Here is a 65,084-nt window from a genome sequence, read left to right as displayed (position 1 = left end):
CCTCTTCTTCTTCTTCATCCTCATCCTCATCCTCTTCTTCTTCTTCTTCATCATCCTCATCTTTCTTCTTCTTCTTCTTCTTCATCATCCTCATCTTCTTCTTCATCATCCTCATCTTCTTCTTCATCATCCTCATCTTCTTCTTCATCATCCTCATCCTCATCCTCTTCTTCTTCTTCATCCTCATCTTCTTCTTCTTCATCCTCATCCTCATCCTCTTCTTCTTCTTCATCCTCTTCTTCTTCATCCTCTTCTTCTTCTTCATCCTCATCCTCATCCTCTTCTTCTTCTTCTTCATCATCCTCATCCTCTTCTTCTTCTTCTTCATCATCCTCATCTTCTTCTTCTTCTTCTTCATCATCCTCATCCTCTTCTTCTTCTTCTTCATCATCCTCATCCTCTTCTTCTTCTTCATCCTCATCCTCTTCTTCTTCTTCTTCATCATCCTCATCCTCTTCTTCTTCTTCTTCATCATCCTCATCTTCTTCTTCTTCATCATCCTCATCTTCTTCTTCTTCTTCTTCTTCTTCTTCTTCTTCTTCTTCTTCTTCTTCATCATCATCCTCATCTTCTTCTTCATCCTCATCCTCATCCTCTTCTTCTTCTTCATCCTCTTCTTCTTCATCCTCTTCTTCTTCATCCTCTTCTTCTTCCTCATCCTCATCCTCTTCTTCTTCTTCATCCTCTTCTTCTTCTTCATCCTCTTCCTCTTCTTCTTTTTCTTCTTTTTGTCTTCCTCTTGCAGGTCACTGCTCATGCGCAGATTTTTTTATCGGTAAAAAATCGGCCGATTTGCCCACTAATTGCCGCGAAAATCGGCCGATCGGCAAAATCGGCCGATTTTGTTCCAACTTTACCGAAAAAAAAAACCGGCCAAAATACCGAAAAACGGCCGACCAAATCGCCCACTAACGATCCGAAAATCGGCCGATTTTATTTTCGGCCGAAAAATCGGCTGATTTTCGACCCATCTATGGCCTGCATTAGTAAATAACACCCAGTATGTCTAAAGCAGGGTTTCTCAAGCAGGGTTCCATGGAAACCCAAGGTTCCTAGAGATTACTAGGGTTTTTTTGAGCAAAGAGTAATTTCTGCCTCTAAGATAAGTTCCCACTGACACCACTGATCTTTTTAGCTATGTGTAAGGGGGTAATTCTTCCCAGATTTTCTTTATTAAAATTCTTGGAATCAATAAACATAAAATAATATACAGAATATACAAAAATAAGTAATTATATATATATTTACACAAAAATGAAAATAAATATAGCAAAATCTGCTGTCAGACAAAAGCAAAACTCTCAGAAATGAACATGTCATTACTGGGGGGAAATAAATTACTACAACTTACTACAACTCACATCATTACACCAGATATCAAACCTGCGAGGTCAAGAAACAAACCAGCACCCATTATGCATGCAGCCCTTTTTCATAAAGATTTTAGCCAACAAAAACTAAAGGAGTGAAAAGAACAGCATAAGAAAAGAGCCTCTCACCCAGAGATGGACAGTTCACCAAAGGCAGGTCTGATATTCCTCCTTGCCTTTATCCAGACCGCCCGAGACTCCCTGCCCTTCTCAAGACTCTGAATCTTCCCAACCTCACCCAGAATATTGTGCACCACCACCTCAACGGGGAGGACTTCTTCCGTAGGGTAATCTGACACTGTGCATTCCAAGTGAAGTTATGGACAAATATACTAACTAATAAAAGTGTGTCCAAATCAAAGTCCCAGCAAGCTCGGAATGCCCCGTACACCCACTCTGCATAATTCATGCAATAGAGAAAGGGGATTCCCAGAACCTCTATACACCTCTATGTTAAAGGGACACTGGAGCAGAAAGTGGTCCATAGACTCCACTTTACCAACACACTCTACTCTAGGACAATCCAAATCATCCACAGGGTGGTGCTTCAAGTTCCCTCTCACATAGAGCATTCCATGGAAAGCGAGCCAGGCTTGATCCCTAAACTTCAAATGGATTCTCTCCAAGTTAATTAAATGCAACCCCTTGCTCGTTACAGAGCCTGGGCAATCCTTTAAGGTCGGTGACACACTAAAATCAGAAGCCAAAATCCTCTCCTCCAGAAGCTTCCTGGGAAGGGACGTGATATCCTCCACTGTCACCTGCCACTGCCGAAGTGTTTTCAGACATGGGGCAACATAAGCTATGAGCTTGCCATGTCGGACTCTCAGACTTTTCACTGGCCCACCATCTTCCCAGCAACTCAGAAAAGGCTTAAACCAAGACTGAAAAATCCCCACCCATCCCGACGGGGTCTCTGCTAACATATTACCAAGATTGTACTTTAAAAAGAGCAAAGAAAAGAAAACTATTGGGTTGACCATTCCTAGGCCACACTCCTGCCTGGACAGGTAAGTTACATTGCATTTGATCAGGTTGAGCCTGTTTCCCCATAACAGTTGGAAAAAACAGGTGTAGACCCTTTCATAGAGAGATACCGGCAAGATACAGATGAAGCTGACATATAAAAAGATCGGGATCAGGTAAAATTTTAATCAAGTGAACCATCTCCCTCAAGGAGAGCTTCCATCTCTTCCAGCTCACTACTTTGGCATTGACATCTACCAATCTGCTTTCCCAATTTCGATGGCCATAGTCACCAGGGCCAAATTTGGTGCCCAACACTTTAATTTCCTACTGGGGCTCTGGAAAGGTATCCGGAAGTTTAAAGCTTTCACCCTCCTCACCCATTCAGAAAACTTCACTCTTTTCATGGTTCACTTTAGAGCCAGAAGCCTCCGTGTACTGCTCTATCACAGAGACCACCTCTTGTGCCTCCTCAGTCCCAGAGATAATAACAGATACATCATCAGCATAGGCCACGACCTTCAAAGGCAGCGCACCAGCAATGCCCAGAGACACCCCGCACAATGATGCACCCTCTAGCCTTCTTACAAAGGGGTCGATTGTAAAAGCATATAGCAGGGGGCTCAAAGGACATCCCTGGTGCACACCAGAGCCAACTTCAAAAGGCCATCCAACCAAACAATTAACAAGTGGGAAGCTCTCAGCCCATCTATATAATGTCTTCAGCCAATCTATAAACCTCCCATGCAGGCCGTATCTACCAAGTAGCAACCACAGATATTCATGATTCACTCGATCAAAAGCCTTTGCCTGATCCAATGCCAGCAAGTACTTTCTCCATCCAGCAGCCCTGCATCGTTCCAAAGCCTCCCGGATAGCCAAAACTGCTGAAAAGGTACATCTACCTTGGATCGAACAGTGCTGATGGCTGGACAACAAATCGCCTGCTACTGACGACAAGAGCCAAAAAAGAATCTTTGCCAAGATCTTTCTATCAACATTGAGAAGACTGATGGGGCGCCAGTTCTCAATCATTGAGGGGTCTTTACCTTTTGACAGAAGAAACACAGCGGATTGCATCATGGAGGGAGGTAGCAAACCCTCTTCTAGACAGCTGTTAAAAACCTCCGCTAAAAAGGGAGCCAGAATGGACTTAAAACACTTGTAAAATTTAGCTGTCAATCCATCTGGCCCAGGTGATTTTTTGGGAGTCAGCTTGTCTATGGCATGAACTACCTCATCCGCTGAAACTGGTTCTGTCAAATTCATCAAAAGCAATGCGCCATTTCCCAATCCTGAATCCAGAAAGCTTTCCATCTTGTCCCGGCTAAGGTCCTTTCTTCCCAGGAGGACTGCATAATATGATCCAAAGATCTCCAAGATCCCTGATCTGGACTTCACCAGGTAACCTGTACTGTCTTTCAGGCCAATGACCGTCTTAACTGCTATGCCTTGCTTGCAGTTCTGGTAAGGATCAGGCGAGTGATATTTCCCATAATCCCTCTCCAGAACCAAGGAGGCATGCCGGTCATATTGACACTTCTTAAGAAGGAGCTTCATTTCAGAGATCTCCCCTGGATCTCCTCCATGCGAGACAAGACGATCAAGCTTCCTCTGCAAATGTTGGTAGGCAATATACATACCAAGCTGATTCTTCTTACTTATGGCCTTGAAAAGTCCAATCACCCTTTGTTTCACAAACTCCCACCACTCTGACTTACTGCTGAAAAAGTCCAAAATATAAACCTGTGCCTGAAAAAAACCCTCAAAGGATTGTCTTACCTCTACATCATCCAGGAGAGATGAATTCAGTTTCCAGACACCCCTGCCCATGGGTGGAGTGTCCGAGACGTTCAGAGTCACAGACAGCATACAGTGGTCAGAGAACTCCACCGCCCTCAACTCAGGAGCCAAGAAAGCAGAGTTTTCCTTTATAAAACCTGTCTATCCTGCTCTGACTATTCCCTTTCTGAAATGTGAAACTCATGCTGCCAGGGCAGTGCTTAGCCCCTTTCCACTGGCGCCTCCCGGCCCTTTAAGAGTTTCAGAAGCCGGGAGGCGGGGTTTAGGGACCATGTGACCATCGTGACACGTCATCACGGCAGTCACATGATCGAGAAAGGTCCCGATCGAAAGAGCAGACCGGGTTCTTTCCGTGAGTACCGGACATGTGTGCTGGGAGCGCACTTCACTTCACTTCATGTGATCTCTACAGTCTTTCTGTATGGGTTCCAGGCCAGCAGGGGGGCCCTGGCAGCTGGGTGAATTGAATGTGGTCAGGGAGGGTGATTGGCACGTTGGGGGGGGGGAATTACTGGAACTGATTCCCTGTATGTCTCTCTCTGCCGTAGCTGAAAGCTGGCTTCTTCTCCTCTCCCTCCTGATGGCTTTCAGCTATACAGGGGGTAGTTTCCAGTAATTGCCCCCTCGCACCCATCACCCTCCCTGTACACAAAACATTTCCCCCTGCTGCCCAGGCTCCCCTGTGTGCCCCCACCACCACAGTGCTGCCTCCTCTCCTTCCAATTGGCAGCTGGAAGCACACAATAGGATCCTTTAGGATAGAGATTGGGGGAAAGGTCCTGTGAATATGTCACATTTACCAGCCCCTTCTCTTCCTGAACGAACACAATGAGTGCATGAGTGCACAATCAGTACATATCACTCACTGTGTTCATTCACAACTGAAGAATAAAACAAACAAACAAACAAATAAATTGGGGGGGGGGGGCTGCTTTCAGGTTGGCTGTATGGGGCCCCGTGGTTTCTAACAGCAGCCCTGGCTGGAGGCTGTGTTTTCTAAGCTTAATCTGGTAGAAGAAGAACCAGCCTTGGAGCTATACAATGTTACACAGTTATTAGTAGATCCTGAGAGTTTGATATATACACCCTACTATTCCACAAACCAAAGACACTGCATTAGAAGCCAATAGGTTTTTTTATTGCTGGACTCAGACCTCTCATTTCAAATTCACATCCAATCACTGTCCAAATCTTGTCTCCTTAAAGTGTTACTAAACCCACAACAGTAAAATCAATCTGTATATGCAGTAAAGCATGCTTGTTATACTTCCTGTGGAACCTAAGGGGTTAATCCTCAGCATTGTGTAAAAAGGATGTTTGATCCTGTCTTCTCTGATCCTCCTCTTCTTCTATTGTCCCCAATGTATCTGCTGATAGAACAGAGCCTTGGGGGCAAGCTGCACATGCTCAGTTTGGTATGTATTACTAGATAGCTTTTTTGTATCATGAGAGGGTGCATGTGATCAGCAAAGGGCCAATAAGGGCTGTCCAGACAGAGAATCAGGGGTTATGCAGCATCATAAGACAATCAAGGGAGAATGAAAACTCTTCCTAAAAGCTTTAACCAGTGCTCTGCTGAAAACTGATAGAAGTCACAAGACTGTTCTGAATGCTGATGAGAAAAGGTATTTAGCAGTTTATATTTACTAAAATAATTCCACTTCCATGTTCTGTGTACTATGGGAGACCGGATATAGTGAATGTAGGGTCCGGAGAGACCAGATATAGTGAATGCAGGGTCCGGGGAGACCAGATATAGTGAATGCAGGGTCCGGGAGACCGGATATAGTGAATGCGGGGTCCGGGGAGAGCGGATATAGTGAATGCGGGGTCCGGGGAGACCAGATATAGTGAATGCAGGGTCCGGGGAGAGCAGATATAATGAATGCAGGGTCCGGGGAGACCAGATATAGTGAATGCAGGGTCCGGGGAGACCAGATATAATGAATGCAGGGTCCGGGGAGACCAGATATAGTGAATGCAGATATAGTGAATGCAGGGTCCGGGGAGACCGGATATAGTGAATGCAGGGTCCAGGGAGACCGGATATAGTGAATGCGGGGTCCGGGGAGAGCGGATATAGTGAATGCAGGGTCCGAGGAGACCAGATATGGTGAATGCAGGGACTTGGAAGAGCGGATATAGTGAATGCAGGGTCCGGGGAGACCAGATATAGTGAATGCAGGGACCTGGAAGAGTGGATATAGTGAATGCAGGGTCCTGGGAGACCAGATATAGTGAATGCAGGGACCTGGAAGAGCGGATATAGTGAATGCAGGGTCCGGGGAGACCGGATATAATGAATGCAGGGTCCAGGGAGACCGGATATAATGAATGCAGGGTCTGGGGAGACCGGATATAATGAATGCAGGGTCCGGGGAGACCAGATATAATGAATGCAGGGTCCGGGGAGACTGGATATAGTGAATGCAGGGTCCGGGGAGACCAGATATAGTGAATGCAGGGTCCGGGGAGAGCAGATATAATGAATGCAGGGTCCGGGGAGACCAGATATAGTGAATGCAGGGGCCTGTGTTTAGTAACACTTTAACATCTTTAAAGTTGCTTCAAACCCTTCCATATACCCAGGGAAGTGCCTGGCCTCAGGTGATACACAGAGATGAAACAAATTCTCCTATATAAGTTTTACCTGTTTATGTGCATTCTTCTCTTCTCTACCACGGTTCAAACTCCAGAATTTACACAGGATCTCTCAGCTCTAAAAAGCAGGGGAGCTGAAGTTTCATCAATCAGGAGAGCTTTGAGAGCTGATTGGAGGGAGGGGACACCCCCTCCCTGTTTCACACAACACACAGGAACAGAGTTAAGGCTGTCAATCACAGGTTGTGCCCTCCCCTGTTACTATTTTTCTCTTGGTGTCAGGAAAACACATCAGAAGTGACTCATATTGATAACAGAGGGATGAGGCATCAGATATAAATGACACTTAGTGGTCTGGATTGAGACAAGTACACACTATAGAGGGATATGCTTTGTTCATATTTCATGTCTGAGGTTTACAACCACTTGAAATCTCCAAAATACACCCCTTCTTAGCCAAGAACACCAAAAAGCTATTTTTTAACTCCCCAGCTATCTCTCACCTTGACTATAATAACTTCCTTCTTGTTGGTCTACCTTGTTTTCTGCCCCTCCATCATGAATGCTGCTGCCAGACTCATCCACTTTACCAACTATTTGGACTGTACCCCTCTCTGCCAATACTTCCATTGGATTCTGCTCACAAACAAATACAATTAAAAATACTAACAGCAACCTACAAAGCCTCCCACAACTCTACCTCCAGCTACATCAACTGCTTCTCCAAATACCACCCAAACCTTTCTCTTCCATCCTCTCAAGACCTCCTGCTCTTTAATTCCCATGCCACTTCCTCCACTTAAAAAACTAAAAGACCATCTAAGGCTACCCCTTGCAGAGGGTGGCATTACTGCTATGCCATTTCACTGCCAAACAAAGTTGTCATTCTTTTTGACAGGTAGTGGTAAAACAACAGGAAGAACAGGTAATACAGCATTTGTTAAGAAAGGGACTCAGAAAACCAAAAATGACTACAGTAATGCTATAGTCAGTGGTGTATTTAGGTTTTGTGCTGCCCTAGGCAACACAAAAATTGGCACCCCCCCACCCAAAGAAATAGCATGACATTGACCAAGAACACCCCTACCCTCCACATGAGCCTTCCACTACCACTGCCCCCCATACACCACGAGAGAGAGAGAAAGACATTCACCTTCACAGCTCTGCACATCCTGAGGAACGAGAGTCAGGCTGTGCACACACCATCATGAAACCCTCAGCATCTCTCGGAACCCACCAGGTCCCCATGCTGCATGTGTCCCTTCTTCCAAGGGGCAGTGCTGCCCCCCCTCCCCTGAAAAATGCCACCCTAGGCTATAGTGGCAGATTGAATTATTGCTGTATCTTTTTTTTATTTTAAAGTAAACTAGTAAAAAGGCTTTTTGACCTCTTTCCCATTCAGTACTATAAACTCCAGTCTCTGCCCTACTGAACAACCCAAAGGAGATGAATTATAACAAGAGGCTAGTGTAAGTTCAAATATAGGAAAGACTATGCGCTACGTCAGTTATGTCATCATACATTGGGCAGTACTTATAGATATGCAAACAATCTACCCTTGTAGAACAATCTGCAGCCATTATCCATAATTGGGGGGGGGGGGGTATGTACCCTCACTGTTATTACAACCTAGACAGAGCTAATTTATATCTATTGTACATCTTACAGGTTCAATTGTTGATGATTCAAACGTGAGTACAATGTTTAACTAATTAATGTATTTCCTATAGCACCAGTTAATATATTAAAGAGTCTACAATGTCTAGGTCAGAGTTTCTCAATCAGGGTTCCTCCAGAGGTTGCTCGGGGTTCTGTGACAGAACACCTGGCACCCCACTTGAGTGCCTCAGTCAGAGAACTGCTTTCTCATCGCTGGGACACAGGACCAAGGTCTTATATCTGGGCATTGCACCCAAGGACTACACAACACTAGCTTAGGTGCAAACTGAAACTCTTCTTTATTGAAAATGTACACGGAATGTATAACACACAGAATCAGATAAGAGCTTGATCACATGATCCTAAACAATGCAAACTTTAACCAGTAATATCATCAGTGTATCTAACAGTACATCTAATAAGCAGCTAAAAGTAACCTAATTAAACAATGATCTAATTAACAGTAAGCTTATCAACAGCCAGGCACACATATCAGCCAGGAGCCCATCCCAGGCAGTCTGGCACCCCCAACACTGAATACACAAAGTACATTACGCATGCTGTCTTTTAGGTGCCTGGCCCCCATCTTTGCAATCTTTCCACTAGAAAAGTCATCAAAACTAATTAAATGTTCCAACAGTCTTAAAGTGGAATGAATTTATCTTCATAGATTTCTTGAGGGGGGTTGTTGATAAATATTTCTGTTCCAAGTGAAGGAGCTTCTCCAACCCAGTTTGCCACTCCAGAAGGGAAGCCTTATTGCCTTTATGCAGATAATTAATCTAAGCCTCGCTCTCAGCATTCATCACATTGTTTTCCATCATTAGAAAATGATCAGCTCTCTACATGGGATCAGAGGCTGGAATGAGCTCTTTAACATGCTCTGACAAGGAGAAGCAGACAAAATCCACGGTCTCCTGCATAGGCCATAATCAGTGGGTAGAAGGCTAGCCCCTAGTTCCCTCCAAAAGCCCCTGCCCTGGTTGGGTCTGTCACAGGTTCCTTAAGCAATGAGCAATTTCTGCCTCTCAAATAAGTTCCAACCGACACCATTGATCTTTTTTAGCTATCTGTAGGGGGGTAATTCTTCCCAATGACCAAAAGTGTAAGGAGCATACTTCCCACTGACCATCACACTAATGTATCATGAGTTGTAGATATAGAAATTTTTAGCAGGGGTTTCCCGAGACCCGAAAGTTATTTCAAGGGTTCCTCTGTGTTGAAAAGGTTGAGAAAGGCTGGTTTAGATGAATACATTGTTTACATACAGAACATTCAAGCATCTTCAGAAACTCTTCAGAGGTTCCTGTACCTTAGCCTTGCCTGTGCATGCAAAGACTGGCTAAGAGACATCAGGATCTGGCCTGCCTTCTTCCACCAATATACTTTGTTATTGGCCCATGACTGTGATGGGCAGCTTTAGAGACCAATAGCAATGTGTGGGAAGTTGGAGAAGACCAAGTCTTGAGGTCTTTAGGAAATGTCAGAATTAGTATGGTAAAGTGCCCTGGAGTTTTGCGGGGGTTGCGGCGGGACGTGGAGGCGGGAGGGTGTTGTGCGGGTAAGGGAGGTGGTGGAGGGCCAGGATTTGGGGAGATGTCCCCCGCGGTTATGAGGAGGAGAAGGGTGAGAAAGGTGGCATGGGAGCGGGATGTGCAGGAGCGTGAGAAACTACTAGTGGAGGTGTTTCGGTCAGTGGGAGAGTGGAGTAATAGGAGGAGATGGTGGGTGCCGTAGAGGGGTGAAGGAAGCAGTGAGGACACAATATACAATTGTTTGGGAGGGGCAGAGGGATATAGTGAATGGATTTGGGGAACGGAGGAGAGGACAATGAGAAGGAGGAGTGGAAGGCATGGCATTTTGGGGAGGTGATAAGAGCAATAGTAGGGAGATGATAGCAATGAGGGGGAGATGTACAAGTTTTGGGGTGGAGCAGAGGGGTAAAGAAATGAGATTTGGGAACAGAGGATAGTAATATGGAAAGGAGAAGAGGGGACGTATTGTATAAAAGGTACATGGAATGTGACTCAGGCATGTAAGAGATGTTTCCCAAGGTGTATGCTTGCAGTCTGTCCAGCATGCAGTAGAGTTTCTTGCTGTTGTGTCTTCCTGCTGCTTGCGTTCTCCTGCTTTAGTTCAACTGCTGTGTTTAACTGCTTCACACTCGTTCAAAGCCGCACTCAATCATAAGCAGCACCCCCATCAGAGACTAGCCCCCCATCAGTGATCTCCCCCCATGAGCTGATCTAGCTTAAATAATATAAATAATATAGTTAGAAAGGATATGTCAAAGGTATCAAGTAGAAAATTTTGCCAAAAGTAGGGCGCTGGCCACTTTACACCTGGAAGCATGACCAACAAAGAGGGCGATGCTTCACGGTATATGGTTTGTAATGTGGGAGTAAAATAAGCCTCAGCATTGGTATCATTGGCTTTAATAGTAAGCCCCAGCAGTGGTGTAGATGGCCTAATAATCCCCTCATCATCAGTTGTAAGTGGTAGCAATGTCAACCTCCTCAATTGGTGTTCAATAAGTAGCTTTGAAAATAGCCCCCCAAAACACTTCTTATTCTTGAATGATAATATGATAATGCTCATACATCGCAGGGTATCTGTGGAGGAGAAGCATTGTCACTCTAGGTTGCTTTCCTACAAATATACATCATATGAATTTGTTAGAAAACAAAATGTTTCTTATTTTTCTTCAAGTAACTTTCACCTAAGCTGTGTAGAACCCACCTAGTGTAGGTTGCTAGATACATTTTTAACAGATAGGGTTTATTAAGCACAAAAATGCAGTACAGATATGTGGTTGACAATGAGCAACAACAAGTAAATAAACGTTCAATACAGTGCACTTGATGGATACAGCAAAGGTAAACGCACAAGAGCATGAGCCATTCAAAACAGGAAGTACAAGGGTCACATATGCATATACCAAGGTCTCTTAGTAACCCGGAGACTATAGGAAAAATGACAACCATTCGCTCAAGTCACCATCCTAGAAGCCACAGCAAAAACAGGGAAAGTAATGAGGGGAAGGGGAAAATTAGGTGGAGGGGAGGAAGGGGCCAGTTAGAAGAAGGGAAATGTGGGGGGAAGGTAGGAAGGGGGTAAGGGAAGCGGAGGGGGGGAATCAAAGTACTAAGGGAGGAGAATGGCAGTAAAGTCAGATTCTAAATAATCACCTCCCCAGAAATCACATTTCCTAGGACAGCTGCGACTAGCATAGGTGAGTTTGTCAGGGGTAACACCATATCAACAGTTGCACGCCAAGATGCAGCAGTGGGAGGGGGGCACAGGGGAATTCCATTTGAGAAGGATTTCCCTCCTTGCTTAAAGAGTCTAAAAATACAAATAGCTTGACATAACGACCGAGTTCTGCTCCATCCAGCAATCCCAAAAGTAATACCTTAGAGTGTAGAGGTAAGGAAACATCATAAATGTAATTAATGATATTCAAGACTGACGTCCAAAACTGCCTGAGTTTAGGGCAGGTCCAGACCATGTGATAGAAGGTGCCGTCAGCTTGCTGGCATTGGGTGCATAGAGGACTAACTGAGGTGTATATACCAGCCAATCAAACAGGGGTATAGTAGGCTCTGTGGAGAAATGTAACCTGAATAAACTTATCTTTGAATGAGACCATATTGGTGACATAATGAGTAGTGCAGACGTCCCAGTTTTCCTTAGTTAAATCAGGTACAGTTGTGGCCAAAATTATTCAACCCCCAATGCTGTAAAGGGGTTTAGGGACTATAGTGTACATTTGGAATTGTATTCAGAATCAAATCCTACAAGGACGTTGTAACTACCCAAATGCAACTAAAATGACATCAATTGTTTATGTAATACAGTAGTAAATGGTTCTTATGTGGTTTCTTCATTGCCACAATTATTCAACCCCTTAAAGACTACCACTCTGAAGAACAGAGGTTCATACAGGTGCTTTCCATCAGGTATTGAAAACACCTGTGGATGTCACCGAGCAGCAATCAAGCATAATAAGCACCAATTAGGCAGCTTTAAAATGACTGTGATACTCAGCTCCTTCTAGACATTTACTGGTGTGGTTACAAACATGGTGAAGGCAAGAGAATGGTCCAGGAAGACAAGAGAAGAGGTGATTTCTCTTCACAGGAAGGGCAATGGCTATAAGAAGATTGCAAAGATGTTAAACATACCAAGAGACACCTTAGGAAGCATCATTCGCAAATTCAAGGCAAAGGGCACTGTTGAAACGCTACCTGGTCGTGGCAGAAAGAAGATGCTGACTTCGACTGCTGTGCGCTACCTGAAGCGTAGAGTGGAGAGAAGTCCCCGTGTGACTGCTGAGGAACTGAGAAAAGATTTGTCAGATGTGGGTACAGAAGTTTCAGCCCAGACAATAAGACGCACACTGCGTAATGAAGGCCTCCGTGCCAGAACTCCCAGGCGTACCCCCTTGCTGTCTCCAAAGAATAAGAAGAGTCGACTGCAGTATGCCAAAAGCCATGTGGACAAACCACAAAAGTTGTGGGATAGTGTTCTGTGGACTGATGAAACAAAATTAGAACTGTTTGGGCCCATGGATCAACGCTATGTTTGGAGGAGGAAGAACAAGGCCTATGATGAAAAGAACACCTTGCCTACTGTGAAGCATGGTGGAGGGTCAATCATGCTTTGGGGCTGTTTTGCTTCTGCAGGTACAGGGAAGCTTCAGCGTGTGCAAGGTACCATGAATTCTCTTCAGTACCAGGAGATATTGGATGGAAACGTGATGCAGTCCGTCACACACCTGAGGCTTGGGAGACGTTGGACCTTTCAACAGGACAATGATCCCAAGCATACCTCCAAGTCCACTAGAGCATGGTTGCAGAGGAAAGGCTGGAACATTTTGGAGTGGCCATCGCAGTCACCAGACTTAAATCCGATTGAGAACCTCTGGTGGGACTTAAAGAAAGCAGTTGCAGTGCGCAAGCCTAAGAATGTGACTGAACTGGAGGCCTTTGCCCATGAAGAATGGGCGAAGATACCCGTAGATCGCTGCAAGACACTTGTGTCAAGCTATGCTTCACGTTTAAAAGCTGTTATAACTGTAAAAGGATGCTGTACTAAGTACTAAGATTGAATGTCACTTGGGGGTTGAATAAAACTGATAATGCTGTGAGCACAGAAAAGACATTTGTGGTTATTTCATTATAACTGTTATGTTATATTTGTCTGACCTACAAGTGCCTCTTTAATGTAAATGTAAGCAAGATGACTGAATGATCAAAAGCAATGTCAAACTGGCCAAAACACTCAATTTCAGTGGGGGTTGAATAATTTTGGCCACAACTGTATATCTGCCTGCCATTTGGTAAACAGTGGGCCACGGAGAGGCAAATATAGATAGAAGACAGGGGCTTGCCCTTGACCTGGAGGTCAAGAGATGCTCCAAGGGATCAGGTTCAAGGGTAACATCAGCTGGAAATTGCTTGTGCACCACATGTCTGAGTTGCAGATAGGGGAAAAACATCCGGTTGGGCAAGTGAAATTCAGCTCTAAGGTGAGCAAAACTGCGCAGCTTGCCATTAGAGCTGATATGTATGAGTCTCATGATCCCTCAAGCAGCCCATAGGTGAGGATCAGGCCACATAGCCAGGTGAGATGGGGTAGGATTGGCCCAAAGGGGAGTAAGAGGGGAAAACCTAGAAGGTTGGCGATACTGTGCCCTCGATTGTTGCCACACCACGATAGTGGTTCTCATCAGACAAGTAAGTGAAGAAGGTGCCCGCAGGCCTCAAAATCTAAGTTACTAAAAGTAGGCCTCCAGCATAACCGCCGGGTTGTCCCTTGGCTGCTAGAACCACCATTGCACTGTAACTAGTACTGCTGACCAGGCTGCTAGATAATTTAGTTGGTTCTTCAAAGGAGCAGGGGTTGATTATTTAGGACTGTTCAGTGTCTAAGAGGCTGCTGCTCTGATTACTTCCCTCTGTATTCTAGAAAAGTCTAGATTTATAGTAGGAGGGAGAACAGAGCTGGCAGCCTGAATATATATGGAACTCCAGCCAATCCCTGGGGAGGTGTGGATGGAGAGTCTGAATAGTCTGAGACCTGAGACAGCGAGTGTCGAGAGTGCCTGGGTCCAGTCCTGCTAAAGGACACCCTTGGGCAGGGGGCTCTACCCCTGAGGCAGAACACTAGAAGGAGTCATCATGAGTCATCATGAAGATAGACTTAACTGGGGTTCCTATTCACAATCTTAGTTCTACAATCAAGTTGGGTCTGGAGGAGCTCACTGGAGAGAGCCAGGAAGAGGTTATAGGGAATGAGTCCAGCTGATCTATGGTGATGTGAGTCCTCATCTCCCTCATGAAAAGAACCTGGTGGATATTGGGTAGAGGCAATCGATGATCCTGTGACTGTCTGAGTAAATTACCCCAGTGCTGGAAGGTTAGTGACTATGTGTAGCTTTTTTCTCTGGAAGGAGTACTAGTCACCATCATCAGCATAGAGATTCGGTGGGACATTTCACAGTTCAGCAAGATAGTTAGAGTCCTCAAGTTATCCAGTTCCTTAGTTTTGGGGTTTCCAATGCTCCCCTCATCCCCATCCAGGTTCTATGTTCCAGAAACCCCTAGACTGTTCCCTTGAGCCAATGCATTAGTGAAGAAAATGTTGTGTGCCTGGCTGTGAGTGCTCTAACTGGGGGAATAGGACTACGTACACCAGCGACTCCTTAGGGGGTGTATGCACAATTTTCCAAAAGTTCAAATGAGAAATCTATTACGAAATCAAGTTTGGCAAAAGTGAAATCAAGTTTTGACAAAATCATTTCTTTCATCCATACAAAGAACATTATAATGAAATGGATGAAGAAATAATTCAACATAAATGGGCAAATTGAAAAAAAAAACTTCAAAACTACCAAGCTAAATTTTATTATTTTGGAAAAAAAAAATAGGTGGAAATGTACATTCATTTTTCACATTCTCTTTTTTCAGACATCTGAAGATGGAGACACAAAGAAAAGCTCAGAAGACGGTACTTGCTTTTTTTAAGGGGCAATGTTGGTGGATAGTCAGGGTGATGTGAGGGGTCCTTTTGTTCTTTTTACAAACAAAGTTTTTAAGTCGGATTTTTACATTAAATCTACTGTCTATAATCTATGGCTATTGGGAAGAGTTATGTAAATATCAAAATGGAGTAGGAATTCCCATATAGGCTACCTTTGCATGCAGACCTCCCTCGTTAAGGTTCACATGTAATGCTGAGCCTTCAACATTGACAAAACAAAATTCAGTGATTGAAAGAGGTGGGCCAGAGACAGTCAGGCTGTAGGAGGAAAAGGCTAGATGATGCTGGATGTACTCCAGATGGGAAATTAGCTCTATCTGACTTGATGCAGCTCCTAATGCACATTGTGAGAAGCTCACAGTGTGCAGTGAAATCAGAGTCAGGAACATCAGTACAGGAGAGGAGTCAGTCTTCCTATCCACATGGAAGTTGTGCTAAAGTGACAGTTACAGTGGTTGAAGAACCATATAAATCTGACATTGATTGTAGTGATCAGCTTTCAATCATTCGGTTGAAACCTTCCTTCCAAAATGGAAAAAAAAACAAGTGTTGCCGTAACTTCTTTAAAAAAATTGCTATAGTTGGGCTTTAATCAGTTCATCTCTGACCTAAAGTGCACATATAGGCAGAGACAAAAAGACAAAACAATGTTTATATATTTATATATATATATATATATATATATACACACCCTATTATATATATGTACATAAAATTGCATAGCAAGTCTTTACACAAATGTGTAAGAAAATATAAAATGATTCAAGACCAGGACATAATGAACACAAGGCCAATTGGTTACATCTTTAATGTCCTAAGCAATCTATACATCCAATTTATATCATGTTTAGTCTCTCGGTAATGGTAATTTCATGCTATTCAGCAATACGTTGGTTGGCAGACTGTAAACTGTATCAGCTAGACATAATTTGACATAGTTCAAAAAACTATATTAAAGAAAGACCTGCTAAAGTATCATCAAAGACTTCAACCCTTCTACCTCCCACCTCTCAGACCCTTTGTTTGTTGTTTGTCATTTTTGTAAACCTCCTCTACAAGGTCGACAACAACCTGCTGCATCTGTAGCTCAAAGCTCTAAATTCTCCATCAAAAGCGTGTCAGATTACTAAGGTTCATAATGAGCGCTGATGACCTTTGTATTGGACAGCAGATTGGACTTTGCTGGAACGAAAGACAAAGCAAACTTTGTTAAAGCGGAACTCCCTCAATCAACGTTAGCTATATTTATTCCCTATGCTGCTAGCATTAGTAAATAATGTAGAAAAGAAAGGAAAGCATATTATATTTTCATTTGCCTTTTTTTTTTTTCATCTGGAGGAGGGGTTTTCTCAGCTAAACACACCCTCCTGCATGCAGGCCTGAAATAAGGGCAGATGGATTCCAGGAAGTAAATGCTACATGAATCATGTGCCCTTACTCAAGATGGCCATGGCTAGTAACTCTAGGAGGGGATTTTTCAATGCGTTTTCGTAACTAAATAAAGCATGGAGATTTGGATGGATGGATTTTGTGTTCAAAATAATAGCAGCCAGACATCACTAACCTGACCAATCACTGTTTTTGGTAGAAATGATATTTCTACATGGCAAATAATTTACTATCAGGTGTAGTAGAGTAATAGAAATCCAACAGACCCAACAGTCATGACATGCATGCTGCTGATTCTGTGTCATTGAATCACTCATTGAAAGGGGCGTGTTCAAAATAATAGCAGTGTGGGGTTCTATTAGTGAGGTCATTCATTCTTTGAAAAACAGGTGGCAATTATTGCCCTTATTTAACCTCCCTAGCGGTATGATTATTTCAGATTTTTGGTGCTGAAAGCGGTACCATTATTTTGCATGGAAATATGTAGTTTTTTTATTGTAGGCTGTAATATTTAGGAATAACTCCCTGAAATCTGTCCGAAAAAGAGTCTAGTAAACATCCCGGGTATGATAAAATTTGAAACACAAAATCATAAATTATAATTTAATAAATCATCATAAAAAATAATAATATAATAATAATACATTTAATTCAATAATATAATCAAACCAAAAACACTGAAATTTGAAATATAGCGCCAAGTTCGCACATCGCTGAGCAAAGTCGCAAAATCGTTTTCAGTGTCTGATGACAAATTTCCCCCACGAATCATTATCACTCAATTCTGCAAGTGGTTCTGATTTACTATCACTGTTCTCTAGCCGGTCTAAAACCGCTTTTGACCTAAAGGGACGCTTTTTGGACGCCATGGACTTTTCTAAGTTTCCAGGCAGAAAGAACAGTCAAAATACAGAGAGGGGACAGGACAAAGCACTCGGGACAAAATGTATGTGAAATGGTTTGAAACAGCAATGTTTTACTATGTAAAATTCGTTTAGAAAAAAATGCTATTTTTTTAAATTTTCTAATTTCCGGCGCCCGTACGTCCCGACGTCACAGGGACTGGAACACAGAAGCCGGATGCCGTCATCGGCCGGAGGAGATTGCCGGGGACGCTGCAGGGGACGCATCGCGGGAGCGAAGGACAAGGTAAGCTCTGCAGGGAATCCCTATGCAGCGCCGCATGGTAAGCCCGAGTGTAGCTCGGGGTTACCGCTTTTGGCACTGACATTTTACCCCGAGCTACACTCGGGAATACCGCCAGGGAGGTTAAGGAAGGAAGGCAGCAAATGTTGGTCATGCTGGTTACAGTGCAATTCTCTCTGAAATTCTGAGGAAAATGGGTCGTTCCAGACATTGTTCAGAAGAACAGCGTACCTTGATTAAAAAGTTGATTGGAGAGGGGAAAACATATAAATAAGTGCAGAAAATGATAGGCTGCTCAGCTAAAATGATGGCAAATGCTTTAAAATGGCAACCAAAACCTGAAAGACGTGGAAGAAAGCGAAAAACTACCATTCGAATGGATAGAAGAATAGCCAAAATGGTGCGGACTCAGCCAACAGTCAGCTCCAGGAAGATGAAAGAAGGCGTAAAGTTCCCTGTGAGGACTGTTACAATTAGAAGACGCCTATGTGAAGCCAAGCTATCTGCAAGAAGCTCCCGCAAAGTCACACTGTTGGAAAAAAGACATGCGCTGAAGAGGTTACAATTTGCCAAAGAGCACATTGACTGGCCTAAAGAGAAATGGCGCAACATTTTGTGGGCTGATGAAAGTAAGATTGTTCTTTTTGGGTCTAGTGGCCGGAGACAGTTTGTCAGATGACCCCCAAACACTGAATTCAAGCCACAGTACACTGTGAAGACAGTGAAGCATGGTGGTGCAAGCATCATGATATGGGGATGTTTCTCATACTACGGTGTTGGGCCTATTTATCGCATACCAGGGATCATGGATCAGTTTGAATACATCAGAATACTTGAAGAGGTCATGCTGCCTTATGTTGAAGAGGAAATGCCCTTGAAATGGGTGTTCCAACAAGACAACGACCCCAAACACACCAGTAAACGTCCAACATCTTGGTTCCAGACCAACAAGATTGACGTTATGGAGTGGCCAGCCCAATCCCCGGATCTTAATCCAATAGAAAACTTGTGGGGTGACATCAAAAATGCAGTTTCTGAGGCAAAACCAAGAAATAGAGAAGAACTGTGGAATGTAGTCCAATCATCCTGGGCTGGAATACCTGATCACAGGGGCCAGAAGTTGGGTGACTCCATGCAACACAGATGTACAGCAGTTCTCAGAAACAGTGCGACTACAACCAAATATTCATGAAGTCATTCAAAGGAAAGCAAAATCTTCAAACATTTTTCAGTTTATATAGTGAATGTTTGAGTTTGTAAAGAAGAATACAAACACTGCGATTTTTTTTTGAACCGTCTAATATTCACTTTTCTTCATTTTGTTTAGACAAACAACACAAATTTGATCTATTTTTCTTCATGTTTTGATTTGGAATAGAATGTGTCGTGTTCCCAATGCATTTGTGTGGATGGAAATAAAAGCTATTAGAAGGATTTTGAGCTTTATTCACTTTTTTCAACACACTGCTATTATTTTGAACACAACTGTATATGCAGCGCTACAACTTCACAATTAATAAATGATATCCAACGAGTCAGAAAATGGCAACAAGTAAATGGTGAATGGATGGACTTAATTAAAAGTTAATAATGACACATATAAAATATAGCTATATGAGAATGAAACAATCATGAAAAAGAATCAGTAGAACAAGAACATGAGTAGGCCAGTGAACTTGTGAATGGATGAAATCCGTGATGGGATAAATCAGAAATACATGTTTCCTCAATGTGCTGAAAAAATTCCATGCAGGTGACTTCTTGTGCAATACGAAAGTATGCTTGCACCTACCAGAAGTGCAAGCAATATGCGCATGTATGTCACATCAGAAGATAGGAGGCCTAGTGGTCGTCTGGGATCTGGTCACAACTGGGAAGAAGGGGAGCTCCAATGGCAATCGCACATCAGGCAGCACTCCAGACTTCAACAGAAAACCAGTCCGGCATACGAGTGATCGTGAGCACAACTCCTTGGGCAACTCCAAGCTTAATTAGCGTTTGTCATGTTCCGCCCAACGGGATCTCTAGTGGTCCACAGCACGGGGTTTCCCAGGACACGGAGTCTAAGTCCCAGTCTGCCTTTTCACCAGGGCCCCTGATGGTGGGGATGGACTTGGTGCAAGACTGGAACCAGGTCGCGCCCCTGGGCACCCCCGGCGGTGGCAGAGGGGGCCCGCTGAGGGTATGTGCCCGGGATGAGCCTGCTGTGAAGGGGATGACAGATCCCGATCCGAGCGGGATGGACGGATGACAGATCCCGATCCGAGCAGGATGGATGGGTGTCTGCTAGGAGTGAGCGAGGTCAGACTAGCCGGGTCGGTATCGTGCGGGCAGTGTGGTACAGGGGGAGCAAGTGGAGAATGGTCGGGGTCACAAGCCAGGTTCAGCAGGTAGCGGGCAGCGCGGTACCGAGGATCAGGCAGAAGGATGGTCAGGAACGAGCCGGGGTCAGAGCAGGAGAGGGTCAGCATAAATCAGAACAGGCAGAGTTTGGCAACAAGGAAACATACTTACAGGAACAGGAACAAGACCTTGTGGCAACTTGGATATGCACAGGGCAGTTTTAAATAGAGCGCCCTGTTCTTCCATTGGTGCGGCTGCGATCGCTAGTGCGCATGCGTGGCCGCCGCCGCGATCGCCGAGGACTCTGTGCTCGCTGACTTGGACGGATCGGCACTCTGCGCATGCGCGCACCGCCGAGAGCCCAGGATCCCTCACAGCGTTGATGCATAGCATATTGGGAACCTTAAATGGCTCAAAAATGAAGCCACCAAACAAAAATTGAGGTAATAGTGTAATAACATTTTATTAGTGTAAAAACAAATCCAAAAATAGAAGTCAGGATAATGGGTCAAATTATAAATGACCATTCACTATAATATAAACAGTAACAGCAGGGGGAGCAGTGTCTCCAAATAAATAAAGTGCACAGGTGCAAATGACAAATGTGAAAAAAAGCCACCAGGCCCACGTGTAGCCTTGGCGGGATGACGTCAGATAAGGACAAGGCTAATCCCTACAGAGCAGCTATGGCCACCCCTCCCCTCTGCTGCCCATTCACAGAAGCCTTTGTATTTTGTGAATGAGTTCGCAAAATACAAAGGCTTCTGTGAGTGGGCAGAAGAGGGGGAGGGCATAGCAGTTCCTGCAACTCTGCTCTTGAAGGAACTTAGACCTGGGAGCAGCATCGGAGCAGCACAACGTCAGATGTGAATAATAGATAAGTCTATGAGGTGGCAGGCGCCTTCTTCCACGTAACTCATTGTATGCCTGCAGTTTTTACAAAGTAGCTGAATTCCTGGAAATCAGATTTAAATTGATTTCCAGTTCAGTTGGAGTTTTCTTATTTGATGGAAATTTCCAGTTTTCAGGTTTCCCTTGCAGATTTGTATTTAATTGGTCATACAAAAGTACATTTCACCAGCACAGAATATAAGTCCATCCAAGGCTAACAACCAAGACTACCCTATCCACAAAATTACAACGATGCAGTGCATTTTCACTGCAGGAGGAACAAAGTTGTCATCCTGTGATGAGAAGGGACAAAAATTAAGTTAATAAAGCATACAGGGATTCAGAAAAAGAAACATTGCTGCATTTATGCTAGTGACAGACTACAGGGTATATGTTGCAAATTATGACTGTAATGTTTGTAATATGTTTGAAATGTCATTTCCAATTTAATTCTTTTGCTTATCAGCTCTATCTAGTGGCTGTGATGTGATATTTTCTTGAAATTCTACAATCAGAAAAATACCGCATTATGCCCAGTAGATGGAGCTGAGGGTCATAGGAAATAAATAAAAAATGATATTTCACACATATTACACACAATAGGGCAGTGGTTCTCAACCTGTGGGTCGCGAGACCTTTGGGGGTCGAAGACCATCGGAAAACACATATTTCTGATGTTGAAAGAGCAGCTACTGTGTAGAAAGCAGCTGCTGTGTTGAAAGCAGCTACTCTGTTAAAAGCAGCTACTGTGTTGAAAGCAGCAGTATTGGAGGTAAAACGACACTCATGAATTATAATTACTGGGTAAATAATTTTATGGTTGGGGGTCACCACAACATGAGGAACTGTATTAAAGGGTCGCGGCATTAGGAAGGTTGAGAACCACTGCAATAGGGGGATTTATCAAAATATATAGCTCTACTAAACTACCCAATGAGGATGAATTATAACAAGGAATTAATGTAGGTTCAAAGAAAGGGAATATTGCAATGACTGTAGATCCATAAGGCCATGTGCTTTGTTAGTCATTATATAATGAGAATTTTCATTGTGCACTTATGGACTTGCTAACAATCTGCCCTTCACAGTCACTATCCATTAGAAAGGTGGGGGGTATGTCCACTTATTGTTATCACAACCTAGACATCACTAACTTATATCTATTGTTTATGTCACAGGAACATTGCGTGGATACAGACATGTGAGTACAGGGCTAAATATTATATTTCTTATATCACCTATCAATGTCCTAAAGCTGAACTCCAGGACACTATAGAATTCTCCCTTGCAGTGGGGCTACGGCCGCACTGCAAGGCCTAACTGCTCATTTAGGGCTAGGGGGCATGGAAATGTAGATTCGCTTACCTGCTCCTCCACCCTGCCAGACTAGTCCTTGCAACAACTTCTCCCCCATGCTCCGGCCACCTAGGATCCAGATGGCATCCAGACTGGTGAAGGGCCCATAGCACTGCATTAGACATGAGAGCTCTGAGGGACAATCCACAACAGGAGCATAGGGGAGCACCATCTGCCAGGGGAGCGGAGGACCAGGTAATCAAAAGTGCTTTGACTCTACTCTTGAATAAAAGAGCTGGAAATGACCAACCTAAAACATCAAGCTAAGTAGTAACAGAATCCTGGGGGGACAGCACACAGAAGGTGATTGACAGCCTAAGCTGTGCAGGTTATGAGACTGTGTCGAGGGCAGGGGCGAACTGACAACTCATGGGGCCCCCGGGCAATAGGGGATCATGGGGCCCCTGTGTCCTTGCCCAAACTCAAAAAAGCCTATGAAAAAGGTACCATGGGCATCTCATGGGGCCCCCTACTGACCCGGGGGCCCTCGGGCAGGGCCCGAGTTTCCAAATGGTCAGTCCGCCCCTGGTCGAGGGGGGGGTGTTCTTTCCCTCCACTCAGGTCTCAGATTACACATGGCTCCCTGTTCTATACTGTGCAGTGTTTGATGTCAAATCCCCACCCCCTGCCCTTGTGCTGAGAAATGCTGTGTAAACTGCTTTAGGAGGCTGTAGAGAGGAGAGGGATGCAGATAAACAGGTGCAGCTCCTTTAAGGAGGAATTGTTTCATGTCTATAGTATGTAAGGTATATCTAAGGGTTTACAACCATTTTAATGCTGGTGACAGACTACAAGATATACTATACATCACAAATTATCCCTGTAATGTGTGAAATGTTATGTTCTATGTATTTCCTATGATCGGCAGTTTCGTCACTGCAACCAGAAAAATACATTATGGCCTCTAGTAAATAAATAGAAAATTATATTTCACACATTATGGGGATTATTCTTGTGGGATGAATTCTGAAGGACTAGTGCCTCATCAATGGTGTCAGTGGGAGGAATTGTGCCCCATCATTGGTGTCATTGGGAGGAATAGTGCCCCATCATTGGTATTAGTGGGAGGAATAGTGCCCCATCATTGGTATTAGTGAGAGGAATAGTTCCCCATCATTGGTGTCAGAGCAGGTTCCCCCTGAGCACATGTGACAGACGTGAGAGGGTCTGGAGAAGCCGTGGAGAAGGTTATGCTGCCTGTAACATCGTTCAGCATGACTGTATTGGTGGTGGGTTAGTGATGGTCTGGGGAGGCATATCCATGGAGGTTCACACAGACCTCTACAGGCTGAACAATGGCACCCTGACTGCCATTAGGTATCAGGATGAAATCCTTATACCCATTGTCAGACCCTATGTTGGTAGAGTGGGTCCTGGGTTCCTTCGGGTGCACGACAATGCCTGGCCTCATGTGGTGAGAGTATGCAGGCAGTTCCTGGAGGATGAAGGAATTGATACCATTAAATGGCCCCCACGCTCACCTGACCTAAATCCAATAGAACACCTCTGGGATGTCATGTTTCAGTCCATCCGACGACTCCAGGCTGCACCTCAGGCTGTCCAGGAGCTCAGTGATGCCCTGGTCCAGATCTGGGAGGAAATCCCCCAGGACACCGTCATCTCATTAGGAGCATGCCCGATGTTGGCAGGCATCTATCTATCTATCTATCTATCTATCTATCTATCTATCTATTATCTATCTATCTATCTATCTATCTATCTATCTATCTATCTATCTATCTATCCAATCTTTCAAATTGTTTAACCCTATTTTTTTAAATTTTTTTAGCATGTGAGATCTGGAGAGAAGAAAGGTAATTACTAACAGTGTACTTATGGCTGGTTTCCATCTGATGTGGTGGAACCCTTTTGGGTGACTATTCCAACTTAGTCCATGTTGTGGTGATGTGCAGGTGGTGTGCACTGAAAAAAGTACAGCAGGCCATACTATTGTCCAGCAGAACTTGATGAAATGTGACATTGCGATAAAGCTTGTTAAAGTGTTACTAAAGGTAATTTTTTCTTAATTAAAATAATAAACATGTTCTATTTGCCTGCTCTCTGCAATACCATTGCACCAATACCAGCAGCACTGAACCTTCTCTTCTGAAGTCCCCCGCCTCCACTTCTCCATGTGCCACCATAGCTTTCCGCTTGCTATGGAGGAACATGTGCTTGCTTGCTCCTTAGCTATGTGTGTCTATGGAGGCACACCCCTTAGACACACACAGTGTGGCTTGATCTCTCCCCCTCCACCCGCTTCCTCCTCACTGCATTTGATGGACAGAACCAGGAGCCAATGGCCCCTGCTGCTGCCCAAGTCCCAGTGTGAAGTAGAAGAGAGGAGAGATAAGATCCAGCCGTTCACAGAGCTGATCAATGAAGGACCCAGGTAAGTATATAGGTAAGTGTGGGAGGACAGCAAGCTGTAAAATGTTTTTTTTTTTACCATTAAAGTGGTTGTAAACCCTGAAATATACCCAGTGAAGTGACTGTCCTCAGGTGATACACGCACCAGCCTTTTCTTCTCTACATCAATTCAAAGTGTTGAATTTATAAAGCTTGTCTGAGAGTTGAGAAAAAAGGTGGCGGAGAGCTAAAATTACACTCTGCAGAGCTCAGCAAGGAGAGCTCTGAGAGCTGATTGGAGGGAAGAGATACACCTCCCTCCACACAGCTCACAGGAACAGAGCTGAGGATGTCAATCTGCTGGAGGTTCCTCCCCGTCACCATTTATCTCTTGGTGTCAGGAAAACTTGTCAGAAGTGACTCATGCTGATAGCAGAGGAAAGAAGCAGCAGACAGAAATTACACTTAGTGCTCTGGATTGAGACAAGTACACATCATAGAGGGATATGCTTTGTTCATAATTCATGTCAGAGGTTTACAACCACTTTAATGCAGGGGATGCATTAAAGTAAAAAACATTTTGGCTTTAAAACCTGTGTAAGAAAAAAAAGGAACGGTGCAATGCATCATGATTGGTGCATTAGCACTGCAATTGTCCATCCGCATTGCTCTGCACACCAGCCACTGTGTAGAAGATGTAACCTCATGCCTCTAACAGTAGCCCATGTTAACCGTTTCAATACCGTGCAATTTTACACCTTCCTGCCCAGGCCATTTTTCAGGTTTCAGCGCTCTCACACTTTGAATGACAATTGCGCGGTCATACAACACTGTACCCAAACTAAAATTTTATCATTTTCTTCACACAACTAGAGCTTTCTTTTGGTGGTATTTAATCACCGCTGGGGTTTTTATTTTTTGCTAAATTAACAAAAAAAGACCAAAAATTTTGAAAAAAAAAATTTTTTCTTTGTTTCTGTTATAAAAGTTTACAAATAAATAATTGTTCTTCATAAATTTAGGCCGAGATGTATTCTGCTACATGTCTTTGGTGAAAATAACCCAAATTAGGATGTATTATTTAGTTTGTAGGAAAGTTATAGAGTTCACAAACTATGGTATAGATCTGAATATTGATCAATCCTGAAGTACTGACAGCCAATCTAATATCTTGAGGTCCAAGAATGTCAGAACAGTACAGATATCCCCCAAATGACCCCTTTTTGCAGAGTAGACAGTCCGACGTACTTCATAAGAGGCATGGCGAGTTTTTTGAAGTTGTGTTTTTTTGTCATAATTTTTCGGAAAATGAAAAAAATGAAAAAAATTATTTTCACTATTTTTTTTTTTTTACATACTGTCACCAGTGCAGTACAGCGTCATCATATAACTGGCATGGCGGTGATCAGGGACACTGACTGGTGACAGTATGAAAAAAAGAAATATATATATTTTTTTTTAAAAATTTTAAATTTTTTTATTATTTTTAATTTTTTATTACTTTTTTTTTTTTTTTTTTAAGATTTTTTTTTCATATTTTACTATGACCAAAGTAGTACAATGTTACCATAGTAACATTGTACTACTTTGGGGAAGTGATCAGTATTTTATTTATTTTATTTTTTTTTACACAATTTGCTTATAGCAAAGAATTACTTTGCTATAAGCAAGCATTTACCTGAATGAAATCGATTCATTCAGCTTTTTTCTTTTTTTTTTTTGTGCTTAGCTGTGATTTGGTCACAGCTAATCACATGACATGTGCATGTGATTAGCTGTGACCATTCACAGCTAGGCACTAGTATACAATGGATGGCATGAATGAAGCCATCCATTGTATACAACTGTCATGTGACCTGCTGTGATTGGTCACAGCAGGTCACATGGTACCAGCAACAGGAGCCGGTACTCGGATCTGTCATCGGCCGTGTCTGAGGTGCACGGCCGGTGACAGATCGCGCTGCTGCGCTGCTCTGCATTAGCGCAAACTGCTCATGTGCGGGAGGACACCAAATGGCGTGCACCCGGAATGCAGCAACACTTTTGAAGCCGCCAAACGGCCATTGGCCGGGCGGCTAATGGTTAAAGGATGTGTAAACCCAACATTTCATATTCCTAATCTGTGCCTGCTGTACCATGGACTTGTATGGAAAAGTCTCCTGTTCTCTTTTTACTGCTTCTTTTGTGTGAAATCCCTGGTGATCCTGCCAGTCCCTCTGCTTTCCTATTAAAAACTGACCACACTAGGTATGAAAGCACAGCACGGTCAATTTTCTGGCTGTGCTGGGAACTCAGTCTGCTCTCTTGTAGTGACACGCCACCCCTGCACAGCCATTCAGTGTACTGCTGTTTCTCCTCCCCCAGCTCCTTATGCAGCTGAGAACAGAGGGAACCAGACGTAGTGTTCACTTATAAAAAAGGTGACATTTTGGTGTTTAATGGTTTTTTTTTATATCTTTACCCAAATGTGTTGCCTTTAATTTCTACTTTAAACTGAATGGGTTGTTTTGCAAGGTGAGGGTTTTCTTTTTTTTAGGATAGCCAAGGTGTCCTTTTGCAAAGCATGGCACAGGGATTTAAAGTGGTTCTAAACCCACAACAGTACTGATTGTACTGTCTGTATATGCAGTAAAGCATGCTTGTTATACTCACTGTGGAAACTAAGGGGTTAATCCTCTGCACTGTGTAAAAAGGCTGTTTGATCCCTTTTTCTTCATTCCTCCCCATTTTTAAGTGACCACCTCTTATCTCCTAATAAGACAGACTGAACCGTAGGCATTTTGCACATGCTCATTTTGTGTGTATTGCTAGAGAGGTTTTTTTTTTCCTGGGAGAGTGCATGTGATCAGCACAGGGCCAATCAGCACTGTCCAGACAGAGGTCAGGGGTTTTGCTCCCTCCTAGAGCAGAAAGAAAACTCCACCTACAAGCTTTAACCAGTGCTGTGCTGGACACTGATAGAAGTCACAAGACTGCAATACACTGCTGATGAAAAAAGGTATTTAGTAGTTTATATTTACTAAAATAATTTCATTTCCATGTTGTGTGTACTGTGGGAGACCAGATATACTGAATGCAGGGTCTAGGGAGACCAGATATAGTGAATGCAGGGTCATGGAATACCATCTATAGTGAATGCAGGGTCCGGGGAGACCAGATATAGTGAATGCAGGGTCCGGGGAGACCTGATATAGTGAATACAGGGTCCTGGGAGACCGAATATAGTGAATGCAGGGTCCTGGGATACCAGATATAGTGAATACAGGGTCCAGGGAGACCAGATATAGTGAATGCAGGGTCCTGGGAGACCGGATATAGCGAATGCAGGGTCCGGGGAGAGCGGATATAGTGAATGCAGGGTCCTGGGAGACCAGATATAGTGAATGCAGGGTCCGGGGAGACCAGATATAGTGAATACAGGGTCCTGGGATACCAGATATAGTGAATGCAGGGTCCGGGGAGACCAGATATAGTGAATGTAGGATCCGGGGAGACCAGATATAGTGAATGCAGGGTCCAGGGAGACCAGATATAGTGAATGCAGGGTCCGGGGAGACCAGATATAGTGAATGCAGGGTCCGGGGAGACCAGATATAGTGAATGTAGGATCTGGGGAGAGCAGATATAATGAATGCAGGGTCCGGGGAGAGCGGATATAGTGAATGCAGAGTCCAGGGAGACCGGATATAGTGAATGCAAGGTCTGGGGAGACCGGATATAGTGAATGCAGGGTCCGGGGAGACCAGATATAGTGAATGTAGGATCTGGGGAGAGCAGATATAATGAATGCAGGGTCCAGGGAGACCGGATATAGTGAATGCAAGGTCTGGGGAGACCGGATATAGTGAATGCAGGGTCTGGGGAGACCGGATATAGTGAATGCAAGGTCTGGGGAGACCGGATATAGTGAATGCAGGGTCCGGGGAGACCGGATATAGTGAATGCAGGGTCCGGGGAGACCGGATATAGTGAATGCAGGGTCTGGGGAGACCGGATATAGTGAATGCAGGGTCCGGGGAGACCGGATATAGTGAATGTAGGATCCGGGGAGAGCAGATATAATGAATGCAGGGTCCGGGGAGAGCGGATATAGTGAATGCAGGGTCCGGGGAGAGCGGATATAGTGAATGCGGGGTCCGGGGAGAGTGGATATAGTGAATGCGGGGTTCGGGGAGACCGGATATAGTGAATGCAGGGTCTGGGGAGACCGGATATAGTGAATGCAGGGTCTGGGGAGACCGGATATAGTGAATGCAGGGTCCGGGGAGACCGGATATAGTGAATGCAGGGTCCGGGGAGACCGGATATAGTGAATGCAGGGTCTGGGGAGACCGGATATAGTGAATGCAGGGTCCGGGGAGACCGGATATAGTGAATGTAGGATCCGGGGAGAGCAGATATAATGAATGCAGGGTCCGGGGAGAGCGGATATAGTGAATGCAGGGTCCGGGGAGACCAGATATAGTGAATGCGGGGTTCGGGGAGACCGGATATAGTGAATGCAGGGTCTGGGGAGACCGGATATAGTGAATGCAGGGTCTGGGGAGACCGGATATAGTGAATGCAAGGTCTGGGGAGACCGGATATAGTGAATGCAGGGTCCGGGGAGACCGGATATAGTGAATGCAGGGTCCGGGGAGACCGGATATAGTGAATGCAGGGTCTGGGGAGACTGGATATAGTGAATGCAGGGTCCGGGGAGACCGGATATAGTGAATGTAGGATCCGGGGAGAGCAGATATAATGAATGCAGGTTCCGGGGAGAGCGGATATAGTGAATGCAGGGTCCAGGGAGAAAGAAAACTCCACCTACAAGCTTTAACCAGTGCTGTGCTGGACACTGATAGAAGTCACAAGACTGCAATACACTGCTGATGAGAAAAGGTATTTAGTAGTTTATATTTACTAAAATAATTTCATTTCCATGTTGTGTGTACTGTGGGAGACCAGATATACTGAATGCAGGGTCTGGGGAGACCAGATATAGTGAATGCAGGGTCATGGAATACCATCTATAGTGAATGCAGGGTCCGGGGAGACCAGATATAGTGAATGCAGGATCCGGGGAGACCTGATATAGTGAATACAGGGTCCGGGGAGAGCGGATATAGTGAATGCAGGGTCCTGGGATACCAGATATAGTGAATACAGGGTCCAGGGAGACCAGATATAGTGAATACAGGGTCCTGGGAGACCGGATATAGCGAATGCAGGGTCCGGGGAGAGCGGATATAGTGAATGCAGGGTCCTGGGAGACCAAATATAGTGAATGCAGGGTCCGGGGAGACCAGATATAGTGAATACAGGGTCCTGGGATACCAGATATAGTGAATGCAGGGTCCGGGGAGACCAGATATAGTGAATGTAGGATCCGGGGAGACCAGATATAGTGAATGCAGGGTCCAGGGAGACCAGATATAGTGAATGCAGGGTCCGGGGAGACCAGATATAGTGAATGCAGGGTCCGCGGAGACCAGATATAGTGAATGTAGGATCTGGGGAGAGCAGATATAATGAATGCAGGGTCCGGGGAGAGCGGATATAGTGAATGCAGGGTCCAGGGAGACCGGATATAGTGAATGCAAGGTCTGGGGAGACCGGATATAGTGAATGCAGGGTCCGGGGAGACCAGATATAGTGAATGCGGGGTCCGGGGAGAGTGGATATAGTGAATGCAGGGTTCGGGGAGACCAGATATAGTGAATGCAGGGTCTGGGGAGACCGGATATAGTGAATGCAGGGTCTGGGGAGACCGGATATAGTGAATGCAGGGTCTGGGGAGACCGGATATAGTGAATTCAAGGTCTGGGGAGAACGGATATGGTGAATGCAGGGTCCGGGGAGACCGGATATAGTGAATGCAGAGTCCTGGGAGACCAGATATAGTGAATGCAGGGTCCAAGGAGAGTGGATATAGTGAATGCAGGGTCCGAGGAGAGCGGATATAGTGAATGCAGGGTCCGGGGTTTAGTAACATTTTAATGGCTAATTCCAGGATTCCTATGACTAATGCAGGCCATACATGGGTTGAATTTCGAACATTTTTTTTGTCCGAAAATCAAAAACGTTCGCTCGGTAATCTGATGGTGCCATCAGTGATTTCGAAAATCGACCGACCAAGTCATAAAGTCCACCCCATATAACAGGCAAAACTTCTGTTCCTTCCAGGTCATGGCTCATGCACATATTCTTTTTGGAAAAATGATTGTATGATTTGACCACCATTGAGTCGAAAATCAGTCATTTTTCACGAATTTTCCAACATGCCTGATCACCAAAAAGGGGAAGAACCACAAAAATCGTCCGGTGCCATTGACCCCACTAACAGAGCGAAAATCAGCCGATTGTTCGTAGGTCTAATTTTCAGACGAAAAATCAGTCGAATTTCAGCCCATGTATGGCCGGCCTTGGGCCAAACTGATCCAGACAATGGAGTTCCTTCACTAACAGATGCACCACCTGGGATCTCTGTATAAATTGTTTGTAGGATCAGCTACATACAATATACAGCTCTGCGTTCCGGCAGCACAAGTGAACATAGCCAAGATATTCTTTTGCAAAGCATGGCACAGGGATTGAAAGCCTAACTCCAGGTTTCCTATGACTTTAAATACTGTAGATCACGGGTGTCAAACTGGCGTCCCTCCAGCTGTTGCCCATGAGGCATTGCAAGATTGACAGTTGCAAGCATGACTCCCAAAGGCTGAGGCACGATGGGACTTGTAGTTCCGCAACAACTGGAGGGCCGCCAGTTTGACACCCCTGCTGTAGATCAAGCTGGTCCAAACAATTGATTGCCTTCACTAACAGATGCACCCTCTGGGAGTGCTGTATAAACTGTATGCTACATACATTATGCAGCTCTGCGCTCCGGCAGCACAAGTGAGCCAAGATGTCCTTCTGCAAAGCATGGCACAGGGATTGAAAGCCTAACTCCAGGTTTCTTATGACTGTAGCCTCCCTGGCGGTATTCCCGAGTGTAGCTCGGGGTAAAGCCTAACTCCAGGTTTCCTATGACTGTAGCCTCCCTGGCGGTATTCCCGAGTGTAGCTCGGGGTAAAGCCTAACTCCAGGTTTCCTATGACTGTAGCCTCCCTGGCGGTATTCCCGAGTGTAACTCGGGGTAAAGCCTAACTCCAGGTTTCTTATGACTGTAGCCTCCCTGGCAGTATTCCAGAGTGTAGCTCGGGGTACAGCCTAACTCCAGGTTTCCTATGACTGTAGCCTCCCTGGCAGTATTCCAGAGTGTAGCTCGGGGTACAGCCTAACTCCAGGTTTCCTATGACTTTCAGTAGATCATTCAGGCCAAGCTGGTCCAAACAACTAAATGAGTGTACTTGTGAGCTACTATGGTGTTTGTCTAAACTATTACCATTAATTAATTTGACAAACAAAACACAATATATGATACACCTGTGGTTCGCTGGCACTTACACCTACTCATTAGACAGTGTTCTGTGAGAAAATTAAATATATAAATTGTGCCGCGCTCCTGTGTATAAATAATTACAATATTCACTATTTCAAATGACAATCCAAAGAAAAAAAAAATTATGAAAAAATAATAAAATGATATATATACTTATATCTAGTGTATAAAATACAATTATCTTCTGCTTATAACATCATAAATAAATACCGCATACTGTGCTGGTGACAATAGTAAATAGTGATAGTGATAAAAACAATATACAGTTGCAAGAAAAAGTATGTGAACCCCTTGGGATTACGTGGAGTTTTGCATGAATTGGGCATAAAATGTGCTCTGAACGTCATCTAAGTCACAACAATAGAAGAACACAGTCTGCTGAACATAATACTACACAAACATTAGATGTTGCCATGGTTTAATTGCACATAACATGTAAACATTCACAGTGCAGGGAGGAAAAAGTATGTGAGGCCCTAGCTTAATGACTTCTCCCAGAGCCAATTGGAGCCAGGAGTGAGCCAACCTTGACTCCAATCAGTGTGATGATATTGGATGTGTTGCTGACAGCTGTCCTGCCCTTAAAAAACACACACCTGTTTTGGGTTTACTGGTTTCAAGAAGCACTGTCTGATGTGAACCATGCCTCGCAGAAAAGAGCTCTCAGAAGACCTACGATCAAGAATTGTTGACTTGCATGCTTTATGGAAAGTCATGGAAAGGGTTACAAAAGTATCTCCAAAAGCCTTGATGTTCATGTGTCCATGGTAAGACAGACTGTCTACAAATGGAGAAAGTTTAGCACTGTTGCTACTCTCCCTAGGCGTGGTTGTCCTGTAAAAATGACTGCAAGAGCACAGCGCAGAATGCTGCATGAGGTAAAGAAGAATCCCAGAGTGTCAGCTAAAGACCTACAGAAATCTCTGGCACATGCTAACATTTTTGTTGACACATCTACAATAAGGAAAACATTAAACAAGAATGGAGTACATGGGAGGACACCACGGAGGAAGCCATTGCTGTCCAAAAAGAATATTGCAGCACGTTTGAAGTTTGCAAAAGAGCACCTGGATGTTCCACAGCACTACTGGCAAAATATACTGTGGACAGATGAAACCAAGATTGAGTTGTTTGGGAAGAACACACAACACTATGTGTGGAGAAAAAAAGGCACAGCACGCCAACATCAAAACCTCATCCCCACTGTGAAACATGGCGGAGGGAGCATCATGGTTTGGGGCTGCTTTGCTGCCTCAGGGCCTGGACGGATTGTTGTCATTGATGGGAAAATGAATTCCAGAATTTATCAAGACATTTTGCAGGAAAACGTACGACCATCTGTCCGCCAACTGAAGCTCCGCAGAGGATGGGTGATGCAACAGGACAATGACCCAAAGCATACAAGTAATTCAACAAAACAACGGCTGCAATAGCACAGAATACGCCTTCTGGAGTGGCCCAGTCAGAGTCCTGACCTCAACCCGATTGAAATGCTGTGGCATGACCTTAAGAGAGCGATTCACACCAGACATCCCAAGAATATTGCTACACTGAAACAGTTTTGTGAAGAGGAGTGGTCCAAAATTACTCCAGGTCATTGTGCAGGTCTGATCTGCAACTACAGGAAACGTTTGGTTGAGGTTATTGCTGCCAAAGGAGGGTCAACCAGTTATTAAGTCCAAAGGTTCACATACTTTTTCCTCCCTGCACTGTGAATGTTTACATGTTATGTGCAATTAAACCATGGCAACATCTAATGTTTGTGTAGTCTTATGTTCAGCAGACTGTGTTCTTCTATTGTTGTGACTTAGATGACGTTCAGAGCACATTTTATGCCCAATTCATGCTAAACTCCACGTAATCCCAAGGGGTTCACATACTTTTTCTTGCAACTGTATATGAAAAAGTGCTCATAGACAGTCCTCTTTCAATTTAAATTATGATGGTGCAATCCCATAATCCACGTGCAGTGTGATTTTATTATGCGCTCACCTCAGGTTTTGCCTTATAAAAAGGCAAAACTAGCTTTTTGTCCTTATAGGACTGCTGGGATGATCCTGAACCTGCCTTACTCTGAAGCCTATGCTAAAAACTCTGTATGGAACTTGCAGCAGCAAATAAAGCCTTAATTTTAAAAGGATAAAGCACTATGATGGTTTTGTTTCTTCATACAATCATCCTGTGATATATTGGAGAGAAATCAGTATAGGAGGAAGGAGACCTTTGGAAGAAAAAGCGAAATATCCATCCAGCCATCAAATCCTGATCAGCAGCAGGCATAATCACTCCAGAGATCCCAGGTGGATTAAGATCGAGCATAATCATCCCATTTGCCATCAGGAATATCCTAAGCAGGAGGATCATCCCAGCAGTCCTATAAGGACAAAAAGCTAGTTTTGCCTTTTTATAAGGCAAAACCTGAGGTGAGCGCATAATAAAATCACACTGCACGTGGATTATGGGATTGCACCATTTAAATTGAAAGAGGACTGTCTATGAGCACTTTTTCATATATATTGTTTTTATCACTATCACTATTTACTATTGTCACCAGCACAGTATGCGGTATTTATTTATGATGTTATAAGCAGAAGATAATTGTATTTTATACACTAGATATAAGTATATATATCATTTTATTATTTTTTCATAATTTTTTTTTTTTCTTTGGATTGTCATTTGAAATAGTGAATATTGTAATTATTTATACACAGGAGCGCGGCACAATTTATATATTTAATGGTCCAAACAACTGATTTCCTTCACTAACAGATGCACCCTCTGGGAGTGTTGTATAAACTGTATGCTACATCCAATATACAGCACTGTGTTCTGGCCACAATGCAGGTACTTTCCCACCCCATTTCACAGACAAAATTGAGTCGAGTTCAGCATTACTCAGCCATTCACAGGAAGCTTTGTATTTTATCAATGAGTATAAGACTTTCCCCGATTAACTAGATAGACAGGCAGATGATGTCACGATCTCCAACTTAGCCAGTCAGAGGTTTCCTTGTATACATTCATAAAATACAGAGCTTTCAGCACTCAATTTTGTTGTGGGAATGGGATAGGAAGTCTCTGTCCTGCTGCTGGAACACAGCACTGTATACTGTATGTAGCTGATGCTACATACCATTTATTCCCGCATGCACATGTATTAATAAAGCAAATCATTTGTTTGGATTAGCTTAGTCCAAATAAACTATTTAAGTACAGTAATAGGAAAGCTGCAGTTTGGCTATGTTGCAGTGGGTGCAATGTTAGAACTTTTAATGAATTAAAATTTGACATGCAGTTAGCATGAAAACCACAAGATGGCAATATGTCCAGTATAATCTGCTAGTATTGAAAGAGCGATGGAATTGATGTATAATGTAGTTTAGGTATTTGACATTTACTGCATTTCTACAAAAATGTATTTGTGTGCAAATTGTTTAATTATGTTCAGGGCTGAAAATAGTTTTACATTCTTTATTAACCCCTCGCCCTTCAGAGGATTTACCCCCCTTCCTGACCAGGCAATTTTTTGCGATACGGCGTTGTGATACTATAACTGACAATCGCGCGGTCATGCAACGCTGCACCCAAATGAAATTTACGCCCTTTTTTTTCCCATAAATGGAGGTTTCTTTAGGTGGTATTGGATCGCCTGTGCGTTTTTTATTTTTTGCTCTATAAACAAAATATGTTTTACATTTTTCTATAAAAGATATCCAGTATTTTTTGCTCTATAAACAATTGAGTACTGTCCGTGATACTTTTTTATTTGCACTAACATACACTTTTGAGGACAAGCTTTCGGGGTATGTCCCCTTCTTCAAAGTCTAAACAGTACTATTACAAATCACAAAGTTTAAGCAGAATGTTAGAAGGGATTGAAAAAAAACAAACAAAAAAAAAGGCTACAGATAAGATACATCAAAATCGAGGGGGGGGGGGAGGGATGCTACACTCATACAGAGGGGGTCAAGCTTCAGCTAATAGATAGTCATAAAATTGTTGGACTGTTGCTCTATAAACAAAATATGTTTTACATTTTGCTATAAAAGATATCCACTTAAAAAAATCAAATTTTGGCATAAATTTAGGCCAAAATGTATTCTGCTACATGTCTTTGCTAAAAAAAAAATTAATTGGTTTACGTGAAAGTTATAGCGTCAACAAATGGCGATATATACTGAAATATATATATATAAATATATATATATATATATATATATATATATAAATATTAGTAATGGCAGCGATCAGTGACTTATAGAGGGACTGTGGGACTGCGGGACAGCGATGGGCATTCTGACACTACGGGGGAAACTGACTAACTGTATTCTGCTACATCTCTGTACTAAAAAGACTGTATTTGTGTCACTGACATCCCCAGTGACACTAATACAGTACTTTTTGCTATAAAAGATATCCAGTAAAAAATGTAAAAAATCTAATTTTGTCATGAATTTAGGCCAAAATGTATTCTGCTCCATGTCTTTTGCTAAAAGAAAATCCCAAAACTTGTAAATTAATTGGTTTACCTAAAAGTTATAGCATCTACAAATGGCGGTATATATACTGGAATTTATATATATATATATATATATATATATTTATATATATATATATATATATATATACTAGTAATGGCGGCGGTCAGTGACTTATTACAGGACTATGGGACTGCGATGGGCATTCTGACACTAGTGGGTAACTGACTAACTATTCTGCTACATTTCTTTGCTAAAAAGACTGTATTAGTGTCACTGACATCCCCGGGGATACTGATACAGTCATCAGTGCTAATAAAAGCACTGACACTGTACTAATGACACTGGGCAGGAAGGGGTTAACATCTGGGGCGATAAAAGAGTTAACTCTGTGTGTGTGTTTTACAGTATATGCGGCATGCTGGAGCTGACAGGGGAGAGATCTGTACTGTTTACATACAGACCTCTCCCCCATCAGAGATACTTGGTGATCACCGGGTGCCGGTGGGGAATCTTTGACCGGGACCCAGTGATCGACAACTGAAGCCACCAATGGCGGCAGGGGTAGTGCGAGCGTGGAGATGCAAAATCATGTATATATAATTAATTTTATGCAGCCGTGCCACCCTGTAGCAGTATTTCCGCCATAGAGTGGCTGGCAAGCGGTTAATCAGTGAAATATGAAATATGATTATATTTTATATGATTATTTATTAAATTATAATTTATGATTTCGTGTTTCAAGTTTTATCCTACCCGGGATGTTTACTAGACTCTTGCTCAGACAGATTTCAGTGAGTTATTCCTAAGAATTACAGGCCTACAATAAAAAAAATACATATTTCCATGCAAAAAAATGTACCGCTTTCAGCACCAAAAATCTGAAATAATCATACCGCCAGGGAGGTAAAGTAGTAGTGGCCCTTGCGTAATTTCTTCTTAATTAAATGTAATGGAAAACATTCAATTTGTATACACTGATGTATACCGTCAAATATTTGTATAAATAAATACCTTTACAAATAAACTTTTATTATTGGCTACCTCCATGTCATTTAGTTTGCAAAGCATGCTGGGATTTATTTTCTCTTTAAATCCATGAGAATGAAGAATGTTCAGTCAAAACCCTGCAATTGAAAAATGGTAATTTTGATGCTTTGAGTCAGGTGTTAAGTTATAATAATTATTGCATCAGTTTTTGTCTATTTTTTTGACTAGTGCATCTTCTTTTCCCTCTCTCTTATATGCAGATTATATTGGCAACTTGAAAGGGCTAAATTTCTACAGGAAACATGGTGGTAAGAGTTTAATATGGAATCCTCACTGGTCTTTTCCTTTCCAATAATATTTATTGGTTATATTTAGGAAAAAAAAAGTTATACATTTTCATATATTATGCAAAGTTCAAGTTGAAAGATTGCACATCCAAAGTACCACAATAATGTTATGAACATTAATATGATAACATGCAAAAATGCTCTGTACAAAGCTCTGCTTGTACATCTAACAGTCATAGAAATAATGTTAAGAAAATACATTTGTAACATTCTCAGATACTATGATACTATGGAATTTTGCAGCTTACTAACATGCTATCAACTTTAGTGTTGCCTGAGTAGAAAGGGGCCTATGGCCTGCCACATGGTTGTCAATGGGATCTCCTCCTTTAGGGCAGTATATACGAGTACACAACTCGGGGCACTCCATTTGCAAAAAGACATGGTCTGCCAGGGGACCCCCCGGAAAAGTAAGTGAGTCCTAGGCTAACATTCCTGAGCATGTATTTAGGCAACATTTCAACTGAGATGGAAAGTCCCCAAAAAACTATAAAGTATAGAAAGAAAAAGGAAATTCCAAGAAAGTAGTATAGCCTATCCGATCCACGAGTACATTATCATAACCTATTATGTATCCCCCGTTAAGTAGTTGATTCAGGGGTTCCATGTTTTCTCAAACAATTTGAGTTCATCCTTCAGAATTGAAGAAAGACGTTCATTGACCATAATCCACAATAATTTGGCTTTCACCAACTCAATGAGATCGTAGGTGTCTTCCAAGATCTGGCTATGGATATTTTCACTGCTACAAATATAAATGCGATCAGTCTCCTCATTTGTGTCGGGGCCTCCTCCACTACATAGCACATTAGTGCTTGTTGAGGGGATTTCCTATGCTCACTGGTCTTTTTCAGGATAATCAAATAGGGAATTTGCATTCATACTCTTGGAGCAAGGTAAGGGATTGTCACCTCTGGATGGCCCAGACCTCTTGGGAGTCCTCTGACTCTGCCATCTGTTTTGTGTTGCCAAGATCACATCTCCGGATGGCTGAGAAGGCATATCAGGACGGAGAATGCACCCTGCCAGCCAGGGGCAAACTGACCACTTGGGCACTGCCCGAGGGCACAGGGTCAGCAGGGGGCCCCATGAGATGCCCCTGGTACCTTTTCATAGGCTGTTTTGGGTGTGGTTTGAGTGTGGGCGAGGACATAAGGGGCCCTTATGATCCCCTATTGCCCAGGGGCCCCATGAGTTGCCAGTCTGCCCCTGCTGCCAGCTAGTATGATTATATTCCTGGCCAGAGGCAGTGGTATTGTCCACCATAAAGCCACCAAGAATGATATGAATAGTACAGGGTGCAGCAACATAACTTTCTTTTTTCAAAACGCAATAAAACCCATTTTATGAATCAGAATTGTTTTTATTGTCTTTAATAATGTAGGTACATATCTAAAGTTCTGTTTTACACAGTTTTGAAAATCATATCAGGTAGGTGACGCCCCCCATTGTCCATACACTGAATAAGTGAATTCAGACCGGTATGTGAACATGTTGGAGGAATTTCCACGACTTGATGAATTGGACTTAGGGGACATTTGGTTCCAACAGGACGGAGCAACGGCTCACACTTCAAGAGCATAAATGGCTGTTTTAAGGGAACGCTTCCCAGAGCGCCTCATCTCAATTAGGGGCGATTTGGAGTGGCCAGCCCGCTCCCCCGATTTGGCCCCTTGCGACTTTTTTTTGGGTGTTTTTTTTTAAATCCCGCGTTTATGTAAAGCGTCCAAGGACCCTACAAGACCTGAAGGCCAACATCCGCGTATAAATTGCCAACATACCCACTGCTATGCTGGTAAGGGTCATGAAAAACGCCAGAAATCGGCTCATTCAGTGTATGGACAATGGGGGGCGTCACCTACCTGATATGATTTTCAAAACTGTGTAAAACAGAACTTTAGATATGTACCTACATTATTAAAGACAATAAAAACAATTCTGATTCATAAAATGGGTTTTATTGCGTTTTGAAAAAAGGAAGTTATGTTGATGCACCCTGTTTAATCTCTCTCTAAATGGAAAGATTTTTTTCTTGGTTGACTCTAACAGGGGAGTCTCTCCCTCCTTCTCTGTCTCATAATGTGACTGTTGCTCTTGCAGTATTGTAGCTTCTCTAGTGATATATCAGCTCTTTCAGAACATGGAGACAACATAACCACATATTTTGCAAGCACAGTACATGATACTGAGGTTTTATTTTTTTTTTCCTGGTAACATATTTTGGTGAGCGCATTTTTAGATCACGTCCACCATAAAGCCACCAGCAAGGATATGACTAGAATAATCTCTCTCTAAATGGAAAGGTTTTTACCTGTTTGACTCTGACAGGGGAAGGGACCTTCAAAGTGGTTGTAAATCCTTACATACAGGTGAAATTCGAAAAATTAGAATATCGTGCAAAAGTTCATTTATTTCAGTAATGCAACTTAAAAGGTGAAACTAATATATGAGATAGACTCATTACATGCAAAGCAAGATAGTTCAAGCCGTGATTTGTCGTCATTGTGATGATTATGGCTTACAGCTCATGAAAACCCCAAATCCACAATCTCAGAAAATGAGAATATTACATGCAATCAAAACAAGGATTGTACATAGAACAATGTTGGACCTCTGAAAAGTAGAAGCATGCGTATGTACTCAGTACTTGGTTTGGGCCCCTTTTGCAGCAATTACTGCCTCAATGCGGCGTGGCATGGAAGCTATCAGCCTGTGGCACTGCTGAGGTGTTATGGAAGACCAGGATGCTTCAATAGCGGCCTTCAGCTCTTCTGCATTGTTCGGTCTCAGGTCTCTCATCTTTCTCTTGGCAATGCCCCATAGATTCTCTATGGGGTTCAGGTCAGGCGAGTTTGCTGGCCAATCAAGCACAGTAATCCCACGGTCATTGAACCAGGTTTTGGTGCTTTTGGCAGTGTGGGCAGGTGCCAAGTCCTGCTGGAAAATGAAGTCAGCATCCCCATAAAGCTCGTCTGCAGAAGGAAGCATGAAGTGCTCCAAAATCTCCTGGTAGACTGCGGCGTTGACCCTGGACTTAATGAAGCACAGTGGACCAACACCAGCAGATGACATGGCTCCCCAAATCAACAGACTGTGGAAACTTCACACTGGACTTCAAACATCTTGCAGTGTGTACCTCTCCATTCTTCCTCCATACTTGGGGTCCTTGGGCCTCTCCATTCTTCCTCCATACTCTGGGTCCTTGGGCCTCTCCATTCTTCCTCAATACTCGGGGTCCTTGGGCCTTTCCATTCTTCCTCCATACTCGGGGTCCTTGGGCCTCTCCATTCTTCCTCCATACTCTGGGTCCTTGGGCCTCTCCATTCTTCCTCAATACTCGGGGTCCTTGGGCCTTTCCATTCTTCCTCCATACTCGGGGTCCTTGGGCCTCTCCATTCTTCCTCCATACTTTGGGTCCTTGGTTTCCAAATGAGATGCAAAAGTTGCTCTCATCAGAAAAGAGGACTTTGAACCACTGAGCAACAGACCAGGTCTGTTTTCTTTAGCCCAGGTAAGACGCTTCTGACGTTGTTTGTTGTTCAGGAGTGGCTTGACAAGAGGAATACGACACTTGAAGCCCATGTCCAGGATCCGTCTGTGTGTGGTGGCTCTTGATGCACTGACTCCAGCCTCGGTCCACTCCTTGTGAAAGTCCCCAACACTTTTGAATGGCCTTTTCCTGACAATCCTCTCCAGGCTGCGGTCATCCCTGCTGCTTGTGCACCTTTTTCTTCCACACTTTTCCCTTCCACATAACTTTCTATTAATGTGCTTTGATACAGCACTTTGGGAACATCTAACGTCTTTTGCAATTACCTTTTGAGGCTTTCCCTCCTTATGGAGGGTGTCAATGATGGTTTTCTGCACAACTGTCAGGTCAGCAGTCTTTCCCAAGATTGTGATTCCTACTGAACCAGACTGACAGACCATTTAAAGGCTCAGGAACCCTTTGCAGGTGTTATGGCTTAATGAGCTGATTAGAGTGGGACACTTTGAGCCGAGAATATTGCACCTTTTCACAATATTCTCATTTTCTGAGATTGTGGATTTGGGGTTTTCATGAGCTGTAAGCCATAATCATCACAATTATGACAAATCACGGCTTGAACTATCTTGCTTTGCATGTAATGAGTCTATCTCATATATTGGTTTCACCTTTTAAGTTGCATTACTTAAATAAATGAACTTTTGCACGATATTCTGATTTTTCGAGTTTCACCTGTATACCCAGTGAAGTGACTGGCCTCAGGTGATATACTGAGATAAAACAAATCCACCTGCATAGGTCGCACCTATTTATTTGCAGTCTTCTCTTCTCTACATCCATTCAAAGTGTGAAATCTATAAAACTCGTCTGAGAGTTGAGAAAAACAGGGAGGCGGAGAGCTGAAATTACCACTTTACAGAGCTCAGTGAGGAGTGCTCTGAGAACTGATTGGAGGGAAGAGACACCCCCCCCCCCCCCTCCACACAGCTCACAGAAAGTCCTCATGCACACTGGACGTTCTTACTGCTGATGTTTTTGGCTTTTGACGTTATTTTACGGGTTTTTTTTGTTTTTCTTTTTGTTTTTTTTCTACAGCTAGCATGTTATCCTACGTGTCCGTGCACACATAGACTGTAGTTAACGTCTTTTGGCAGGGACGTTTTTTGGCTTGGGGAAAAAAACCCAACTAGTGGGTTTCTATAGGAGTTTTTTAACTGTAAAAATGCTCTAACACTGCAAAACGTCGTTTTTGGACTTTTTTTTTTTTTTTACCAAAAACGTTACCAGCGTTATCAAAACATCCCGTGCGCATGGAGCTGAATAGAGCTAAGGTTGTCAATCTACTAGAGGTCCCTTCTCTGTCACCATTTTCTCTTGGTGTCAGGAAGACTTGTCAGAAGTGATGCATGCTGATCAGGTTTGCTGTTAGAAACCACAGGCCCCATAGAGCCAACCTGGCAGGGCCTTCCCCCAAAAAACACAGTTTTTCTGTTATGAATGAACACAGTGAATGATCTGTATTGATCATTCATTGTGTTCATTCAGAAAAGGAAGGGGCTGGTAAATGTGACATATTTGCTGGACCCTTCCCCCATTTTCCATCATGAAGGATGCTTGCAGCTTATGGTGAGAAACCGGCAGCACTGTAGGAATAGGGGCACTCAGGAGTGCCTGGGCAGCAGGGGGAAACATATGATGCACAGTGAGGGTGGTGGGTGCAGCAGGGGGACAGTTACTATAACTGATCACCTGTATGGGTCTCTCTGCAGCAGCTGGAAGCTAACCGGAGGGAGAGGAGAAGAATCTAGCTTTCAGCTGCTGCAGAGAGAGCCATACAGGGGATTGGTTCTAGTAATTGCCCCGCCCAACGTGACAATCACCTTTCCTGCCCACACATGTCTCAGCCAGTTGCCTGGGTCCCCCTGCTGGCCTGGGCCCTGTACAGGAGGACTGGTGGTACCCCTTTATCTACAGCCCTGATGCTGATAGCAATGGAATGAGGCAGCAGACAGAAATGACACTTAGAGCTCTGGATTGAGACAAGTACACCCTATATAGGGATATACTTTGTTCATACTTCATGTTTGAGGTTTACAACCACTTTAAAGCCATGCTCTGTCTCCCTATCTCTTTCCAAAACATTTATCTAAATTGGCATTCTTTATGGTTAGCTCTCTTTCTTCCAAATGTCCACCACATGGTTATCTTCAGTACCAGAGATTGCTGCCCATTCCAAAGAAGGAAGATTCCATCTTACCTGAGTGATGCCATATTATTAGAGCAATTGCCATGTGACTCTTATTTCATTAATCTCTAATGTCTGCTGCTCTTGTAACATTGTGGCTTCTCTGGTGACCTAGCAGCACTTTTTGGACCATTCTCTGATAACCAACACACCGAATGTTTTTGAACAATAATAAAATATAACAAATTTTCTTATTTGTCTGACTCTAATAGGAGAATTTCCAAAGTCGTTCTGTCTGCTAAATTCCATCATCCAATAATGTTTACACAAACATGATGGTTTTTTTTTTTCTGTTCCCTTGCATGTTATTGGGTATTTTTTGAAAAGTGAATTGTCACCACATTCATTAAACTCTAGGAGTATTTCCCACTTCACTTGCCATGTAAACGGCATATTTGTCTTTAAAAAATCAACCTAATTCAGGGATGTAGTTACAGGGGTCTCAATTGCGACCTGGCCCCATGCTGCAGGGGGGCCCATGCAGCTCCCCTGTATGCCTGGGTAGGAGGTGCGGCTGGAAAGGCTGCAAATAGAGGAACCGATCTCTCCATGTCCCTCCTGAAGTTGCTGAATGTCTGATAGAATGAGAGGAGAAACCGGTATTCAGTGGCAAGTGGAACATGGAGAGATTGGTTTCTACATATGCAGCCACTCCTTCTATCCAGCTTTTTTCTGCTGCCCCCGTGTGATCTCCACTCCCCCCCCCCGTGCTCTTTCCTGCCCCCCCCTCTTGTTCCCCCGCAGCTCTGCAGAGTTCCTCCCCTCCCATCTCCCATTGGCTGTGGGGGAGGCTGTCAGAATGAATAGTGGGGTAGGGGCCAGTAAATGTGTCATTTTCCAGCCCCTTCCTTTTCTGAATGGAGAGTCAGTGATCTGTACTGGTCACTGACGCTATCCATTCATAACTGAAACATAGTAAGCTGTATTTACTATGCTTCAGTTTGTGAATGAACAGGAGCCTCTGTACAGAGCTATTCCTGCCCATTCATTCAGTGTTACTGGGGCTGCGGAGGAGATTGAGGGCCCTGTCCTCAATCTCCTTTCACCATCTCAAAGGTGGAACATCAGAGGTCTCTGTAGACCCCTGATATCTCAACAAAGCCCCCCAACGGGGCTTCTAAAAAAAAATATAAAAAATAATAATGAAAAAATGGTTAAATTATGTAAAAAAAAAATAAGAAGAAATAAAATAACAGAAAAAAAACTGACACTAGTGGCAGAACTACCAAGATCACAAAGGTCTGAGACCAGGCCCTGGCGTTCCACCACTGGGTTCTGAGGGAAAGGCCTCATTGAGGTTCAGAGAGCTCTTCATGGTTTCTAGCACCAGGGCCCTGAAGGTTCTGGTTATGCCACTGACCTCACTGTATCATTCATCAGTATTCGTGGAAAAACTGGAAGGCCTGCTACCTGCCATGGCAATTTGTGTACTAACTCCATCAAGGAACCGGACTGTCCTGCAGAATGGGGGACACTGGGAACAATGCTGTATGCTTTTAGCTTTGTATCCTATGCTGGCCATTCACAAATCAATGACTCACAAGATCCAATGGTTTTGATTGTGTTTGTGAACTGTATTAGTATAAGTGTGTTTCTGATCTCGTTATTTTGTTGTCTTCTCAGATCTAAAAGTTGGTGAGGTGGCAGGCGAACCGGTGTACGCAGAGGTAGCTAGTAAGTGTATATCCATATTCATCTTATATATACAGTAAAAGTATTATTATTATACAGTATTTATAAAGTGCCAATAGTTCGCTCAGCGCTGTACATTACAGAGGGGGACAGAACATGTGACAGAACAATACCAATACAATGCAAAACATGAGGGGATTGAGGGCCCTGCTCTTTCGAGCTTACAATCTAGGAGGGGATGGTGGCACAGGAAGAGATAGCTGTGGGAGATGGAGTGGTAGGAAGAGTGGAGGAGGTCGGCAATCTAGCAGGGGGTGGGGTAGGCTTCCCTGAAGAGATGGGTTTTCAGGGTGCGCCTAAAGGAGAGGAGAGTAGGTGATAATCTGATGGGTTGGGGCAGGGAGTTCCAGAGGATGGGTGACACCCTGCAGAAGTCCTGGAGGCGGGCATGGGAGGAGGAGACCAGGGAACTAGAGAGAAGGAGGTCTTGTGAGGAGCAGAGTGTGCGTGTTGGGCGGTACTTGGATATTAGGTCAGTGATGTAGTTCGGGGCAGTATGGTGGACAGCTTTGTACGTCAGTGTTAGGATTTTGAATTTGATCCGTTGCGCAATCGGAAGCCAGTGGAGGGATTGGCAGAGGGGGGTGGCGGAGACAGAGTGGTTGGTGAGGTGAATGAGTCTGGCAGCCGTATTCAGGATCGACTGAAGCGTAGTAGCAATATTTCAAGAAGTCAAGGTGTCTTTGGCACAACTCTTACATTGGCTTAGGCATCTTTGTATTAAAGGGGCAGCACCAAATGTAATATTTAGGGTACGCCCACCTGAGTTTCAATGAGTCACTTCTAAGCTGCTAGTAATGCTCAGTAAAAGCCTATGCATTTTTCGGCCATTGCATTATGTAATGCTGACAGCTGTTTAATCCCGTTAATGGTCCACTGGGAGGAAGTAAAGGGCAGAAAGATCCTGAAAATGCAGAAGAGCACCCAGCACCTCCGTACAGTTACTCCCACAATTGCATTTATTTATTTTTTTTATTTCATTTTACTTTGTCTGGACACTTGAAAGAAAAAATAGCGGTAGATCTAGAACCTTTGAGAGGAGTCATTAGGCCTTCTAAAGCTCACATAAAGCATGACACCATCTTCTATTGAGCTAGTTTCTGACTGGTGAACGGTATTGTAAAATGTGTACACGAAATGGTAAATAGCGCCTTAGTAAAAAACAACAAGCTGCTATGCACAAGATAGGTACCAATGACCTATGGAGTAGACAATATATATATATGAAAGGTGCAGCGCTAGTAAGCAACAATTTATATGCAAAAGTCCCTGGTAAATCATAAACATATATATTGGGTAGTCCCGTAAATAAACATAAATAGTTGCGGTGACTTTGATATCCGTGTAGAGGTAGTAATGAAATGCGCACTCACCGGACGCGCATATTAAATGCGCTTTGTGTATAATTATCCTGCTGCCAGGTGGTGGGCGGTCTCCCCTCTATCGGATCCTAGGTGAGTAGTCCTTCTCCTCTAGAGGTCCCCTTATGTGGTCCTAGTGGGTGCTGTCACTATAAGTGGCCTGGGTGGTGAGTAGCGATCCGTTCTTGGAGTGGGTCTGCGGGCTAGAGCACTCCCCCAGGGGGCGACAAGAACACTCCCATAGTGTAGTAAGTTAAACCTCAAATTTATTAATTAATTAAATCAGGTGTATCAGATAAAAAGAATACAGCGTTGCAGACAGTAGTCTGTAAAGGAACTGACCAGCTGGTAAACAAAGATGGCCGCCGGAGCTCCACGTTGCTGCGGCGTGATGTCACGGCGTGGTGTGGCTCCTCCTGACGCGTATCGTGCTCAAGCACGTCTTCAGAGGGGGGTATTGTAAAATGTAAAACATTATTCAGAAGAAGTGTTCCGTATGCTGCAGTCAATGACGCATGGGGTTTAGAAGCAAGCTGTAAAAGATGGTGATGATACACGCCAACTCTACTAAAAAGTCTATAAAAAGGTTTGCTTTTGCTTGAGCAGCTCATATGGATGTCAAAAATAATGTTCTTTAACATTTCATAGAGTCGCATCATTAGTCATTGGGGATAAATCTTGGTTTGCCAAATTGGACCCTGAGACCAAGCAATAAAACAGGGCTTGCCATTTAAGCTAAGTTAGGAAACAAACCGCTTTTATAAATGCGGTCCTTTGCCACTAGAAGTATTGATTGGAAATTAGGCTGAAATGCATCATAGGTTTGGCCAACAGTCACCAGAAAGTTGTCTGCATTATTCCTTAATTTCCTGATTGAAATATTGTACTATCTATCTATTACCCATGCATAGAACAGATTTAATGTTTTTGTGATATTATTTTTTTTTTTTCAATGAAATTCAATTTTTCTGCATTGTTGAAGTTGAATCACATGCTGCCTTCTTATATCTCTGGGACTCCAGTGGTGAAATGTCTCCTCTAAAATTGCCAGGTCCGCCCATAGTCAGTTGCCATTACAAAATCAAAAACTCTTTTTCTTGCTTGCATGTCCATAATACAATTTGGTTGCTGAGCTGCATCATAATGACACCATCAAAGGAAGTCCATCTCAAACAAAATTCCAAATATCTAGTAGTAGTAGTAGTAGTAAATCCAATCCAGCTGAACTTACAGAATACTCTTGAAAACGTTACACCATTCATCCTGGGAAATTCTTCATTTACAGCGTTTGTAGGGTTTTGCCTGTCATTTAAGTAAAGTGTACATAAACTTTAAAAAAACAATTTCTATTAAAAAAAAAAAAGTCTAGAAGTATCAATGGTGTGTTAACAGCACTGTAAAAAAAATCTACCTTTGTCATAGCACTGCATTTCCTGTGCCTTGACACTTCGGGGTTTATTTACTAAACCTGGTTGACTCAGAATCTTGGGCACCTGTGCATGGTAGCCAATCAGCTTCTAACCTCAGCATGTTCAGTTAAGCTTCAGCAATAAAACCTGGAAGCTGATTGGTTTTTATGCAGAAGTGGACAAGATTCTGAGTCAACCAGGTTTAGTAAATAAACCCCTTCTTGTCATGAGCCTCATAGCTGTACCTCTGCATAATAGGAGCTAAAGCATTGACTGGTCTCATAATATTTTTGGTGAGATTTGGTGATACTACTGTACTGCTCACTGTTTTCCTTGCTGTGAAGGAAGCTGTACCTGAGAACCTGCAGTGCAAGGATCTCCCTGCTCCTGCTTCATCCATTCTGTGGAACTCTACTTGTTCCACCTCTCCTGCTTCTTAACTATTCCCCCAACAGTCAATTAGGGATCATGGGTTGTGGCATGAGGAAGCAAATCCCTGCTTTTCTACCAAAATGGTCAACTCCAGGCATGAGCCATAGCACAGACTATGGTATGGTAAGTAAGCCATATGGAAAATATTAACTTCAGAGAGCATACAGGCATTAGTGGTGTCTAGTCATTTGCACTCTGCCTTCCTTTTGTTTTTGGGGCACAGTTTACACAGTTGAGGTCTTCTTTAGATCCTTATAAACCATCCAGTATCTAATAAACCATCCAGTATCTATTAAACAATAACTGTAATATCATATTTTAGGAACAGGTAGAACAGCCTTTCTCAACCCTTTTAATATAAAATACCTTTTAGGTCTCGGGGAGCCCCTGCTAATAAGTGCTGTATCTACAGCTCAGAGTACATTGTTTTGATGGTCACTAGGAAGAGTGCACCTTATATTTTTGGTCATTGGGAGGATCCCCCCCTTATAGAAGGCTAAAAAGATCAGAGGTTACTCATGTTAGAGGAAGAAATATCTTACTGATCAAGGAACTCCTAGAAACCTTTAGAAGGAAACCTAGAATTTCACAGATCCCTGGTTGAGAAAAGCTGAAGTAGAGTTTTCAGTTGACTTTGACTTGCTATTACTTGACATCCGGTGGAGTGGTTGAGAAAAATTTATAGGGGTGAATGAATGGAAATATCTTATGGAAGCAGCTATTCCTTGATGCATTGTCCTTGGGTCATGAAAGTGGGAACCAACCTACTAATTCAGCATGTAGACCACAAGTTTGGAACCTAAAGCTGAAATAGACAACTTGGAGGTGTCTGGCAACTGCAGTCTCAAAGAGATTTAAAAAGTCGGCTGGTAATTCTTCCTGCCACAATAACAGTTTTGGGTGGACTTGGCTAGAAAATGTTTTTTGCTTTATTGCTTACTGTTTTGTTTTTTTTTTTTCTCCCACTTTTGCTTTCTGCAGAATGCGACCATTCTAAGGATTGGTGAGTATTTAGAGTTCCTAACACAACATCACAGTGCACAAAAAATGTTTTTTATTCGTCATAAGAAGGAACTTGTTTGGTGATGAAAAAGCAGCTTCAAGAGCAATATAACAATGTTTTGCAAGGTAATTGGGATTTGGCAACAGGGAACGGAAACAAGTTAAATTTAGGTTTAGTCACATTGGCAATACAATTGAGAAAAACATGACTAAGGCACAACAGATGTCGTCATACCCATGTGATAATGACCGCTATGCTGCCCTAAACCCTTAACCCCAATTAAACTGCAATAACCACCCCAATTAAACTGCGATAACCACCACATTTTTGGAGTACAATTGGCCATAGTGGCCATTTATTAACAATTAACCAAATATAACAAACATTCCTTAAAACAGAAACCTGATAAATAATACCGTATCAATCAACATAAGGTTGCTGATCTTTGGAGGCACTAAGTATCAAACGGCCACTTTGTATCTGCATAACTACTTACATGGACCCCCAACTGCATCACACTGGCTTGGGGACAAACTCAACTATCGGTAGATACTTCTCTCTTAAACTTTCCAGTTTACCCAAATAACTTGCATTCCACAGGGGACTCCATACCTTAGATGGATCCCTAATATGATAATCACAAGAGATTTTAAGGAGATGCCTCCAAAGACCTCATCCGCTTTGCCAGTATGACCAGCCAATGAAACCTGATCCAACACAAGGGGCGGGAGGGCAGGAACTTTCTTCTATGATGGCTCTACTCTGGATGCTGGGGGAAAAAAACTATCCCACCTGGAGGACCCCCTACAGCCCCTACTCCCACAGTGAATCCACCAATCGCCGTAAGTGCCTACCTTCTATTATTCCAAATGAATCCTAACACTCTTTGATTCCCGTTTCCCAGTCATGTTAGCCCTTCGCTTTTTTTTTTCTGTTACTTGCTTCGGGTTATACTATACACCGATTAGAGATTCCCTCCATTGCCCACAGAGATTCACAAAAAAGCAGCTAACCTGTCATTGAGTATAATCCACCACCTTTCTTTATGCTACGATTTTTAATTTTTTTTTCTTTTACATTTTGGTACTAACCAATTATTAAACCTCTACACACAGTAAGGTGCATCAAAATTTACAACCTTTTGGAAAACTCCAGCTTGATGCAGATGGGCGCCAGGCTCTGTCGCAATGCTAGTGCCCCAGGAAATGGTGCAGACATTAGACTAGTGCAGGGGTGGCCAACCTGCGGCTCTCCAGCTGCTGCAGGACTACAAGTTCCATCATGCCTCTGCAAGTCAGTAACTTCCCATCTTTGCAATGCCTCATGGGAAATGTAGTTCCACAACAGCTGGAGAGCCACAGGTTAGCCACCCCTGGACTAGTGCTACAGAATGAGCATTTTACAGGGCAGATTCAACAAAGAAGCCATTGATCATTTGTTATATGTTTAGATAGAATAATGAAGACTCCAACCCTCTATCAAGTTTTTTTTTTCTATTGCTGTTCGTGTCCTCATTGGGAAGATTCCGCCCTCTTCTTTTTGTATTTGTGACCATTGTTATTGCGACAGAAAATGAGGGGAAATCAAAATTTTTTGAAATTTTCTCAAAACAAGTTAATGGCAAATCTTCCAGTGGGGATACCATTTCTAGAGATTGCAAATTCCCCCATACTTTGGGAGATTTCATTTGACTTCCCACTATGTTTCTGGGAAAGGAAGTGAAGGGACATTTCCATAATGGTAAACGGCAAAAATAAAATATCCTGGCAGGAGTTTTAACCCTTCCCTACAAGATTTTGAAAAAACGTTATTCTGGCTATAGATATACTTTAATTGATTCATTCAATTGCAATCTTTGGGGATACATTGTTTTTACTGGTGTCATGAGAAGGAGGAGTTTGTAGGACCCCTTCTTTTTTTTTTTTTTTTTTTTTTTTGCAGTCGTCTGGTTTGGAACATTCAACCAAGGTGATACAAGCCTCTGTGCTTGAAGTGCCGGACAGGTGTATTTGGAACTCACATGTGATTTAAAGGAAGCATGCTTAACAAAATAGGCAGTGAAAAAGGAGCCAGATACCAGCAGATAAATCTGTGGGTGTGCAATGAGTGAATTGGTATGGACCTTGCTTATCTAGTCATCTATAATTTTGAGATTAAGTACTGTGATAAGGAAAGTGAAGAAATCTATAAATTTCAGTCCTGGAGATTGAACCTCCTGTCCTGGAGACATTCTAGTCATTGGCAGGTGCCATTTTGAAGATAGGCTGGTCATTGGGGTCCATGTTGTCAGAGGACATAATGGTTTGGGCACTAAATAAGGCAACAAGAGACAGACATCTGAAGTTGAGTATTACAGATATTCATCTGATGTGAATTTGCCTTGGTTGAACTGTGGCATCGACTGGTTAACAGGCAGCAACGTCCTTGATCACCAGTCCAAGTTCATAACCGTTTTGTTTAAGTATTCTTTAGAAAAGGGGTAATGTTCTGTAATGTCTGTAATGCCATCAAAGAAACTGTCAAAGACCACCTAGTTCCAGCAAAGACCGTAGTCGGTTTGTAATTTGTGATATCACTGATCTTACTCTCCCAGTGCTGGATATAGATTTTTTTTTTTTCATGAAAAATTTCCAAACTTTAGACACAAGGACGTCACAGAAGTTGAACTGTATGGGGACTAGTGAATCTCAATCTACAGCAAAGAGTGCCAGCATTAGCAAATCTAATACGTAATGACATTAAGCTGAAATTGAATATTATTTATGTAGTGTTCCCCCTAAAGAGCCGCTGGTGAACTTTGTTCTATTTCTCCACTCAGAGCACACACAGCCAGGTACACAGCATTTTCTTCACTCTTCTAATGGCTCCAAGGAACAGTCTAGGAGTTTCCTTCTAGATATTTATTGGGAATGTTGAACTTGGATAGGGCATGGAATACCACAAAAATTGAAAAGGACAACTTGAGAACTCCTTAATTATCTTTCTGAATTGCACCAAAAGAATGTCCCACTGAATCTTTATGCTGACAGTGACTAGTACTCCTTCCAGAGATTAAAAGCTGCACACAGTTACTGACTTTCCAGCACTGGGGTCATTTACTCACACAGCCACAGGATCATCAGTTGCCTCCTTCCAATACCCATCAGGTTCTTCTCAGTGAGTGAGATGAGGATTCACACCATCATAGGACAGCTGGACTCTTTCTCACCAACTTCCTCCTAGCTCTCTTCAGTGAGCATCTCCAGACCCAACTTGATTCTAGGACTTATATCTGTGAATAGCCCCCCACCCCAGCTAAGCCTAGCAGGGACATCAGTGTTTTTCTGATGGCTCCTCTTAGACTTCTGTACCAGGGGCAGAGTCCCTGCACATGGGGTGCTCCCTGCGGACCAGGCCTCAAACTGTTTTTATGGGCTCCTCAACCACCTACTGGGCACACCTCCCCAGGGATTGGCTGGAGTCCTATAAATATCCAGGCTTCCAGCTGTATTCTCCCTTGATGAAGTCACGTGTTGAACGTGACGCAACGCGTTGGTACGTGGGGAGGAGCTTCTGGCAAACGCGGTGACGTCATTTCCGGCGTGAGGGCCATATTGGATCACCCTGTGTATTACCCATGCAGTACACCCATAGCATGTGGTAGGAGGCTGGAATATTCGTTTTTTATGTGAGTGGAAATCTATTTTATACCTATTGCTGAATAAAATACTGGTTGCACTATGGAGGGTCTCTGCTTGTGTCTCACTATGACCCTGGGAGGAGCTGGCTGCTAAACTGGTGGATGCTGGAGGTGGAAGGCGACACCTAGAGAGGGATCCATACTGGTAGGATCGTGTGATCCTGAAAGCGTGCTGGCCCTTTGGGGTCTAAGGAAGGAGGTGAGGGGGCATTTTGGCCGTTAAGGATTGTCACGTGTGAATCACACGCACTGCACATTATTTTTGCATGAAGAGTGGAGTGTGAAGATCATCATTAAGCATTGCATCATCATTATTACTACAAATTTTTTAGACTTTTCTCGTATTTGAGTTTTGGTTCATCTTTTTTGAGCACTATATGTGTGTTGTCACTTTATTATTATTATATATGATATATTTGTGACTTTTTTGCACTAGATATTCCCCATGAGGGAATACACGCATGTCACTTTATATTTATTGAGGACTTTTGATTTTTTGTAGGGGTGTATTGAGAGTTTTTTATTGTATCACGTATTCATTGGATATTTATTTTGATTTATTAGCGCTACACTTTAAATTTATTTTTCTGATCATTCACTTATTTTGGGTATAAGTTTAGTGTCAGCAGCTTGTGATTTAAGGTAGGAGTCCATGTGAGCGCAGGAGGTTTTTTGAATTATCTTTAAATTTACCTACCAGCCTACAGTACACTAGGAGTGTGCTACATCTAGTACTTTTAATGTGGTGATATTTTTCAGTTAGTTAAAAAAAATTGTAGCTCAAAGAGGTTGAATTCCCCATCAATGATTATTGGACTTCAGCAACCCAAACTAACTGCATTGACCTATAAGATCAAGTAATATGAGCAATGTTTTTGCAAACAGACGCTTTCATTTGTTGTTTTGTGCCCCCATTTTTTGCCACTGTCTTACTTCTTATGACTCCATGTAAGTTATCCATATTTTGACCCTGTTTTTTTCTCTTTAGATCTTATGGAAATTCCATTGCAGAATGCCTGCACCCCTCATCCTCAAATCCTTTGCTCGACCTCCAAAATCAAAAATAGCCGAAAACCACCACCAAAGTTGTCTGCTCAGTGCAAGCTCCCAGATCCTCTGCAAGGGACTTGCTACCCAAATTCTCCTTCTTGTATATTTTATAGCTTCTGCTTATTGCCTAAAATGATCTTCTAAAGTCCAGCTGTTCAAAATCTTTATCAGCCATTTCAGTTGGTTTTATTTAAAGGAATTCTCCTGTCAGCAACCAAAGCCCGCAGGTGCTTTGACACTTGTGTATAGTAACATGGACACCTTTTACCATAAGCTGCTCTTGTATTGACACCTCTGATATCATCTATTCAGAAGCAGCAAGGTTGAATGAGAGCCATTTTATCTGAAGACGTTGTCTTTAGCCCTTAAAAGAACTAAAATAATAAATGGTCTTAAATTTGCCTACAAGGGGGCTGCAGGAGTGGTAAGACCCCTTTGGTGTTACTAACCCCATAGTAACCAATCTAGTATGTATACAGGGACTCAACATCCAATTCCCATTTGATCCTTGTTCTGTTCAATGCAGGCCAAGCAGAGTTACTCTAATAGTGGTCATAGTTAGGCAATCACTACCAAAAGTCCAAATGCTGTCCATGAGTTTTAGAGGAACATCATACCAAGAGTCCAAATGTTGCCCATAAGGTCTAGAGTAGCATCATACCAGGCGTTCAATTGCTGTCCACAAGGTCTAGAGAAGCATCATACCAGGAGTCCAAATCTTGCCCACAAGGTCTAGAGTAGCATTATACCAGGAGTTCAAATGTTGTCCACAAGGTCTAGAGGAGCATCATACCAGGAGTTCAAATGTTGTCCACAAGGTCTAGAGGAGCATCAAACCAGGAGTCCAAATCTTGCCCACAAGGTCTAGAGAAGCATCATACCAGGTGTTTAATTGTTGTCCACAAGGTCTAGAGAAGCATCATACCAGGAGTCCAAATCTTGCCCACAAGGTCTAGAGTAGCATTATACCAGGAGTTCAAATCTTGCCCACAATGTCTATAGTAGCATCATACCAGGAGTTCATATGTTGTCCACAAGGTCTAGAGGAGCCTCATAACTACTTCTCCCCAGTTTTTATAACTATATGAACTAAAGAAAGTCATAAATTCCCTTTCGATACTTTTTGATTTTGTATTGTCCACTGACTGGACCTATAGAAGGAGTTTTATTGAAAATGGGACAATATAGAGATTTTTTTGCATGAGATAGGAAAGGCCAGTGATCAGATATTCGTACCTGCCACTTTTATTTTTTACTTTGGTTGATAGGATCTATAGAACCCTTTAGCCAGCACACCACTCAGTGTCTACAGGCAGTAAGCACCACCTCAATCACAAACGTATAGAATGATATCCATTTGCCATCTCTAACAGGCTGAGATAGATGACAGTACACTGCTGCTGTTGACCCAGTCCACAAAAACTGGTGAGCTGAACCACCTAACAGTATCGAATATTCTGTGATTATAGTTGTGATGTCCCCCCACCAAGGAGTCTTACTCCTCCTGCAGTAGCCCCACTTACCTAAAGCTCGTTTCATATCTGAGAGCTTCTTTGAACTGTTTCTGAGTTGCTTTGAGCTGCTTCCAGTTGCTTCTGCATTCACATTGATGTCTATGGAGAGGTAGTGCAGCTCCAACACAAATGACTGTATACATTGGACTTACCTTGCTGCAATCTCAGTTATAAAAAATAAATGTCCACACAGGCAAAAATATTATTTTAGAATCGCATCAGTAAAGTGAATGGAAATAGGAAGCAGAAATCTCTCCTTAGGGTTGTTACAAGCCGGTAGGTGATTTATCATGCCCACCTCTACACAGAAATGACATGTCAGTTTTTAATGGACTGACCCTTTACCAATTGAGGCATTTGCAATGCTATCTCCCTGACAGCTGGAGTGAAAGAATCATTCTATCCTTTGTATAATATACAAGCTGCGAAAAAGTTACACTACCCACCTCCCACTGCTCTTTCTTCTGCATTCCTCACACCATGTAATCTGTGAAATGAAAGCATGCATAACTGTTTAATTCTCCAGTATAATTGTGCCAAATCATCAGATTCACACCCAGCGCCATCTTTCTTGTGATCGTGTCCTTACAAAACCAGCACAGCGCTTTACATGGAAAATTAAGGCACGAAACGCACAATAAATATTGGTATATGTATCATTGTAATCTGATCCACAACAAATAAACATATGCAATGTAGCCGGTATTGTCTTCTTAATTTTTTTCGCCGATCGAGAAACAAAAATGAAGAGGACTAAAAGCTTGAATTGTTCCGAAATGTCCTGAAGGTTTGTTAAAGCTGAACTCCAGGCAGATAGAAGGCTATAATTAACAACATAATATTAGGTGAAACTGTGAAAACAGCAACACCATAAAAAAAAGTTTTTTTTTGGTTTTTGTTTTAGATAGAAGGTGAAACATGTCAGAAGCAGGGGCGGACTGACAACTCATGGGGCCCCTGTGTCCTGACCCACACCAAAAAAATGAAATGAAAGGTACCAGGGGCATCTCATGGTGCCCCCTACTGATCCCAGGCCCTGGAGCAGTGCCCGAGTGCTCGAATGGTCAGTCCGCCCCTGGTAGGAAGCCGTGGCTTGTGGAGTGGTGCCAGGCCATCTTACACATGTTAACCACATAGACTGGATTGGCTTCAGCTGTGATTTTTCTAAGAATGCTACATCCACTGGATGGTGATATTTTCAGTTGGCACCCCATTTTTGACCAGCAGGATTATATACCTTCCCCTTCTTTGCTTAGAGCAGTGGTCTCCAAACTGTGGCCCTTTGCTTGCCTTTATCTGGCCCTTGGGGAACTGTTCATCTTACTCAAAAGACACAATGTTCCTCCCACTAACAGCAACAATGGGACACCATTCCTCCCACTAACAGCAACAATAGGGCACCATTCCTCCCACTGACAATGATTGGGCACTATTCCTCCTACTGACACCAATGATTGGGCACTATTCCTCCCACTGACACCATAGATTGGGCACCATTCCTCCCACTGACAACGATTGGGCACTATTCCTCCCACTGGCACCAATGATTGGGCTCCATTCCTCCCACTGACAACGATTGGGCACCTTACTTCCCACTGACAACAATTGGGCACCATTCTTCCCACTGACAACGATTGGGCACTATTCCTCCCACTGACACTAACGATTGGGCACCATTCTTCCCACTGACAATGATAAGGCAATATTCATCCTACTGACACCGATGATTGGGCACTATTCCTCCCACTGACACCGACGATTGGGCACTATTCATCCTACTAACTATGATGGGGCACTATTCATCCTGCTGACACCAATGATTGGGCACTATTCCTCCCACTGACACCGAAGACTGGACACCATTCCTCCCACTGACACCGACGATTGGGCACCATTCCTCCCACTGACAACGATTGGGCACTATTCCTCACACTGACACCAATGATTGGGCACCATTCCTTCCACTGATGATTGGGCACTATTCCTCCCACTGACACCAATGATTTTGCACCATTCCTCCCACTTACATCGATTGGGCGCCATTCTTCCCACTTACAACAATTAGGCACCATTCCTCCTACTGACACCAATGATTGGGCACCATTCCTCCCACTGCCTACGATTGGGCACCATTCTTCCCACTGACAACCATTGGGTACTATTCCTCCTACTGACACCAATGATGAGGCACTATTCCTCCCACTGACAATGATTGGGCACTATTCCTCCCACTGACACCAATGATTGGGCACTATTCCTCCCACTGACACCAATGATTGGGCACTATTCCTCCCACTGACACCGATGATTGGGGCACTATTCCTTCCACTGACACCGATGATTGGGGCACCATTGCTCCCACTGACAATGATTGGGCACTATTCCTCCTACTGACACCAATGATTGGGCACCATTCTTCCCAATGACAATGATTGGGCACTATTCCTCCTACTGACACCAATGATGGGGCACTATTCCTCCTACTGACTGATGCTACTGTTCTGTTTCATGTATTGTCCCCCCTCTATTGTACAGCGCTGAGCAAACCCTTTGGCGCTATATAAACTCGATAAATAAATAAATAAATACTGACACCGACGATTGGGCACCATTCGTCCCACTGACAATGATGGGGCACTATTCCACTGACACCAACGATTGGGCACTATTTCTCCCACTGACCCTAATGACAGGGCACTATTCCTCCCACTGGTACCAATGATTGGGCTCCATTCCTCCCACTGACAACGATTGGGCACCATTCTTCCCACTGACAACAATTGGGCACCATTCTTCCCACTGACAACGATTGGGCACTATTCCTCCCACTGACAATGATAAGGCAATATTCATCCTACTGACACCGATGATTGGGCACTATTCCTCCCACTGACACCAACAATTGGGCACTATTCATCCTACTAACTATGATGGGGCACTATTCATCCTGCTGACACCAATGATTGGGCACTATTCCTCCCACTGACACCGAAGACTGGACACCATTCCTCCAACTGACACCGATGATTGGGCACCATTCCTCCCACTGACAACGATTGGGCACTATTCCTCACACTGACACCAATGATTGGGCACCATTCCTTCCACTGACGATTGGGCACTATTCCTCCCACTGACACGAATGATTTTGCACCATTCCTCCCACTTACATCGATTGGGCGCCATTCTTCCCACTTACAATGATTGGGCACTATTCCTCCTACTGACACCAATGATGGGGCACTATTCCTCCTACTGACACCAATGGTTGGGCACCATTCCTCCCACTGCTAACGATTGGGCACCATTCTTCCCACTGACAACAATTGGGCACTATTCCTCCTACTGACACCAATGATGAGGCACTATTCCTCCCACTGACAATGATTGGGCACTATTCCTCCCACTGACACAGATGATTGGGGCACTATTCCTTCCACTGACACCGATGATTGGGGCACCATTGCTCCCACTGACAATGATTGGGCACTATTCCTCCTACTGACACCAATGATTGGGCACCATTCTTCCCAATGACAATGATTGGGCACTATTCCTCCTACTGACACCAATGATGGGGCACTATTCCTCCTACTGACACCGACGATTGGGCACCATTCGTCCCACTGACAATGATGGGGCACTATTCCACTGACACCAATGATTGGGCACTATTTCTCCCACTGACCCTAATGACAGGGCACTATTCCTTCCATGGACACCAATGTTCGGCCCCCCCCCAAGGTTTGATGGACAGTAAACCGGCCCTTTGTTTAGAAAGTTTGGAGACCCCTGGCTTAGAGCAACACTACAAGTATTAGCAGGTCACTGTGTGTTGCAAGAATGCACACAAATCACACTTTTTCCTGCAGCGCACATCAGTACATTGCCGTTTTGAAAATGTATGGCAATGCTAATAATTTTTACTTTAATTGATTCTAATGTATTTAAATTTAATAATTTAATTCTAATTTGTGCAAGCCAAAACACATGGTGAAAAAAGCTCCATGTGGTTTGGTGAAGCATGATTTTTGAATAGCCTCAGGCACTTCTTGTACATTTTTCTCACACCCATCGAAATGAAAGGGCTGCTCTAAACTTGGCACGCAGAAATGTGCAAAAACACGCGCTCTCCGTTTGTACCTGCATAGGTGTGAATGTTGCCTAAAAGACACAAAATATTGCAACTCTATATTCACTAAAGCATTGAATGTATTTCTTTATAATGCAAGCAGTGTATCTGAGTTTAGCCTGGCGTTAGCCTCTTGCAGTCCCCTGTACAGCAGAACTCAGGTAGAAGCAGCAAAAGTAGTCAATCAGTTGTGCCAAAGCGCAAGGAGCATGCTGATAAGGGGAATGTGCAGAATGACAGATAGATGAGCTCATCAGTCTGCTGCTTCTCCTTTCTCTGTCCAGTCGCACGGTAGGGGAACAGCATGACCTGTATGTGTTACCTATCCGCAGCAAAGAAAAATCAGGTCTCCTGCCCTATGGAGCTATGTAAATCTCAGGACTGGATGACAGGTGAAACAATTCCTATATATATATATATATATATATATATATATATATATATATAATTTTTTGGCTGTTTGCCTGGAGTTCAGCTTAAAACAAAAAATATAAAATAAATATTGGGCAGCACAGTGGCTAAATGGTTAGCACTTCCCCCTGGTAGTATTAAGGTAGCTGGTTCAAATCCCAACCACGGCACCTCCTGCCTGGAGTTTGCATGTTCTCCCTGTGCCTGCGTGGGTTTCCTCCGGGTACTTCGGTTTCCTCCCACAATCCAAAGACATGCTGGTAGGTTAATTGGATCCTGTCTAAATTGGCTCCAGTATGTATATGTATGAATGTGAGTTAGGGACCTTAGATTGTACACCCTTTGAGGGTTAGGGACTGATGTGAATGTACAATATATATGTAAAGTGCTGCTTAAATTGATGGCGCTATATAAGTACCTGAAATAAATATAGAGAATGAGATTGCAGATCTTCTTCAGAAAATGCTGGTATCCTGGCTTGAACTGGCCAAGAGTCAGTGACCGGGAATGGGTATGCAGATGAGGAATGTCATAAAGAAGTCAAAAATCTTTACTGGCCAGGGGTGGACTGACCATTTGGGCACCCAGGCACTGTCCGAGGGCTGGGGGTCTGTAGGGGGCCCCATGAGATGCCCTTGGTACCTTTCATAGGCTTTTTTGGCCGATGGTTTGAGTGTGGGTCAGGACACAGGGGCCCCATGATCCCCTATTCCCATCCCGGGGGCCCAAGGGGTTGTCAGTCCGCCCCTGTTACTGGCACGCTTGTTCTGAGTTAGAGGTCAAAACTGTTGAAATAAGAGAGTTAGCAATGCTTCATGTTGCTCTCATGACAGGTTTCCTTTAAAGATGACCTAAACCCTCCTGGTGAAAAAACGTATTTTACTTTTTTCTTCTACATTTCTGTATCTGACACTATCCATCTGCCTTATGGCTGAAAAAACTAGCCTCATGCTAGGGTGACAACGCTGCCTTTGGAGCTGCAGGGTTGCCACCTCTTTGTGCATGTTCCCGTCCTCTCTCTGTTAAAGCCAATGACTCCAGCTTCTGTACTACCATGTACTAGGCAAAGCATTCTGGGACTTGTAGTTCAGTCTGTCAGGGCATCTATCCATGCACTGTAGCTCTCAGTCACTGTATGTTCCAGTATAATATGCTGTGGTTATTTCCACACATGGATTCCCTCATAAAAAAAAGTCAACAACTATTAAAACTAAACTCTTGTTTTTTTTTGTTTCTTCACTGGGTGTGGATCTGATCAGTGGAGACCTGAACCAGACCTCCCAGGCAGCAGTCCAGCAACAGGTCACTTCTAATATTAGTCTACTGCTGTCTGCAGTCACCCAGGAATAGGTCACGATAGCAGTGATCTGTTGCTGCATGGAGTTCTATCACATCACTACTTGGCGGAGGTATTGTGTTTTAAAGTGGCTTTAAACTCTGATTTTTAATTCTACCTACAGGTAAGCTTACCTGTAGGCAGTGTTGTATTTAGGTTTTGTGCTGCCCGGGACAGCACAAAAATTGTGCCCCTCCCCCCACCAATGAGAGAGCGAGAGAGTTTTCCCTCTCACTTCCCCCTCTCTTTCTCTTCCCTCTCTCTCTCCCCTCTCTCTCTTCTCTCTTTTCCCTCTCTCTCTCCCCTCTCTCTCTTCTCTCTCTTTTCCCTCTCTCCCCCCCTCTCTCTCTTCTCTCTCTTTTCCCTCTCTCTCCCCCCCTCTCCCCTCTCTCTTCTCTCTCTTTTCCCTCTCTCTTCCCCTCTCTCTCCCCTCTCTCTCTTTTCCCTCTCTCTCCCCCCTCTCTCTCTTCCCCTCTCTCTCCCCCCTCTCTTTTCCCTCTCTCTCCCCCCTCTCTCTTCCCTCTCTCTCCTCTCTCTTTTGCCTCTCTCCCCCCTCTCTTCCCTCTCTCTCTTCTCCCCCCCTCAATCTTCCCTCTCTCTTCCCCCCTCTCTCTTCTCCCTCTCTTCCCCGTCTCTCTCGTTTCCCCCCCCTCTCTCTCCTCTCTCTCTTCCCTCTCTCTTCTCTCTCCCCTCTCTCTTCTCTCTCATTTCCCCCCCCTCTCTCTCCTCTCTCTCTTCTCTCTCTTCCCTCTCTCTTCTCCCCCCCCCTCTTCTCTCTCTTTTCCCTCTCTCTTCCCCACTCTCTCTCTTCCCCCTCCATTTCTCTCTCTTTTCCCTCTCTCTTCCCCCCTTTCTTCCATCTCTCTTTCTTCCCTCTCTCTCTCCTCCCTCTCTCTTCTCTCTCCCCCCCTCTTCTCTCTCTCTTCTCCCTCTTTCTCTCCTCTATCTCTGCCCTCTATCCCCCCCCTCTCTCTCTTCTCCCTCCCCTCTCTGTCCCTCTTCCCTCTCTCTTCTTTCTTCCCTCTCTCTTTCTCTCTCTTGTCTCTCTCTCTTCCCACCCTCGCTGTATTTCCTCTCTCTTTTCCCTCTTTCTCTCCTCTCTCTTCCCTCTATCTCCTTCTTTCCTCTCTCCCTCTTCCCTCTCTCTTCCTTCTGCCCCCTCTCTTTTCCCTCTCTCTCTTCCCTCCCTCTCTCTCCTCTCACCTCCCTCTCTCTCTTCCCTCTCTCTCTCTTCCCCCTCTCTTTCTCAGATCGTATGGGACTGTACACACACACACGCACATGCACACACTATGATTACTTGCCCCCGCCCCACCTCCTCAAAGGGCTGCAGCAGGAAATGTGGGCGGGGGGTGGTAATGATACTGTGTGTGTGCAGTCCCATACGATCTATCAGAGTCTCATGTGCTGGATGGATGACAGGAGGGAGAGCAGATAACACAACACAGCTCACCTCCTCCTGGCTCTTTCCTCCAAGCCACTTCTCCTCTCCCTGCTCCAGGCCTTCCAATGGTCCCAGCTCTGAGTGTGGCCGAGGGAAGGAGCTCACCAGCCACTTGGGAACACTAGGGCACCCCCTCCATCCATCCAGGTTTGTCTCTCCCTCCAGCAGCAGAAAGCCGACGGGAGAGAGAGGGGTAGAAACCTCACGCCGGCTTTCAGCTGCTGGAGGGAGAGATACACAGTGCATCCATCTGGAACTGCTCTTCCCCACCACACCGATCCTCCTGCTGTCCGGGCCACCTACAGGAATACTAGTGGCACCCCTCTGATGGTGGCCCTGCATGGCTCTGTCCAACGCTTCTCACCAGGTCCCTTCTTTCCCCTAAAAATTGCTGCCCCAGGCAAACGCTTTGTTTGCCTCATTGTAGATATGCCCCTGCCTGTAGGTAAAATGAATATCTCCTAAACGTGCACCGTTTAGGGGATATTCTCTCTTCATTTAATCCAGTGCATGCGCTCTGAAGGATATAGCATACCTGTGCCGTTCCTTCAGAGCTGTGTGCCATGCCCCAGTTCTCACGCGTGCATGCGCGGGAGTGACGTCATCGCGGCCCGGCCTGTCAGAAGGCAGGAGCTCGCAAACCCAAAAGGAAGACGGGTGAAGATGGAAGCCTCTACAGCAGTGACAGCGCGCTGATGTAGGGCTTTGTCTTAAGGTAAGTTTTACATAATGTGCTGGTATGCAATCCACACTAGCACATTATGACATTATCTTGAAGGGGACTTTTTTTTTTTCTGTCTGCGATTTGCTACCGCTTTAATTCTTCTGCTACAAATGCTCCTATGTGTAGAAGGATAAGAAGCCCAGGAGATGATTGTTTTTCAGTGCTGGATGTCAGCTGGATCCAGCCTGAACCCTTGCTGGGATTTATCTGTGTCATTACTAAGCTGGCATCTCAGTCTAAGGCCCCTTTCGCACGGGGTGAACTCCAATTAGATGAGCAAGGGATCTGTCTGCTGATCCCCTGTCCATCAGAGCAAAACGGGCAGATGACAGGTCTGTATCCACTCAGTTTACGCAGAGAGGACACAGCTCTGCTCTATGGGCGGCCAGGTGTAAATGGACTCTGCTGACCGTTTACACCCGACTGGCCTTCAATCCAGTCTGCCTAGATCTGTCCCCTTCCATTTCTTGTTAGTGGACCAGATCAGATTGGAGGCAGCCGGGTGTAAAAGTCTGTATACACTTGCTGGTCCATAGAGATACATAGACCATCCAATCAGGTCCGCCTGAAAAATTGACAGACGCACCTATTGGGATTGTCTGAGTGAAAGGGGCCTAAGAAGTTGATGCTGATCCTGATTGATGCCTAAGCAACATTAGCACCATCTTTCTAGAGACAAAAGTAGATGAGGGCATTGTCAGGGGAGTACTATGAGCGTCGTGGAGGTAATGAATACATGGAAATGCTACATTCACATATGGCATGCATGCATTTAACTTGAAAACTGTATCTGATGCTACGTCTGCATTAAAAAAAGGGATGAGCTCACGTGTGCTTGGATTTTAACCTGACCCTACCAAAGTTATCCTGCCATGAAGCCTTCAACTCAGGGGCGGACTGACAACTCATGGGGCCCCCGGGCAATAGGGGATCATGGGGCCCCTGTGTCCTTGTACAAACTCAAAAAAGCCTATAAAAAATGTAACAGGGGCATCTCATGG

At 43.8% G+C, this 65,084-nt stretch overlaps 1 long non-coding RNA gene across 1 annotated transcript; it reads left to right on the top strand.

Annotated features, from left to right (window-relative positions):
- The first annotated feature begins 4,428 nt into the window (after window positions 1-4,428).
- On the top strand, window positions 4,429-56,734 carry LOC149462140 (uncharacterized). The gene is made up of 9 exons (XR_016312712.1): window positions 4,429-4,491; window positions 8,409-8,431; window positions 15,371-15,410; window positions 22,391-22,413; window positions 24,358-24,382; window positions 38,078-38,125; window positions 45,520-45,570; window positions 49,772-49,793; window positions 54,461-56,734. It is a non-coding gene; the product is annotated as an uncharacterized LOC149462140 (long non-coding RNA).
- The last annotated feature ends 8,350 nt before the right edge of the window (window positions 56,735-65,084 follow it).

This window comes from Staurois parvus, unplaced genomic scaffold, assembly GCF_062004578.1.
Source record: "Staurois parvus isolate SC_StPar_1 unplaced genomic scaffold, SC_StPar_1.0 ptg000184l, whole genome shotgun sequence".
Lineage (NCBI taxonomy): Eukaryota > Metazoa > Chordata > Amphibia > Anura > Ranidae > Staurois > Staurois parvus.
This window is presented reverse-complemented; position numbering and strand designations above follow the sequence as displayed.